Source organism: Pseudochaenichthys georgianus, chromosome 3, assembly GCF_902827115.2.
Source record: "Pseudochaenichthys georgianus chromosome 3, fPseGeo1.2, whole genome shotgun sequence".
NCBI lineage: Eukaryota > Metazoa > Chordata > Actinopteri > Perciformes > Channichthyidae > Pseudochaenichthys > Pseudochaenichthys georgianus.
The window spans coordinates 18,304,080-18,375,808 of NC_047505.1; the positions used below are offsets into that span (position 1 = coordinate 18,304,080).

General features: G+C 40.4%; 3 protein-coding genes across 6 annotated transcripts; 1 reads left to right on the forward strand and 2 right to left on the reverse strand.

Annotated features, from left to right (window-relative positions):
* The first annotated feature begins 14,564 nt into the window (after positions 1-14,564).
* On the forward strand, positions 14,565-26,024 carry zdhhc13 (zinc finger DHHC-type palmitoyltransferase 13). 2 transcript variants are annotated; one of them, XM_034106138.1, is made up of 17 exons: positions 14,565-14,628; positions 15,570-15,775; positions 17,063-17,185; positions 17,304-17,381; positions 17,918-18,062; positions 18,190-18,254; positions 18,934-19,096; positions 21,025-21,150; positions 21,272-21,405; positions 22,494-22,594; positions 22,746-22,870; positions 22,965-23,027; positions 23,115-23,208; positions 23,595-23,678; positions 23,767-23,924; positions 24,223-24,320; positions 25,153-26,024. In XM_034106138.1, exons 1-17 carry the CDS (start codon positions 14,605-14,607, stop codon positions 25,289-25,291), a joined length of 1,926 nt encoding a protein of 641 aa, XP_033962029.1. In that variant the 5' UTR covers positions 14,565-14,604; the 3' UTR covers positions 25,292-26,024. The 2 variants fall into 2 exon arrangements, with proteins under 2 accessions (XP_033962029.1, XP_033962040.1); XM_034106149.2 differs by lacking the exon at positions 14,565-14,628 and adding an exon at positions 14,653-14,782.
* Positions 26,025-26,534: 510 nt separating this feature from the next.
* Positions 26,535-31,251, reverse strand: csrp3 (cysteine and glycine-rich protein 3 (cardiac LIM protein)). 3 transcript variants are annotated; one of them, XM_034106177.2, is made up of 6 exons: positions 31,143-31,251; positions 30,061-30,172; positions 28,860-29,028; positions 28,189-28,318; positions 26,980-27,073; positions 26,535-26,818 (listed from the first exon to the last, which is right to left on the reverse strand). In XM_034106177.2, exons 2-6 carry the CDS (start codon positions 30,170-30,172, stop codon positions 26,754-26,756), a joined length of 570 nt encoding a protein of 189 aa, XP_033962068.1. In that variant the 5' UTR covers positions 31,143-31,251; the 3' UTR covers positions 26,535-26,753. The 3 variants fall into 3 exon arrangements, with proteins under 3 accessions (XP_033962068.1, XP_071062426.1, XP_033962052.1); XM_071206325.1 differs by having other exon boundaries at positions 30,061-30,196; positions 31,143-31,166; XM_034106161.2 differs by lacking the exon at positions 31,143-31,251 and adding an exon at positions 30,653-30,742.
* A 944-nt stretch (positions 31,252-32,195) lies between these two features.
* Positions 32,196-46,815, reverse strand: e2f8 (E2F transcription factor 8). Its single transcript, XM_034076333.1, has 14 exons — positions 46,535-46,815; positions 45,461-45,521; positions 45,075-45,335; positions 44,846-44,993; positions 44,076-44,390; positions 43,786-43,947; positions 43,198-43,335; positions 42,807-43,019; positions 42,632-42,713; positions 41,771-42,275; positions 39,304-39,570; positions 39,088-39,220; positions 37,495-37,826; positions 32,196-33,259 (listed from the first exon to the last, which is right to left on the reverse strand). The coding sequence occupies exons 1-14, from the start codon at positions 46,543-46,545 to the stop codon at positions 33,092-33,094; spliced, it is 2,796 nt and encodes a 931-aa protein (XP_033932224.1). The 5' UTR covers positions 46,546-46,815; the 3' UTR covers positions 32,196-33,091.
* Between the last annotated feature and the right edge of the window lie 24,914 nt (positions 46,816-71,729).

Below are 71,729 nucleotides of genomic sequence, written 5' to 3' on the forward strand. Positions count from 1 at the left end.
GTCAAATGTTGTAGCGTTTTGTGAAATGCTGTAGTGTTTTGTGAAATGTTGAAGTGTTTTGTGAAATGCTGTAGTGTTTTGTGAAATGTTGAAGTGTTTTGTGAAATGCTGTAGTGTTTTGTGAAATGCTGTAGCGTTTTGTGAAATTCTGTAGCGTTTTGTGAAATGCTGTAGTGTTTTGTGAAATGTTGAAGTGTTTTGTGAAATGCTGTAGTGTTTTGTGAAATGCTGTAGCGTTTTGTGAAATTCTGTAGCGTTTTGTGAAATGCTGTAGTGTTTTCTGAAATGTTGAAGTGTTTTGTGAAATGCTGTAGTGTTTTCTGAAATGTTGTAGCGTTTTGTGAAATGCTGTAGTGTTCTCTGAAATGCTGTAGCGTTTTGTGAAATGTTGTAGTGTTTTGTGAAATGCTGTAGTGTTTTGTGAAATGTTGAAGTGTTTTGTGAAATGTTGTAGCGTTTTGTGAAATGATGTAGTGTTTTGTGAAATGCTGTAGCGTTTTGTGAAATGCTTTAGTGTTTTGTGAAATGTTGTAGCGTTTTGTGAAATGTTGAAGTGTTTTGTGAAATGTTGTAGCGTTTTGTGAAATGCTGTAGTGTTTTGTGAAATGTTGAAGTGTTTTGTGAAATGCTTTAGTGTTTTGTGAAATGTTGAAGTGTTTTGTGAAATGCTGTAGTGTTTTGTGAAATGCTGTAGCGTTTTGTGAAATGCTGTAGCGTTTTCTGAAATGTTGTAGCGTTTTGTGAAATGCTGTAGTGTTTTGTGAAATGTTGTAGCGTTTTGTGAAATGCTGTAGCGTTTTGTGAAATGCTGTAGTGTTCTCTGAAATGCTGTAGCGTTTTGTGAAATGTTGTAGTGTTTTGTGAAATGCTTTAGTGTTTTGTGAAATGTTGTAGTGTTCTCTGAAATGCTGTAGCGTTTTGTGAAATGTTGAAGTGTTTTGTGAAATGTTGTAGCGTTTTGTGAAATGATGTAGTGTTTTGTGAAATGCTGTAGCGTTTTGTGAAATGCTTTAGTGTTTTGTGAAATGTTGAAGCATTTTGTGAAATGCTGTAGCGTTTTGTGAAATGCTGTAGTGTTTTCTGAAATGTTGTAGCGTTTTGTGAAATGCTGTAGCGTTTTGTGAAATGCTGTAGTGTTCTCTGAAATGTTGAAGTGTTTTGTGAAATGCTGTAGTGTTTTCTGAAATGTTGTAGCGTTTTGTGAAATGCTGTAGTGTTCTCTGAAATGCTGTAGCGTTTTGTGAAATGTTGTAGTGTTTTGTGAAATGCTGTAGTGTTTTGTGAAATGTTGAAGTGTTTTGTGAAATGTTGTAGCGTTTTGTGAAATGATGTAGTGTTTTGTGAAATGCTGTAGCGTTTTGTGAAATGCTTTAGTGTTTTGTGAAATGTTGTAGCGTTTTGTGAAATGTTGAAGTGTTTTGTGAAATGTTGTAGCGTTTTGTGAAATGCTGTAGTGTTTTGTGAAATGTTGAAGTGTTTTGTGAAATGCTTTAGTGTTTTGTGAAATGTTGAAGTGTTTTGTGAAATGCTGTAGTGTTTTGTGAAATGCTGTAGCGTTTTGTGAAATGCTGTAGCGTTTTCTGAAATGTTGTAGCGTTTTGTGAAATGCTGTAGTGTTTTGTGAAATGTTGTAGCGTTTTGTGAAATGCTGTAGCGTTTTGTGAAATGCTGTAGTGTTCTCTGAAATGCTGTAGCGTTTTGTGAAATGTTGTAGTGTTTTGTGAAATGCTTTAGTGTTTTGTGAAATGTTGTAGTGTTCTCTGAAATGCTGTAGCGTTTTGTGAAATGTTGAAGTGTTTTGTGAAATGTTGTAGCGTTTTGTGAAATGATGTAGTGTTTTGTGAAATGCTGTAGCGTTTTGTGAAATGCTTTAGTGTTTTGTGAAATGTTGAAGCATTTTGTGAAATGCTGTAGCGTTTTGTGAAATGCTGTAGTGTTTTCTGAAATGTTGTAGCGTTTTGTGAAATGCTGTAGCGTTTTGTGAAATGCTGTAGTGTTCTCTGAAATGCTGTAGCATTTTGTGAAATGCTGTAGCGTTTTGTGAAATGCTGTAGTGTTTTCTGAAATGTTGAAGCGTTTTGTGAAATACTGTAGCGTTTTGTGAAATGCTTTAGCGTTTTGTGAAATGCTGTAGCGTTTTCTGAAATGTTGTAGCGTTTTGTGAAATGCTGTAGTGTTTTGTGAAATGTTGTAGCGTTTTGTGAAATGCTGTAGCGTTTTGTGAAATGCTGTAGTGTTCTCTGAAATGCTGTAGCGTTTTGTGAAATGTTGTAGTGTTTTGTGAAATGCTTTAGTGTTTTGTGAAATGTTGTAGTGTTCTCTGAAATGCTGTAGCGTTTTGTGAAATGTTGAAGTGTTTTGTGAAATGTTGTAGCGTTTTGTGAAATGATGTAGTGTTTTGTGAAATGCTGTAGCGTTTTGTGAAATGCTTTAGTGTTTTGTGAAATGTTGAAGCATTTTGTGAAATGCTGTAGCGTTTTGTGAAATGCTGTAGTGTTTTCTGAAATGTTGTAGCGTTTTGTGAAATGCTGTAGCGTTTTGTGAAATGCTGTAGTGTTCTCTGAAATGCTGTAGCATTTTGTGAAATGCTGTAGCGTTTTGTGAAATGCTGTAGTGTTTTCTGAAATGTTGAAGCGTTTTGTGAAATACTGTAGCGTTTTGTGAAATGCTTTAGTGTTTTCTGAAATGTTGAAGCGTTTTGTGAAATGCTGTAGCGTTTTGTGAAATGCTGTAGTGTTTTCTGAAATGTTGTAGCGTTTTGTGAAATGCTGTAGCGTTTTGTGAAATGCTGTAGTGTTCTCTGAAATACTGTAGCGTTTTGTGAAATGTTGTAGTGTTTTGTGAAATGTTGTAGCGTTTTGTGAAATGCTTTAGTGTTTTGTGAAATGCTGTAGCGTTTTGTGAAATGCTGTAGTGTTTTGTGAAATGTTGTAGCGTTTTGTGAAATGCTGTAGCGTTTTGTGAAATGCTGTAGTGTTCTCTGAAATGCTGTAGCGTTTTGTGAAATGTTGTAGTGTTTTGTGAAATGCTTTAGTGTTTTGTGAAATGTTGTAGTGTTCTCTGAAATGCTGTAGCGTTTTGTGAAATGTTGAAGTGTTTTGTGAAATGTTGTAGCGTTTTGTGAAATGATGTAGTGTTTTGTGAAATGCTGTAGCGTTTTGTGAAATGCTTTAGTGTTTTGTGAAATGTTGAAGCATTTTGTGAAATGCTGTAGCGTTTTGTGAAATGCTGTAGTGTTTTCTGAAATGTTGTAGCGTTTTGTGAAATGCTGTAGCGTTTTGTGAAATGCTGTAGTGTTCTCTGAAATGCTGTAGCATTTTGTGAAATGCTGTAGCGTTTTGTGAAATGCTGTAGTGTTTTCTGAAATGTTGAAGCGTTTTGTGAAATACTGTAGCGTTTTGTGAAATGCTTTAGTGTTTTCTGAAATGTTGAAGCGTTTTGTGAAATGCTGTAGCGTTTTGTGAAATGCTGTAGTGTTTTCTGAAATGTTGTAGCGTTTTGTGAAATGCTGTAGCGTTTTGTGAAATGCTGTAGTGTTCTCTGAAATACTGTAGCGTTTTGTGAAATGTTGTAGTGTTTTGTGAAATGTTGTAGCGTTTTGTGAAATGCTTTAGTGTTTTGTGAAATGCTGTAGCGTTTTGTGAAATGTTGAAGTGTTTTGTGAAATGCTGTAGTGTTTTGCGAAATGTTGAAGTGTTTTGTGAAATGCTGTAGCGTTTTGTGAAATGCTGTAGCGTTTTGTGAAATGCTCTAGCGTTTTGTGAAATGTTGTAGCGTTTTGTGAAATGTTGGAAGTGTTTTGTCAAATGTTGTAGCGTTTTGTGAAATGCTGTAGTGTTTTGTGAAATGTTGAAGTGTTTTGTGAAATGCTGTAGTGTTTTGTGAAATGTTGAAGTGTTTTGTGAAATGCTGTAGTGTTTTGTGAAATGCTGTAGCGTTTTGTGAAATTCTGTAGCGTTTTGTGAAATGCTGTAGTGTTTTCTGAAATGTTGAAGTGTTTTGTGAAATGCTGTAGTGTTTTCTGAAATGTTGTAGCGTTTTGTGAAATGCTGTAGTGTTCTCTGAAATGCTGTAGCGTTTTGTGAAATGTTGTAGTGTTTTGTGAAATGCTGTAGTGTTTTGTGAAATGTTGAAGTGTTTTGTGAAATGTTGTAGCGTTTTGTGAAATTATGTAGTGTTTTGTGAAATGCTGTAGCGTTTTGTGAAATGCGTTAGTGTTTTGTGAAATGTTGTAGCGTTTTGTGAAATGTTGAAGTGTTTTGTGAAATGTTGTAGCGTTTTGTGAAATGCTGTAGTGTTTTGTGAAATGTTGAAGTGTTTTGTGAAATACTTTAGTGTTTTGTGAAATGTTGAAGTGTTTTGTGAAATGCTGTAGTGTTTTCTGAAATGCTGTAGCGTTTTGTGAAATGCTGTAGCGTTTTCTGAAATGTTGTAGCGTTTTGTGAAATGCTGTAGTGTTTTGTGAAATGTTGTAGCGTTTTGTGAAATGCTGTAGCGTTTTGTGAAATGCTGTAGTGTTCTCTGAAATGCTGTAGCGTTTTGTGAAATGTTGTAGTGTTTTGTGAAATGTTGTAGTGTTTTGTGAAATGTTGTAGTGTTCTCTGAAATGCTGTAGCGTTTTGTGAAATGTTGAAGTGTTTTGTGAAATGTTGTAGCGTTTTGTGAAATGATGTAGTGTTTTGTGAAATGCTGTAGCGTTTTGTGAAATGCTTTAGTGTTTTGTGAAATGTTGAAGCATTTTGTGAAATGCTGTAGCGTTTTGTGAAATGCTGTAGTGTTTTCTGAAATGTTGTAGCGTTTTGTGAAATGCTATAGCGTTTTGTGAAATGCTGTAGTGTTCTCTGAAATGCTGTAGCATTTTGTGAAATGCTGTAGCGTTTTGTGAAATGCTGTAGTGTTTTCTGAAATGTTGAAGCGTTTTGTGAAATACTGTAGCGTTTTGTGAAATGCTTTAGTGTTTTCTGAAATGTTGAAGCGTTTTGTGAAATGCTGTAGCGTTTTGTGAAATGCTGTAGTGTTTTCTGAAATGTTGTAGCGTTTTGTGAAATGCTGTAGCGTTTTGTGAAATGCTGTAGTGTTCTCTGAAATGCTGTAGCATTTTGTGAAATGCTGTAGCGTTTTGTGAAATGCTGTAGTGTTTTCTGAAATGTTGAAGCGTTTTGTGAAATACTGTAGCGTTTTGTGAAATGCTTTAGTGTTCTCTGAAATGCTGTAGCGTTTACTGAAATGCTGTAGCGTTTTGTGAAATGCTGTAGCGTTTTGTAAAATGCTGTAGCGTTTTGTGAAATGCTGTAGTGTTTTCTGAAATGTTGTAGCGTTTTGTGAAATGCTGTAGCGTTTTGTGAAATGCTGTAGTGTTCTCTGAAATGCTGTAGCGTTTTGTGAAATGTTGTAGTGTTTTGTGAAATGCTGTAGTGTTTTGTGAAATGTTGAAGTGTTTTGTGAAATGTTGTAGCGTTTTGTGAAATGATGTAGCTTTTTGTGAAATGCTGTAGTGTTCTCTGAAATGCTGTAGCGTTTTGTGAAATGTTGTAGTGTTTTGTGAAATGCTGTAGTGTTCTCTGAAATGCTGTAGCGTTTTGTGAAATGTTGTAGTGTTTTGTGAAATGCTTTAGTGTTTTGTGAAATGTTGAAGTGTTTTGTGAAATGTTGTAGCGTTTTGTGAAATGCTGTAGTGTTTTGTGAAATGCTGTAGTGTTTTCTGTAATCCTGTAGCGTTTTGTGAAATGCTGTTGTGTTTTGTGAAATGTTGTAGCGTTTTGTGAAATGTTGAAGTGTTTTGTGAAATGTTGTAGCGTTTTGTGAAATGCTGTAGTGTTTTGTGAAATGTTGAAGTGTTTTGTGAAATGCTGTAGTGTTTTGTGAAATGTTGAAGTGTTTTGTGAAATGCTGTAGTGTTTTCTGAAATGCTGTAGCGTTTTCTGAAATGCTGTAGCGTTTTCTGAAATGTTGAAGTGTTTTGTGAAATGCTGTAGTGTTTTGTGAAAGCAACTCATACCTGAAAGCTGGATCTGAACCTGAAACTCTCTCATCCTGCTTGCACCATTCTCCTGTTGGTGATCCTATTAAGCTGGTTTACTTCTGTTTGGACTTTTTCTGCAACACCAATATCCTCATGAACCTCTGTCTTTGTAATTCAATCCATATAATTTTCCTATATATATTTGAATCCTCATTTTTGGGGTTCTGGTTGTCCCCAGAACCCTAAAAACAACATCATGGAATCAGCGTTTAGGGGTAATGGTTCCCAGGGACGCCACTTGCCAACAGGCAAGGCAGGCAACTGCATGGGGCCCCGGACCAATAGGGGCCCCCAAAGAAGGTTGATTACATTGGTCCACAGCCATGTAGAAGACACTGTAATGACATGGGGGTGCAGGTCTCTTCTGCGTGGGGCCCCCGGAGTGTCTTGAGATGCCACTGATGGTTCCTGCCTTTCCATAAGAGCAGGATGTCTGCAGGTAAGGCTAGATTCGAGCAAATGGATCAATAGTTCTTCAAACTGGACTACAGCGTCTTCCCTGTCTGACCCCAGTCTGCGAGCCTTTACTCAAAGTTTACTGTCAAGAGAGCGAGGGGCCGTGACGCCCGGCGACACGGTGGGCCGGGCTCTGCTGAATCAGCGGCAGAAGAACGCCGCCGCTGCTGCTCTGAGAGAACGCAGGGCGCAGAGCAGCCTGTACTGCCCCCCCCCCCCTCTCCCCTGAAAAGAGCACTTGATCACCAAAGTAACCTTTTGCATGAGTGCACTCAATCTGCCACTCACCAGAGAGCCACTGCAGACATGGGGTAGACAGGGGGCATTAGGTGGGATTATCATCCCCGCTGCTCTTTGTTGTTTTGATGTCCGTCCCTCGCCAACTCCCCCCTCCTCCCTTCTCTCCGGCAACCCCTCCCTCCCCTCTGTCCGGCCCTGGCACTGCTACAGAGGGGCTGTCCACTGGCAGGCTGGAAGCAGAAAGCCGCCCCTCAGTAGCCCACTTTCACAGCCGCAGACACAAGCAGACACACTGTCACGCAAATCAAACCAAACACACAGACACACAGACACACAGTGACTGTACAGAAGGGCATGATGAGGGGAGAGCCATTATCGCCCATTGATTTTCATTACTAAATCGGAAATGGAACCACAGAAGTGAGATGTCCATAAAGGGAGGCACAGAAGAATGTTTTAAGATCTTGGGTGAGTGTAGGAAAACACATTTTAGATAGGATGACTCACAGATCGGCTTGGTTCCTAAAAAATCGGGAGATTGAATGCTTCCGTCAACAAGCATTATATTTATTAACAATATTTTACTAATTGAAAGTATTTGCATTTGACAATCAGTCCAATCACTTACATTTTTGGAATAAATTGCACGTTAAGATATGCAGGAGTCCTCTCAGGACTTGCAATCAACTCTCAAAGTTACTTTCATAATCATAGCAGAAATTACAGGTCAGAAATTCAAATCTATTTGGCAGGGAAGCTAAAAGACCGGCAAAATATCCTGAAAATGTCAGATTTTTGTAACGTTTCAAAGCCGTCTCATTAGTGGGGCAGAAAGTTAATAAGTTCTAGACAAGTTCACAAATATTTTGTGTTTTCTTTTGTTTGTTTTATCTCCAGATTTTTCACAGATGGCTTAAATATCAGCAAATATCTTTTTGGAATGCACATTTTTTTTGTTTTGGGAAAGCTGCAAAAGTCGTTCGTGAAGAAAACAGTCTCTCCACCGGGTCTTTTTAGCAGCTGTTGTGATTATATCACATGATCTTCCTCAACAGATGGGAGTTTGCTCCTTCCAATATGAAAAAGATATAGAAATATCTACAATTCCCATGCCAATACCAAATGACGAAAATTTAACTTGGTGATTTGGCTTGTTTAATTTCTTTCAGAGGTCAATCATTACTTTTTAGTCTTAGTTAAAACGATCTTTAGTATTTTACATCAGTCAGTTTTTAAATTGAGGATCAACAGCCTGTTAAACTGGATATCTTCATGCACTTTTCTTTTCATTTGTTCAATCATATTAACCTCTGCCTATATCCTGGTTATGTATTGGAGTTAAGTGCCCAATCCTTTGTCTAAATGCGGCCTCCAGCCCCTATTGAACGCCACTCCCTGACCCATCCTATCTCATCGCACCGTGGTATAATGTAGCTGCTTGACTCTGTCCCTGAACTCAGAGAGCGAAGCAGCAAAACAAAGCTCTCGCATACCCTGAATGTCTTTCACCTGGTGTGAGGCTTTAGTGTCTACATTTTCTGCCTTCATTCATCGACTGTAGCCTTGTAAATATCCCAGTGCGCGCAGACATAACTGCCCATATTCACACTGATTTACTTCTGCGTGTGTCTGTAACTGTCTTTTGAAACAGACTCATCTCAAACGCTCCCTCCAGCTCTCTATCAGAAGGACCGTTCATGGTGCTGTCGAGGTCAAGCAGGCTTTAAGATTGTGACCCTCGCTCTTATAGTCGGCGGTGTTCAGGGCCGACCTTTGACCCTGAATTCCAGTGGTCCCTCTCGGGTTCAAATGCAGACCGTGACCCAGACATTGACCTCCTGGAGGGGGGAGTGATAGCGGGAGAGAGGAACACACTACAGTAACTACTGCTTCTGGGTATGACATATTACTCTGATTACTAACGCATGTGAAGATTGTGTCCTAATTCTGAGATGTGAAAAATATTTTGTGTGTCAGCGATTTTTAGCCAGAAAATAGAGATTTGTGCAGTATGAACTTACTTTCTCAGTAAAACCAGTGTTTCTCTCAGTGGCTGACATTTAAAGTACCCACCCCCCCATCCTTTAAAATGGCAAGACACTAATCATCAGTATATTCTGTTCAATCCAAGGAGTTAGTCAGTCATGAAATTATGTGATCAATTTTTATTTGATTAACTAATTTATTTCCGTCGTACCTTTCTTCATTTCTCTTCCTTATGTTGACAACCAAAATAGTTCTTTTAGCACCAATTGTGAAGTGGATTATCCTTTTGAGGGTCAAGGTTTTAAGCTTTTTAAATCTTTCACCATCTCATGCTTTTAAACAACAGAATAACTCGCCCACATTAAGACTTGTTCTTCCTTTGTTCCACGAAGCAAACAGCATTCCAACAGACAGAGATGCAATGCTCAGTCCCGCCGGCCACCACACACTTTATTACAATAATTAACTTCCATCGTTCGGGGTCTTCTCACTTTCATATCTGTGAGGATCTCTGGAGAGTCTGAGCAAAGTTCTGCGTGAACACCCAGCAGGTTGCTCAGCATATTAATGGTTTATTTATTATCATTACGATAAAACTGTTGTGTTTGGGATGAGATATGTTCTTATGTAAAGCTGATCCTTCCTCCAAAGGGAAACAACACCGAGGTTTGTCTTCTTAAACCGGCATTAATCAGTATTTTTATATTAAGAGTGAATCTAATCACTGTGTGTTATATAGAAGGCGTCCCTCGGGACAAACTCATAGAGAATTATCTCTCCACCCACTCACATTTCAGTCATTTTATTACACTTTCATTTCCAGCAGCAAGCAGCTGTTTTCAAATTAAAATGTGAAACTCTGATTAACGCACTGTTCATCATCTGCCCATCGTTTAATAAAATGTTAGCCATAACAGCTTAGACATTCTGTTTTCTAACTCAAGTGTGAAAAAGTGTTCCAATCCTTGACTCAAAGCTTGATTTTAACTTGTGTATAGTTTTGTGAATCTATCTATTTTAAATATAGAATTTAGTATTTAATATTTGTAAGGTTACCAGTGTGAGTTGGTAGTGGTCCGGCTATTAGGACCCCTATATATGCACCTGTTAGTAATCTGATAATTGATGCAGACTCTATGAAACTGAAGAATGCTGACATCTTGATTTTCTCCCTTGTCCAGAATTGTTTAATTTAAAATTTAATTATTATTGTTTAGAATAGCAAACCCTTTTTTGGACTTGCTGCACAGACAAAGGCCCCGATATAAATATCTGCAGCTTTAAGACAATTACATGTCAAAAATGTAAGTTTAGTCATATATGTGTTGATCTTTCCCTAACTCCAGGAAGCCTGTTAATGTGAACATATATCCTAAACTGCAACTCTAAAATGTGAGTGGTAGAAAAGCTTAGTTGTGTTCATTAATTGTCTTAAACGGTTTCAAAAGGCTTAATCAAAGCTTGCCAAAAACAGTACAAATACCCCAAATTGGAGGAATAAAAGCATTATTGCATTCCAAAAAGGCTTTAATGGGAGCAAAGTCCGCTCGTACAGCTCCGCTCTGCTCTATCAGCTGTGAAACACACATCCTCTACATGTTTTCGTTGGACGGCCCTGCTTCCTGAATCACTCTGTTTTCAATGACCCCAGTGTCTGCTCGCTGAAGAGTCGGCCCTCGATAAGGGTCGTCTATGTCAGTGTTTCTCAAACTTTTTCATACCAAGGACCACTTAACCAATAAAAAAACACTCTCGGACCACCTAACTCCACAAATATCCGAAATCACATCGTTTTTCTAGAACAGATTACAAATCGCCTGAAAATGGTACAAACAAGTGGCAACATGTGTGATGAAGGTGTTGCGCTGGACTATATCATACCATCGAAACTTAAGGTTGCTCCATTATGGAGATATTCCCGCGAGAGTGCGTAAAACTTTAATTTATTAATTTATTTAAAATGTGAAATTGTAACAATATACTCACGGACCACTAGGGGGCGCTCACGGACCACCAGTGGTCCGCGGACCACACTTTGAGAAGCACTGGTCTATGTGTTGAGGTGCAAATATGCTATTCTTTTTCCTTTCATAAAAATACTGTTATTCATTTTCATTTTGCTTCTACTCTTACATCTCGCATGCAAACGGTAGTAATCTTGACCCTTAGTCCTCTTCGCTGTTATGACTTCCTCCTGACAGCTCAATTACTTCTGCTTGGCACATGCACTCAATATACTCTCTGGTCCCTTTTTCATGTGTTTTAAACAAATTGCCTTTCTTGACCTTAAAAAACCTTCAAAAGGAATTACGTTTGGAAAAAAAAATGTAAATAATCATAGTGGAACCATCAAAAGGAAAATGTTTTGTAAGTGTCAAAATCTGACTCATTCCTTCAAAAGGAAACAGTTCAATTTACACTTGGCATATGATCTATTACATTTTTGGAATCGGAGTGTACTGTAATTAAAAATGGAGTACTTATGTTTTCTTAAGGAAAAGGTGAAAAGATACGTTTTAATTAAGTAAGAAATGTTGTGTGTGTGTGTGTGTGTGTGTGTGTGTGTGTGTGTGTGTGTGTGTGTGTGTGTGTGTGTGTGTGTGTGTGTGTGTGTGTGTGTGTGTGTGTGTGTGTGTGTGTGTGTGTGTGTGTGTGTGTGTGTGTGTGTGTGTGTGTGTGTGTGTGTGTGTGTGTGTGTGTGTGTGTGTGTGTGTACCTAAATCTGTTTACACAGTCACGTGTGGGGACTCACCTTCCTTATGGGGACATATTGGAGGTCCCCATGAGGGGAATCATTAATTTTAGAATGAAGACTTGGTTAGGGTAAGGGTTAGGGTTAGGGTTAGGCATGTGTTGGTTATGGTTAAGGTTAGGATAAGTCTCCAGGAAATGCATGTAAGTCAATGTAATGTCCCCTGAAGTGATGCATACATGGTGTGTGTGTGTGTGTGTGTGTGTGTGTGTGTGTGTGTGTGTGTGTGTGTGTGTGTGTGTGTGTGTGTGTGTGTGTGTGTGTGTGTGTGTGTGTGTGTGTGTGTGTGTGTGTGTGTGTGTGTGTGTGTGTGTGTGTGTGTGTGTGTGTGTGTGTGTGTGTGTGTGTGTGTGTGTGTGTGTGTGTGTGTGTGTGTGTGTGTGTGTGTGTGTGAGTTTGTGTGTGAGTTTGTGGGGGAGGGTTATCAAAAGGCCCTCTGATAAGGAAGATTATTTATTTATTATATAGATTTGTGTACAAGTATCTAATCTACACCAATAACAACACTAAGGATTATTTACTCCATGACTTTTTCAAATGTAGTTCAATTTGTTGAGTGGATTGTAGAAAGATATGTGAGTGTTGCATATTAATTTCATGAATAAATTCATTTAATTTTGTTCATTTGGTGTTCATTTAACCAGGGTATATACATCTCTCTCGTGTTTTACTGTGTTTTTCCATGTTTTACTTCAAAGCTTACCACTGTTTTAGTAGGTTTATGTTTAACCCTCAGGTAGATGTTAGTTTTAGCAACAATAACATATTTTTGAGGGCAATCTGAATCAGATTTGATGTTCACTGAGATATATTATCCATGTCAAGCTTTAATGAAGATTTTGTTTGTTACTATAATAACTTAATAAAGTTGTATGATCCATCTGTGAGGAGATAGTCCAAAATGTTTGTGCATTGACAAAACGACAGATGGTTCTTCTGATCACAGATTGAACAATGGCGCCATCTCCAGCTTTTCACCAGGAAGTGCACCACCTCACTTAACTTCTATTCCATTTTCGTTTATTTGGGAAGTAAGCTGTATGATACCCACTTTGTTTCGTTTTTTCAATTGTATATTGTCAATATAAATAATATAACACATTTTATAATATTTTTTTCAAACATGGTGTTTCAATTATTGTAAAATAACACAATATTGGGTTTAGGTTTACCTGTCAGTTCAGTTGAAGCCCCACATATTTCAGATTGATAAAGGGAAATCAAGTTTTAAAAGGATTGTGCTGTTGAAATTGAGCATATAGAATTGGAAATGTAGGTGACCACTGATTGCCTGTCAGAACCATAGCACTTGGGTTATTATATAGGATCTTCAACATAATCATAAATGTTGCCCCAAAACCCATTCTTTGCATTGTAGGCCTATGCCACAAAAATTGCCATTCTAGCCTGTCAAAAGTTTTTTCAGCATCAACTGATAATACGGCGCAAGGTGATGTTATGTCTGCTGCAAAATGAATAACATGCAGAGCAGACATCTCCTGATATTATCTGATGAGAATCGGTTTTTCATAAAGCCTGTACGAAGAGTAGGCAACATTTTATAAATAAACACACAGCAATTGTCCGCTTGTCCCCATAAGATGAATCTGTATTAAGTACACTGGAAGAGACAGACAGCAAGTCTTTTTTTACACAAGGACTCTGATTTTGAATCAAAGAACAACCATTTTTTATTTGGCCAGTGATTACATTTCAGCATAAGTATATTACTAATATGTGTGTTTATTTTACATCACTAGTCTAGACTGGTTTACTTTATTTTTTCCATTTTCCATTTTTGATACTGAAAACAAATATTGTTTTCAAATATTTCATCCATCTTTGTTTTCCTGCACAGGTTAGCATGCCTCAGAGTCAAAGTAAAGACCTCAGCCTAATAAGGTGAATCTGCTCCATACAATCAAAACACTGAACAGCAGAATGTGTGAAATGTGAGCGTTTAGTTATAATGTCTAAACAGAAACTGCGAAGGATTTTGACTTGTGATACAACATGTATTTAAAGAAAGCCATTTAGCAGACAGGTTTGTTTTTAAAACCAACTTGCCTCTGATTCATTTAATAACTATATAATGCCTATTTTAATATGCATGTGTTTGTTTTTTTCGAACTAAAGCGAACCTTTATTTTCTGTGCTGTCCCATTGGGATACTGAAACATTAAATAATAATTTCACTGTTGAATAATGCAGACAGCAGCAGGAAAGGCATGTAGGCAGCAGTTAAACAATATGCCAATGAAAGTGCTTGTGGCATTTCCAGGAAGAAGGACAGGGTGAAGAAAAATGCATCAAGGCTATGCAACTGATAAGAAAGGTTTCCGGTTTAACGTCCTCGCCTTCAAAATAAGATGCAAACGTTTAGAAATCAGAACTTAATCATTTAACTGAATTAAGATAATTTAGTAGTTAAAGTTATGCACTGTCAAAGAAAACTGTCCGTTGACAGGATGCCAGAATTGAAGTATGTCATATTTAAAATATATATATTTCCACATCTACAATGAGACAATTGTTGTGTCAGTTTTGATTGTTAAAACTTCCTGAATTATTTTTGTTTTATCAAATGAGGACATGAAGAAAGAATCAAGGGGTTTCATCAGGACATTTTTGCCCTGAGGCATGTTCATGTCTGCACAAGATAGAATAAGCCTTTATCGATCCAGGAGGGAATTATGTTAATAAATGATAGAAATATGAACAGAAAGAAAGTAAAACATGTTTTAAATAAGATTGGAAGTAAACATCAAAAACTATTCAGAAGCAATTAAATACAAAAATAATGCTGTTGCAGCATTCCCAGGTCAACACTTCTTCTGTCAATAGAGAAAGCCGCTCAATTGCCAACATCACATCTGCAAGCAGCATTGAGAGTGTTTCAGTCTTTAGAAACTCTATTTTTGTTTTGATAATGTACAAACGCAGCAAGAAGACCAACCAATAAACAAATATCTTCCACGTTAGGCTACATACTTATTTAATAATATGTATAAAACACATATTGGATCAGTCAGTGCATTAGGCAGGCATCTCCATGTCTTCTTTAACTGTGTCATTGCGACTCTTGTTTTGAAAATCAAAGAGCGGAAGTCCAGCATCAGGAACTTTCTCTAGGCTCCTTCATAACAACATGGACTGGAATGAGGGCGATAATGTGAGTCGGTTTATGTTTCTTTCGCTGTTTCTGATGCTTGTATTGTTTCTATTTTACCTGATGGAGAACAACCTAACCTAGTGTACCCTAAACACATCACTGGTATCAGATTGTTAGCATTTCCTTGCTAGCTTTTTGTAATTCTTCCTGGTCGGTAAGTTGCTGTGAGGCGGACTAACCTGTCCTCAGTGATACTCATCGGTTTAGACTTTAGAGGAAGCTGCTGTCAGTCTGCTAGCTTCTGTGGGCGTAGTTAGCATGCTGCTAGTTACCTGGCGGTTAACAGCAGCTAGCTAGCTAATCTCTCCTACACTCCAAATATCACATTAAGCTTGCTTTCTTCGTGTAAAGGCATCCACTTCAGGGAATGTGTGTTTAATTTCTCTGGATGTCATGATGATGCATTGACAGTCAAGACGTGTTTTTAACAAATTATCTGCGTTAGTTACCTTTCTGTTCTTCTCCTATTGTTACGAAACAGTAATCCTCTCTCCATGGCAGTTACTATTATCGATGACCAACATATTTTCTGAATAGATTTATATCTGACCTATACAGCACTTTATTCTATATCACTATATCAAAGCATAATTGTATTAAAAGTTTGTTGAGCATGAGTTTTTTGCCATACAAGACAGATTTCTGTTTCACCCGATTCAGAAATTTAAATATCTTATCAAATCTTGTTACTTGAATGATTCATAAGTTGTATTTAACATCCAATATGTGAAAACAACAACATGATCACTTATTTTACACAGGGACCCCTTACAAAATGCATCTTCCACCTTTGAGTAGTTGGGTGACCAGTGGGGGGGGGGCCAGGAGTCTGATTGTGTAACTGGCTAAATCAATAACCCTTATTATAAATGTCAGTTTAAGATTGCCATGTAGACCACTTTGGACCTTATATGTGTGTTTTCTTTGTGTATGTGTTGCAGGGTCACGGCAACATGCATGACAACTGTAACCACGGAAATACAGGTCATTCTCACAGTCATGGGCCCAGAGCACCGCATCCCTTCATGACGCCTTTTCAAGGACAGTTCCCTAATAAAGCTGATCAGGCGATGGACATCAGCCAGCAGCCGAAGAGACGCTCACACATGGACGACAGCGCCAGCTTGGACATAGTGAAGGCAACACAGTGAGTGAGGGACATCTCTGTCAACTGGTGGACACTCATGAAGTGATGGAATGAATTCATGCAGCTTTATTTGAAATAAGTTTGGCTAAATTGTCGTTTTATATCCAATTTTGTAATTGTATTCAACAAGACCAAATGCCAGATTTTCTATCAACCACACACTGCTACTTTTTGAAGGTTGCAGATGCTCCTGTCAAACTTTTTTCTGTAATGTCAGTATTCAGGATGACATGTTTTATTTCGCAATAGATATTTCATTTGAACAATATCACCATAAAAAACAACATATGGGAAATAATTTGAAACCTTCCTTTGAATGGTTTATGACTGAACATATGAAAACCACAAAGGAAACGATGTCACATCTTGATTATTGGTGTTGGTGTTTGGTTGTACAACTCTTGTGCAACTCTTCAACCAATCTCTGTAAATCATACCATAATGTGGAACTATGCAAACTTATAACCAAATATTGAAACCATATAACAGATTGGTGGAGGAAACATCAGGGGGTATATTTTCTGTTCATTCTCATGTTAAATGTTTTACTAGGAATGTTTTTAAAATGAGGCATGTTTTATGTAACACAGTAAGACAGTTCTGTTTTTCTTATAATGATAATGATAAACCTATGAAATATCATAGGAAGGAGAAGTAGACACACAACTGACAGTGCCATTGTGAATGTATGGCACTGACTATTAACTATTTGAACAATGTATTTACACAGGAGTTATGACACAAAGCTTAAGGAATGCACATAGAGCTCTGTGTTTATTAAAAGTCAAATATGATGAGGGTTTTTATCCAGTAGATACAACTATAGTACAAGCTGCTAAAACCTGCCAGTGTGCTTTATGGGAGATTAGAAACTCGGCAGTGCTTGCAGGAAAAGGAAATATTAATTTACTTTTCCAACTGATCAGTGCGTTGAGGTGCAGCAGAACAAAGGTCACACTTATTGTCAAAAAAATGAATAATCTGCAGAGCCGCTCCTACCTGTCTTTTCATCTCACTACAGTACATATATTGGTAACTATGAGTACACATACGGCAGATTTATTTTAAACAGCCTAAAGCTATGAATAAATACATGTTTGACGGTTGACAACTACGTCAATCAAGTGACTGTGACTCAAATGTTTTTATAGCTATAGCAGTAGTTTATTATGTTTAGACTTCTGTATTTTGTCCATTTTTGTTTTGTTTTGGAGCACTGTGCAAACTAAAGCCTTCGATGGGGAGTTACTATTAATAGTATTATTATTCTGTGTGTGATCCTCTCAGGTTCGGTATCCTTGAGCGCTGTAAGGAGCTGGTGGATGCAGGATATGACGTCAGGCTGCCGGACAAAGAGAACGTCACTCTGCTGCACTGGGCGGCCATCAACAACCGCACAGAGCTGGTCAAGTAAGACCTGCAGATAACTGTTCTGTTTGAGCAGTTACAAACGGCTGAGCCAACTGAAATACAACACGCCTCAAACAGGAAATGTTTTAATTTCCTCTCTTTTTTTCTTCCTTGACAGGTTTTATATTTCTAAAGGGTCATTAGTTGATCAGCTTGGTGGTGACCTGAACTCCTCTCCTCTTCACTGGGCCATAAGGTAATCTTTGCTCTTTTCTATTCCAGATTGTATTAAATCCCGCTATAAAATGATTTATCCATCAAAAGGAATGTTTTAAGGGTCACCTATTATGCGAAATCCACTTTTTCATGTCTTTTATACAGAAATATGTGTCCCCTGAGATTCTGAAAGTTTCAGGAAAAAAGATTCACTCACTTTTTGTCCTGATCCATTTATATAAAAATCTGTGTGTGTGTGTGTGTGTGTGTGTGTGTGTGTGTGTGTGTGTGTGTGTGTGTGTGTGTGTGTGTGTGTGTGTGTGTGTGTGTGTGTGTGTGTGTGTGTGTGTGTGTGTGTGTGTGTGTGTGTGTGTGTGTGTGTGTGTGTGTGTGTGTGTGTGTGTGTGTGTGTGTGTGTGTGTGTGTGTGTGTGTGTGTGTGTGTGTGTGTGTGTGTGTGTGTGTGTGTGTGTGTGTGTGTGTGTGTGTGTGTGTGTGTGTGTGTGTGTGTGTGTGTGTGTGTGTGTGTGTGTGTGTGTGTGTGTGTGTGTGTGTGTGTGTGTGTGTGTGATATCAGGCAGGGCCACCTCCCCATGGTGATCCAGCTGATTAGGTACGGAGCAGATTCCTCCATCGCTGACGGAGAAGGTTACAGCGCTCTCCACCTCTCCATCCTCTTCCAGCACATGGGGATAGCAGCTTATCTCATGGCTAAGGGACAGGTCAGTCTCCGCACACACACTCTTTATTTGTTTTTAAACCTTTGTAGGAATCATTGTACCATCCTGGAGCTTGATATTTGTTCTTCTTTTAATTTGTTTGTATGGTAATTCTCTCATTTGCATCCAGGAAGTAGATGGGCCTGACTGCAACGGACAGACGCCACTGATGTTAGCAGCACAGAAGATTATTGGGTGAGCATCCGTTACTAAACAACCCCATTAGTTTCAAGGAACTAGTTAATACCTAAATATTATTGGTTAGTCACACCGTGAATAAAGGTAATGTCAATGATAAACTTTAACATTTGCAATAGGAATCTGACTTTATCTGATGATGTTGCACATGTTGTCTGCCCCCATTCAAGATTCAAAGGTTTTATTTTCATATGCACCAAGCTACAGTGTAGAAATGGCAATGAAATTCTTCTGACCTGAGCTCCTCCAACAATGCAACATATATAATAAAATACAAAAATACAAAATAAGAAGTGCAAAAATACTATATACATGTCAATATAATATGGGATATTGGATATGTACAAGAACAAAATATGAAATTAAATCATGTAAATTAAGACAAAATTAAATACGGTTTATTGCGGTGATAACTATTTATATAAATGAGTATATTGCAAGATGACAACAGAAATCACATATTTGACTTGCAATCACTGTGAACTAATAAACTGAGGTGAACAGAGAATACAGTCTTTAGTTTTTTCTGGGAATGCGTCTAAATTTAAGAAAAATATTTTCAAATTAAAAGCCTTTGAATAAGCCTTTGTATTTATTAAAAACAAACAAAAAGTAACTCAGTTAAGTATGTAAGACAAAGTTGATAAAATAAACAGCACATGTTTTTCTGTCCTAGGCCTGAACCAACAAATTTCTTAATAAAAAATAACGCCTCAGTGAATGCGGTGGACAAAGTGAACAGGAACACTCCGCTCCACTGCGCCGTGCTGGCAGGAAATGTGGACGCCGCCCACATCCTGTTGGAAGCTGGGGCCAGCGTGGATGCGGAAAACCTCAACGTAAGTTTGACTCACACTGAGAGCGACACGTATCTCTGTCAGCGCTAAGTGTTAAAACTGAGAAATAAAGGCTTCAATGTAACCCTCTGGCGTCAACAGTGAATCTATTCTGCACTTTGTTACGAGTGCAACATTTTGAAGACATTACAAGGACTCTTAAAGAGCAACTTGCAGGTTAGAGACCCCAGTGAATAAATGTGTAGGAAAATGATGTATACACTAGATTTTCAAAAATATATACATAAATATACACTGCAGTGACATCTGGCGTCATTTTTACTTCCGCATAAAAAAAGACCACCCGCATGTGACGTCACATTAGGGAGAGCGGCCGGTCTAACATATTAATAAACATGGATCACAAAGCTAGTTTTGACACAGAAGAGGTTGAACATTTATATTTGTATGCATATGACGGACCACAACCTTATAATGATGAGCCTGCTAGGCGTCCAAGAAACCAGGAGCAGCCAAGGATTAGAAGAAATAACGGCCATCGGAGAGAAATGGAGCTGTGGTGTGAGGAGAACAAGTGGAGAACAGGGCAGCTGCCTTGGTGAGTGACCGGCGTTAGCTACAGTTAATGTTAGCTAACGTCGGTCACAGGTGATTGGATCGATCACCTTCTATCATGGGCCACTTCTGATTGGTTAACAATGGCTGGTACATGTGGAGCACAGCACTTCTGATTGGTGTGGATGACTGACACACAAGAAGAACAAAAAAAAATATATAAAAAAATATATATGTTAAAAAAAATCGCAGGCTTTGCGATTTGATAATCGCATCACTTCAAATTTCGATTTAAAATCGATTAATTGTTCAGCCCTACTACCAACTACTACCGTGAATTGGGCAGAGAAGGAGTCCGAGAAAGTTTCTCCCCTATGTAACGTAATATGACGCGTTTGACGTAAAAAATAAACAGTTTTTAGTAGCAGAGCTCAAAACGGCTACTTTCCCCTCTGAATTCCTGTCCTTATGTCTCGTAAAACATATGAAATCCTGCATTAACTTTTTTAATTGTAATGTTCAGGCAAGGTTAAGCATAAATGTAGTAAAAAAAAGAAACCTGCAAGTTGCTCTTTAAGGCCCGGACACACCAAGCCGATTTCGGCCGTCGATAGATGTCTGGCTGTCGATGAGCGTCCTGTCACCCTACTCAGATTGGTGTGTCTCGCCCCGTCGTGTCTTTTCGGCCATGCCGACAACTCCCGGTTGAACATGTTGAATCAGGAGTCTATCGGCAAAACGCTGTCGGCATAAGAAATCACTCTGATTGGCTGTTCAGTGTAGGGAATCAGTGCATGAGAAGCGAGGTACGCAAACAAACGATTAAGAAGGCACACACAGACGGCTATTATTTTTCATTTTCATCTATCTGCTTCCACAAGCAACAGTCCAAGGGCTGATACCGCCAGTACCGCACTAAACATGTTTCCGATGGACGAGAGTGAAAATGGAACGCACACGCTATTTGTTATTTGTATATATCACGCAGTCTGTCTTCCGGTTGCCTCTTTTGAAAGACGAATACACACTACTGCTGCTAAGGAGAGTTATTGCCACTCACGCATGCGCAGTGCGTACGTGCTTCTTGGCCGTCGGCTGAAGTCTTTGCGGTGTGTTCCAGTGCCACTTTTTGGCCAAGACGTGAGGCGACACAACAGTCGGGTCCGTCGGGACGTGTTCTTTGGTGTCAGTTTGGTGTGTCAGGGCCTTTAGTTTCATTTGTAATACTTACTTGAATAATTATGTCACAAGCATTGGTTTTATTTTACAGACAAGAGAGGTTAAAGCCCAAAGAGTCGGGTACATAGTTAGATACAGATAAAAGAAACACTGCACATACACTGAAAGCAATACTATCTGTTATTTCCAATTGAATGAATGGTGAAGCATTTCTTCTTCTGTGTTTTCCACTTTAGGGTCACACCCCCATCGACTTGGCCCACCAGGTGCACAGCCCTCTGCTCATCCACATGCTCAACCACGTCAAACAGGAGAGGATTCGCTCCAACTCGCGCTGCCTGCGGATCGTCAACAGATACAGGGTAAACACACTAAAGACCACCCCCATAACATCTTAAATTACAAATGTTAAACATGTTGATGAAAATAAATCTCTAGTATCTTTGTAGAGATGTAAGCTGTAACACCTTCCTGTATTTCCAGGTCTTTCTACAGTTTCTGCTCTGCACCGCCGTTTTTGGCAGTGTGGGTGCCATAGTGGATATGAACTCTGAGTCCTGGCTGCTCAAAGGGGTCCTGCTGGCCTGCGTGATCGGGGTGGTCAATTTGGCTGCACGGTAAGGACACTTTTCTACTGAGCTTCATGTAAAAGAAGAAAGGATTTATAACAGCTTAAAAATACATTCTGCAGTGTCCCACCCATTCATTCACAGTGGTTGACGGACGTTATGTCCTGCATGAAACTTGAAAAGATCAGATATTCACTTCTGTTACGTCCGGCTCGTGGAAAGTAACATGTAACCAGTTGAAATTGGTAAATTGGAAGTTGTTTAATGAAAGTGTGCACTAAAATTGGCAACAAACAGCCACAATCAAAACAAAAGGCCACAAAGGCACCGGTTTCAATAACAAACAAAAGGAACTAAGGTAGACTCTTTAAATAAGAGCTTTCACAACTTAATACCTAAACTAAACAAAAACTAGCAAACACATAAACAAAAGCAAACCTCACTTCTAAAGTGGAAAAAGGAATCGGGCTAACAAAAATAGGCAGTAACAAAACACAGCCTGTGTACAAGTTAACCACAGTTAACGTTGTTGGGATATATTTTGTTTAAATCCTCTGGAGCTGAGTGAGGAGCTGTGGGTTATTGTTATTGATTAGTGCATCAGTGTTTCTTAGGGTCAAAAACACTAAACTCATGAATTAAAATGAAAGCGTTTAGTTTATTTAATAAAAGAGCACATGTTCAATGTGAAAAGTGACAGATATATAGATATAGATTAGTTGCAATTTGGTGCTATATATATTTAAAAAAGATATTTTATATATAATTTTTTTTTTTTTTAAAAGCCTTGAATTTCAGGGGGCGGGGTATTACATGCATATATATTCATTCAACAATGTTTCTGGTAATTAATCGTGTGTATGAGGCTCACTGGCAGTGAATGTAGGGGATTACTTTAGTCGTTATTATTGTTTGTTTTATGTTTTTCATGGTACATACAATCAGTAGAAACCACCGTCTCATTTGTATGCATATATTTTGCTTTCCATTACTAAATGACAAAAACTGATTATGCATTGTCGTAACGTAATAAAACGATTTTTGATCTAAACATAAACATTGTGCTTCAGGTCACGTTTGCCTGCGGCCAACAGGTTGTATGTTGTTTAATAAGAAATGTTTTTTTTTCTGAACAGGAACTTCCCAAGTCCTGGCTTCCAGAGCCTCCTCCCTGCCACAGCTCTCATGGCCTCAGTGTTCTGGATGATCGTCACCTGGTGCCTCTGGTTCCTGCCAGATATCCTTTAAGGAAACATAAACCAGTTATGAGACAGCTATCATGTGATGTTTCCTGCAAATAAGGGTTTGTTTTGCATTTCTGTTACCTCTGCTGTTTTATTCTTTTGATCAAGCCCATGAATGGAGAGTTTCTTAACCTTTGACCCCACATGGGCCCAGTGCCACAGCTCAGGCTTTGTTCACTGTGAATGCCACCGCTCTGCTCTACTTTTACCTCCGCACCTGCAGGACCGACCCAGGCTCCATCAAGGCAACTGAAGAAGAGAAGAAAATGGTGAGAGGGACATTATATGTTGACTCTGCATACAATGATCTCTATAAAACATTTTCTGACAAATTAGCTGGGTTTTGTTTGTTTGTGCCGTCAGAATGTGTTGGTGTTGGCTGAAGCCGGCGGCCTGGAACCCAGGATCTTCTGCACGTCCTGCATGGTGAGGATCTGAACACAAACACGTTATACAACTCTGGTCTATCAACGCAAGCAGTGCAGATTATTGTGTTTGTTATGGTTTTCACAGATTAAGAAACCGATGAGAACGAACCACTGCTTTAACTGTGACGCCTGTGTGGCCAAGCAGGACCACCACTCCATCTGGACCAACGGCTGCATCGGTACGACTCCTCGGAGCAACTTACCAGGCATTAGAGAAGATGCATTAATGACGTGTTTTGTTACATGAACATCATCTTCAGAAAGTGTTATTTTAGAAAAATGTGATTATATTTACCCGTGTAGGTAAATAAAAAACAAATATTATAAATATTACCGTAATAAAACGGTAATAGCAGCAAATAAAATAATTGGAACTTAACATTTTATTAAATTAAGTTAAACATTTACACACTTGAGAATAATGTTATAAATATAAAAATATTTGTTTCTCTAATAGTGGAGGTGCTTTATTAAGGGCCTGAACAAGTTAAAAAAGGCTGCTTATAACTCATCATAAAATCTTTGATATAATAAGAAAAAATGCCCTTTCTGCTTTGTCTTCCAGGTGCGAGGAACCACCACTACTTCATCCTCTTCCTGTTCTCCCTCATGCTGATGGGGGCCTGGATGTTCTACGGTTGCCTCAAATGTTAGTACTTTTGCATTTGGTGTAATAACAGACTGACGCAGTACACACTCCTCTTGATACACATGCCTGTGCTGTGTGTGTTTTCCAGACTGGGCGACTCACTGTGTGCTGCATTACGAGGAGCAGGGCCTGTGGGGGGTGGTCTCGGTGCTGGTCACCTGCTCCCCCTGGCTGCTCAGCGTCTTCCTGCTCGCCTTCTACCACACCTGCTGGTCCGGCCTCATGCTGCTGGTGCAGCTCTACCAGGTGACCGCAAAGATCCTATCAGGAGTGTCATACAATCCAGACTCAAACTGAAGAGAGACCTCCGAATGAGTGTGTTATTTAGGTTTTTGTGCATGCAAATGGTCTGCATAGGCTAAAATCCCAAAGTTCCCTCCAGACGGAGTTTTGTCTCCAACACAACAAGACCTTTTTGAACATTAAAGATGTAATGATCACTGTCTTTTCATCCCTGAAATGTTCACATATTGCATATAAAACCATTTAGAGTTAGATTGGAAATGTCTCCTCAGTGTTTGATGTGTTCTTTGTGCCGGAGCAGATTGCCTTCCTGGGACTGACCACAGCAGAGCGGACCAGCCTGACGATGCACCAGAGGAAACAGCGACAGCCTGTCCCCCTCAAACAGAATCCATACAAGTGAGTTCATATTACTGACGCCACTTTGTCATCACAATCCTTTACAACCATTTTACTGAGCGCTGCTCTTTGATGCCAATGATTTCTTTCCGGTGGAAAACACTTTAAATCTACATGTGACTTCAGAGGATACATGTCTTTAGTTAATGACTGAGTTTAATTAGGATGCAGGGGACCTTTATGTGTTTGTAGTCAAGGTCTTTTGTATTAATGCATGTCTTCTTGCACATTCCCCCTGATTCATTATTAAACACACAGTGCCAAACACTCTATTCAGTATCTATGGAGCTACAGGCGGCAATACTAAGTGGCTTACCTGAAAAAGTGTGATAATGAGATGGAATGATAGAGCTTGAATACGCTTAGTTTGTTGGGCCTTGAACAAGCTCTGCTTTGGAAGTTAACTTTGGAAATCCTTTTTATAAAAGTCCAGTGATTTGTTAAATAAGAAGAAGACAGAGTTATTATATCAAATGGACAAGGACATCATTGAAAGCTTGCAATGCTGGACTTGATTTCTGAGGAAAGAATACTACTAGGTTAAAGGATGGCACATTCATATGAAGGTTTTATAAACACGAATCAATCTTTTTCATACTCTTTCAGCACCATCAGTTCCAAACATGCGTTATATTTCCCTAAAGATGCAAGTTTCAGGCAACACATACAATTCCAAAAATATAAATGAGTACAGAAAAACACATTTTAAATATCATTGGTAGACATGAACCGTGTGAACAATAGTGCACACCGTGACGGCATTTTATATCAAAAACTTATTTTATTTAGTCACCACTCACTGATCCCCCTCTCCTGATTGGTCTGTCTGCAGTTTGGGCGTGATGAGGAACCTGGCGTCGTTCTTCCAGCTGCGCTGCTGCGGCCTCTTCAAACCGGCCATCATCGACTGGACGCAGCAGTTCCCCCCCGGCCGCGACCAGCACGGGTTCGGACACACCGACTTGGTCTGACCCCTCCCTGCCACCCCACTCTCAGGGTCGAGGGTCGGACTCTCACAGTGGTTCTGAACCAAAAGCACAAAGTGTATTTATTTATTTTTTTAAAGGGTTGGCTCCATGCGAAGAGAGAAGTTGGGAAACACAAGGCATCGTGTAGATATCATTTGTTCCGGTTGCTCTTTGTAAAGACTGCTGCTGCCTTATACTTGACCAATGTAAGTGAAATCACACAAATGTGTTCAAAATCCTTTAAAGGCCTAAATTGTAATTTGAAGTTTGGAGATGTTTTTATAAACACATCAAGCCTATTTTGTATCATGTTCTGATGGAAAGAAGGACCTTTGTACGTGTAAACAGTTGGTTTTATGACTTTTGTAAGAGTTGCATGTTTGATAACAAATACCACTATTCAGTAAAGCAATGTTGTGCCTGTCTTCTTAACTGGCTCTGTGTGGACTATCAGGCCTTTACATACAGGGGTGGACAATATAATAGAAACACTGTAAATCAGTAAATATCTATGTGTCGAGGCTCATAAATGTCCAGCTTTTGCACATTGTTTAACCCTGGTCATTTTTCAACCCTGATTTTGAAGACTTCCTAACCAGAAAGAACCTATTCTTGACTTTTTTGCAGCATGACGTGTCACCATCAACCGACCTGACAGTCACAATTTTGTCTTGAAATGTCTATTTACTTATATTTTGTATTAAAATTGAGACACATGTCTTTGTTTCATATGAAATGAGTCTGTCAAGGTAGCCCCCAAAGGCACACTCTTTGCTCTGAATGGTTTCCTCATGTTCTCATCACTGCTGATTTGATAGTGCCAGATAACGGCTCTAATTTTAGCTTGACAAAAACATCTAATCCCGTTACGCTCTGCACGGCTGCTCACACATAATTGTTTGACACGTTCCATTGGTTAATCACTTGTTGCCCTGATAAATGTAATTAATTATGGCAAAGAATTATTTATGAATGCAAAAACAGTTTGATAAATAATTAACTTTAACAAAATGAGACACTGCTAATTTTTTCTCAGCGGTAAGGAAATCATTTAATTGACTAATAGGCAGGGTTGGGCAAGTTGTAATCATCTCAACTATAATAATTTATTAATATTTTACAAACAAAAGGATTATTTAATTATGAGTGGTTCCTCTTCTTTTCTGCGTGTGAGGTACACATGGACCACAGACTGTATTTAAATTCTTTCTTCACTTTAATAAAGAATAAATCAATTCAGGATACATTTTAGGGTAACAAAATCATTTTATTGTGTACTCACAATGAACATAAGTATTATTAGTTAATCTCTAATAGTGACCTTAAATATGCCTCGACTCAGCTGTTATTTGACCCGCCAAGGTGCTTCAATCATGCATTACAAATATCATCCAGTGTATGGCTCCATTGCAACAGCTGCCGTGTGACAGTGATGTGAACCTTAAACCAGAATGGTTCACTGCTGTTACTCCAACATGGCGGCGTTCCCCAGTCCAAATCCTTTAGGGCCGAAGTGTTTGGCGTAACAAACTGAAGAGAATTTTGAAAAACAAGAATAAATTCAAGTTATACCACAAATAAAAATGCTTCCTGTTCTATAAAAAAGTTATAGGGTTGTAACTGCCATTTTTATTTCTGAAAAACGAGCCAACTTTGTGTGTGTGTGTGTGCGCGCGTGTGTGTGTGTGTACCTTTACAGTACAGCTCTCCCTCCTTGTCTGTCACTGTGGTCGAATCCAGACTTTTAGCACACAGAGCGCAGCGGAAACAGGTTTTATGCCAGGGCTACGCACGCACACACACACACACACACACACACACACACACACACACACACACACACACACACACACACACACACACACACACACACACACGGTTATTATACAAGTATTGAGTATTATGTAACTCGATTTCTTAACCTCTATTAATGTAAAAAATAAAGGTTAAGAAATACTTTCTTCTAAACTGAACAAACTTGATCTTAAAACCTATACACTTTGTCAAGGTGACTACAGTTAGCGATGTAGGCCACCTTTTTGATAACTTCAAAATGTACATTTTCAAACAGTTAAAACTGGTAGTACATAATAACAGGACATTTACAATTTAAGTTGTCCAATTTTAAATGAATTTAAAGTACATTTAGTCATACTGGAAAGGTAATGTGACCATATCCTCAGAGGAAAGGTCATTAAGGTCACAAGGATGTATGTTATTGGGTCCTTAATGATCTGCAGTTGATTTCATTAAATATTAGGGCCTACAATTCTGTTGTAATTGTCTAACAGTCAATTTTAGATATTTTCTAGCTTGTGTGCAATAATGTATTTTGGGGCCAGTATGTTTCTGTTACTGTTACAGTATGAATGCACATAACCAATTGTCCCATTAGTATAGACTTCTCGTGCTGGCTGTTACAAATCCCTGAACTGAGTCCCAGCTCCGTCAGCATCTCGTTACTCCATCATGGCTGACAGTGTCTGCAGCTGTCTGCACTCACTCAGCCTTTCTCAATCAGATCGGCAGCCTTTGGGAGTTCATCACCTTCAGTCTCTGTTTGAGTGCAATGACTTTGCCACAGAGTTTCTGCTAGAGTTTCATTCTTTTTGCTGTGGTTTTGGTTCCTGCCTGCAACTGCCCAGTAAGTAGAACTTTAGTTAGAAGAGCTACTGGCTTTTCTGTCTGTCCCTAAGCAGCTCCTTATTCTCTGCTCCTGTTTCACCTCTTGTTTGGGCTCTAAGAACACATTGGTAGTTTTATGGACAACAATTAAAACACGTTTTAAAGAAGTATCCTGTCTGTCTGCTAGTGCCACAGGACAGTAACAACAACAATGAAGTATAATCCGTAGAAAAAGGTTGTTTACATACAATTACAACAGACATAGTACTGCTTACCTTCCCTGCTCCCATCACCTTCTCTGCTGCGTAGACGGCTTTCGAGCAGCGAGGGCAGCGGTCTGAACATCCAAACTTCTGGGAGGATTTATTCTCACTAGAATTTGAAGAAGCTGGTCGTGGTTTAGACCTAGAACAAAATTATTTAAAACAAAAACATTTGTAATGATCTCTGGTCACTAGAGTTTGACTTTCGTACTTGTAGTTTGATTATTGTGGGTTTTTGATATGTTATATACACCATTACTTTTATATATTCACAATCATATTCAATAGTTGTTCACTCATGTCAGAGTGGAACTTTCTCTGAAAGAGCAGTAAGACATCATGGTAGCTACACTAAAGCTTTATTTACTGTTTTTTTTCCTTAAATGTAGAAGATAAACAACATTAAGTTTAAGACTAAAATAGAAACTTTTCTGCAGCTGTGTTTAGAACGGAACCTTCTTCATACTGGAGAATGATACATTTAACTAGTTTGACTTTCAATCATTTAAGGTTTAGTCCTCCAAAAATGAAGATGGTGCAGGTTGAAATGTTACGGGTGGATATCTTAAATAATGTGCCTGTAAAAACCCCTATGTGGCTCAACACCATTCACTCGAGATGTGGGTGGAATGACCCTCTAATGAAAACCCAGGCTCCTGTTTCTAACCGCAGTGAACACATACTCTTGAGGCTGCAGGCCGGCATATCGAGGAGGGTCTGAGCTCAGAGCTCCAGCTCCCTGCCCGTATCCATAGCCTTTGGGCCCATATTTCTTGCCATAGCAGGACTTGCAGTAAATCTCAGACTCGTGTGCTGCAACCGTGGTGCTGTCCAGCCCTTTTCTGCAGCCCACTGTGTGAAAGAAACACAAACATACTAGACATTTGCATCATATGTTGTCTGACCACACTAGGGAGAATGGATTCAGTTTGCCTAGCGGGGAGTGTCATGGTGGAGTCATGGAGGGTAAATACAGCTCCCACTTAGCTGGTTTTATCAGTCAACAGTACAAAGACAGATGTCTTGTGTTTCTATTTGTAGGAAGAGGAGAGGGTGTGAGGTGAATGTTTGAGAAAAGATGAACACTTAGCATGATGGTTGAGCTAATGGCAGGCTTTTAGAGCTCCCACTGGAACAATCCAGCAGTCACACACTCACATGTTACCAGCTGGTGGGGGGTTGAAGAATGCAATAAGAACATGAGGTGTGCCTTGATTAGACAACTGCAGCTGGTGAGGGACAAAGGAGTAAGAACCTTAACTGTATCACAGCAGGAGATATTCCAGTCATTACAGACGGTCAAACCAAAGGATAGGAGGGGGAACTCCACCGGCCAAGTCCAAGAAAGGCTATTCAATAACTAGAACAGATCGGATGAGGAAAAGGAAATGTCTATAGAGTAAATGTAATTAATGAGAGAATATGGCCAGTGCTTGTTTAAAAAAGAGCAGCAATAGGAGGTTGAATTGTAAAAAGAGTGAGATTATTTTTATTAAAATATAGAGATGAGGGAAAAGAGGAGATGAAGTAAGAAAAACGATGGGAGGAAGGGAAAGAAATAGCAGTAACAAAGCCAGGAGCAAAGAAAGGAAGTAGGCAGATTAGAAACACATAGATCTTTGAAAGAAACACAAAAGAGACGGAAGAAAAGAGACGGGATGGAACACAATTTGAATGGAAAAAATAACATTAAAAATGCGAACAATTAAAACTAAAAGCGGATTTACTGAAGAAGAAAGTGATTCAGATAGAGGCTCATGAGCTGCTGTGTGAGTCTTCTGACTGGGACTGAAACAATGCTACACAGCTCTTTACTCTGCTGATCTACCATGACACACTACACACTACACACTACACACTGGTCCAGCAAAGAGAGGGGCTCACTGCAGATGAAGCAGGTCTTATGGAAGCTCCGGCCGTTACACTGGACCTCCTCTGCATGGTACACTGTCTTCTCACACGCCGCACACTTAGCTCCACCTCCCAAGTTTGGCATCTTAGAAAAATAAAATAAAACAAGCTGCAAATAATTACTAATTTCATTGAAGATTACTGACTCTCTCAAATAGTCTAATAGCGCCTGACCAACCAATAATGGTCATTAAAGATTACTCTTGTTGTTTGTGTAAATAATTTAATCAAGTGAAGTGTGCCCATAATATATCTTAGTGTCTTCAAATCCCTTATGTCTGACCAACCAACAAAACAAATTCAAAGACATTCAGTTTATGATTATATGAAATGGCAGAAAAACTGATTTTCTTTTACAATTCAGAAGCTGAATTTAGAGTTAGGCATACTTGCTTATAAACATTTTTGAAGATTTATCATAATGTTTTAAGTACATTTTTATAAAGTAATTGTTCCATCTCCAAAATAAAAGAGATCTGCACCACCAGGATTGTGGGTTGAAAATGATTTTAGCCAAAATAATGCTTTCAGAGTTCAAATTGAAATCAAAAATAGCATATCTTACCATACCATACATTCTAAAAACCTAACCACACCTCATTGTGATGTCTTGACCTCCTGTGTCTTTGTCTTTCTTAATTTCCAGTCTGATGATTCAAAAGTCTCTTACAAAGCGCGACTTGTATTTCCCCATCAGTTTTAAAGCTTCTCATCTCAATTTGACTCTATTGTCAGCCGACATTCCAGTTCCTGCTCATATCAGAGGCGGCCCATCACCTCACAGGACTGGAATGTGATATTCTGGGAGCAGAGGCTTTAATGGGACCTCAGATAGACAACAGACACTCCATCAAATACTACTGAAAATGATTCTACTCTAGACAAATCTGCAATATCACACTTGCCCATTGTTTCAATTCATGCAAAAATAGGCATGTACGATAAAATAAATGTAATTACATCTATGAAAATAAAGAAACATTAATTAGCCCCAAGTTGTACCCTAACTGAACTACGAACAGGACATTTTACTACAAAAATAAATGGGTCCTTACCTTGAATCACGGCCTGTGTGCTTCAGTGGCAGTGAATGCATCCCAGGCGGTTTATATACTGCCTGTCTCGCCATCACCACAGTCCACTGGTGACGCTAAAATGACAATATCCTCCTAAAATAACTTGTGACAGAGCAGAGCCCTCGGACCCTTCATCACTGAAAGAGGTCTGAACATCAGCCAGGCTAACATTTGGACTCACAGGCAGACACCGGAAACTCTAAACGGAACTCTAAAGACAGCTGGGAGCAGGGAGTTATCCACATGGTTATGAGATGATGGATGATGGGAAAGCAACTGCATGTGATGACATCTCTTTAGATACATGAGTGACCATGTGATGCTCATTACGCACCAGAAGGCAAAATAGCTTCTTGGTTAAATGGAAACTGTAGTTTGTTGTGGGTTAAATGTTAAGGTTTCTCCAGAAGAGAGCCAGTGTTGACACCTAAATCAAAATGGTTCACCTGTATGGTGTCCATTTTCAAAGTTGTCACATCCAAATGATGTTTTAGGGGTTTAACAATCCATCAATCTGTATTGATTCAATGGCCAATGACTCATACTCCTAAAAAAACCATATCAACTCAAGGACATTTCTATACATAAATATATATAATTTTTTATTTTCATCAAAAGTCAAATCACATTTGAGTTATTTTTGATTAAATATAAATGTAGCATCTTGTCTCAAATTAATACCAGCCCGCTGAATTAAATTGAATCAAATTTGCATCGTGGCAGACTTTTATAGTTTCACAAAGAATTGACATATTGTATCGTGAAGAGACTTGTGATTGACACGCCTAAATTGTAAAGAAATATTTTAGCCATGCGAGTAAAACATCCTGTTTCGTGACCTCTGAATCACCTCCCACATCATTTGTTCAGCTATTCAAATAAAAGGTACAACACAATGGAAAATGTGTAATCGGGTGAGGAAATAAACGGCTTTAGTCGTATTTATGGTTGAAAGTGAGATGTAGGGACTTTCTGACGCATCTACCTTTAACGATTTAAATAATACTTACAACTCCCACTTACACTCAAGAGTTTAAATTCAAGACATTTTAATATGACCATTTGCATTTGATATGATTGTAAACGGAGTCAACCTGTTTAGTCAAAAATCATGCAATGTAACCTAGAGCACTGGGAATTAGGGATCAGTATTTTAAATTGTATAGATCAAACAATCGTAGTAAAAATAATAAACAGTTTCATCTTCAATGATGATTTTGGTTTGTAGCATGGACTGATTCCAATCCCATAATATTGTATCACCATAGAGAGGAAAACAGAGACCAACTTCACATGATGTTCATAGAAAAATGTATTAAAATTCAATTAACATTTTACATTTAACAAGACAACAGATACAGAAGGTAATTTCCTTATAAATTAAACTTTTGAAAAAGTCTGATTAGTCTTACAATCACAAATATTCTCATATTCCTACCAGGGGTAACATGTACATATGTGCAAACGTCTTTGCATAAGGTTTCACTTAGAGACAAAATGATCATAAAACAATGGTTCCCAATCATACTTGTCTTTCAGTCAAACGTCCATCTGACTTAAGTGTGTTGCCCTTTATAGCATTGATTTTTTGTTTACTACTCTTGGTAATTGATGAAAAGGAATTGGTGTTCACATCACCAACTTTAGGAGAAATAACTCAAATAAACAAACAAAAGAAAAACAAGAAAATGCAATCTCTATCAAGTTATGCAGAATAAAGTTGGGGCAAAACTGTTTTTACCAGAATAACAATAATGTTCATGAGTTTCTGGTGAACTTTGTTTCAAAATGAAGACAGTAAGGCTGCTGTTAAATGTTCGGAGGTAATGAATACTATGAAATGCTAACCAGACAGAAGATAAAAGGTCACCCAACACAAACACCACCCATACACACACACACTCATCAGAGGGTTTCTGTCGGGGCTCTCAGGACTCCTCAGTGGCGACGTCCAGCTTCCTCTGAGGGATGTAAACTGTGTTGGGGGCCAGTTGTCCACCTGGGGTTACCATGGCAGCCAGAGGGGAGAGGTGGACCGGCGTGTGGAAGAAGCTGTGCTGGGGGAGTGCCGTCCCTTTGGGGGTGGTCATCAGGGGCTGCGGGACAGATAGTGATGGGTGAGGGTTTCATCTTAAAGGGTGAGTTCAAGAGAAAATGTCCCTGCTCCAATGCAATCAGTTTTCATAGGAACTAACTTCTCCTAAATAAACGTCTGCAATGAAGTCTGAAGACCAAAACTATCCCCATTGCTACACTGGCTCCCACGCCTTTGTTGTTGTGGTATGTGCAAACTGAACCTTAACCCTTAAAGACCTAGACGGAATTTTCGCCTGCCTGACTCTCCTGTATTTATTCGTTTCTCCTAACCTGTTCTAACCTTTTCTAGCAGTCAGCATCAAGTGCCTTACCTCATTTGATTCAGGAGAACCTCTAGTTCAAGTCTGGTTAATTTAAAGTCCAAATGTTACCTTAACTTTGTGTGATAATGGCTGAATTTACCAGTTTTTCAAAAACGGCAGTACAAATGTTTTTTTTTTTTTTACTGTTTACTCCGACAGGAACATAGGAATTTTCTTTTTTTATTATTTACAAAGCTGCATTTAGATGTTTTAGGCTTTCAAATGAAATGTAATCTGCATATTATGTTCCCTGAGTAAGTTACAGCTATTTATTCCATATTATCCTAGGCGTTTTTCACTGAAAAATGCCTAGGATAATATGGAATAATTAAAACGAATTGTATTTCCATATTTAAATGACTGATTATGTTTCTTCCGTCAAAAAAAGTTTGAGAGTAACAAATTAAACCATAACAGATGACATTGCAACAAAAATAACTTGTTTCAGAGAAATATATTATCATTTGAACATTTCAATACAAACACAAACAGTGAAACAAATTCCAGATGCTGGAGATACAAAGTGCAAATTATCTTGAAACTATAAACAAAGTATTAGAAATATATAGAAAGTGCAAATGTACAAAGAGCAAATGATCTTCAAACTATAAACAAAATATTAGAAAAATATACAAAGAGGAAAGGAAATGTATCAACATTTTTTAAATTATTTACATTAAATTACAATCAGACTTGATTCAGTCAATCGAAATGTTTTACGTGCGGTTGCTATGCCACTTGCTGAAGCAATTTCTGTGAGCCACAAGACACAGTGTCACATCACACCGCGCACACTTCCAGATGGAACGTTTTTTGCAGAGCACACATTTTCGCCGACCTTTTGTTGCCGTGTCTCCCGACCTCCGTCTCGCAAATGAGTCAATTCCCTCCTTCTCCTCCTCCTCTGCACAGGACATTGACTCTGGCAAGCACTGTGCCCCTTTGGGTGGCACAAAGCTGCCAATTGGGACTCCACACAGCTCCTCCATGAACTGGGCGTGGGACATGGCCACTGACCCTGAGGACAGACACATCTCCTTGTGCAGAATATAGCTGTTGGTTGCAGCAATGTCTATAAAGTGGTACAGCAGTGTCCTGTACCACCTGTTGGACCTCTTGTGGACTGAATAGTATTGGATGAGCTGGTCTGACAAGTCCACCCCACCCATGTATTTATTATATTCAACCACACAACGAGGTGCCATGATGTTTTGTTTTTGCCATTTCCCCGTTTCCTTAGCATACACATTCCTGGGGACAGTGTCTCCATTGAAGGCTTGGTGTATTGTAGAGCACACTGACACCTCTCTCGTATCCATCCACTTCACAAACAAAAGCTCCTTCTCTCTGAGCCATCGCATTGAGCCCCTGGGGCATTCAATTTTGATTTAGGCACGTTTTTCCGATTGTCGCGGAATGTACCACATGCCACAAAACCCCTTGCAAATAGGTCAGTAAAAAGTTTTGGGCTGGTGTAGAAATTGTCTACAAAAAGATGGTAACCTCTCCCCAAGTAGGAATTATCCATTAGGCCGCTGACAACATCATAAGAGAGACCCTGCCCTGAAATGAAGCGGCTCTTTCCAGTATAGATGGGAAAAATCTATGGTATACCCATTGCTGGAGTCTGCTAACACAAACAGCTTCACACCCCACTTAGTTGGCTTGGCTTTCATGTACTGCCTCAGTCCAATTTTGGCTTTTGTGGCCACCATCCGTTCATCAATTGAAATGTCTTTCCTAGGCTGCCACATTGCCTTGCATGCCTCTTTTATGGTGGCTTGAAGTGGTTTTAGGCGATGGAGTGGATCGTACTCTGGGGTGTCCTTTTTCCGGTCATTTGCCAAATCATGGTCTGGGTCGCTCAGGTGTACAGCTCTGCTGATTGCCATGAACCTGTCTCTTGTCATGACAGAAGCAGGAAAGAGAACACTTAGATGTGATCCATTCCTCCAGTAGTCTCTTACTTTTGTCAGTTTTAGAAGTGCCATGAACATCATAAGGCTGACATACATGAGGAATTTTACCGGCTTTAGCTCTTCCCAAACAAACTTTCCCCTTAGCCTGCTCCTTTTCAGCATTTTTGTTTGTGTTCTTGCAGATGATATTTACAGCTTGGTTGTTAAAAAAATGTCTAAATATTTGTGCAGGAGTATTCTCCACACCAACAAAACCTTGGACTCCAGGGGCTCTTTTCGGGCAAAAGTGTGGTAGTTGTTGGGCAGTATCTGGCACCTCAGGTGTTCCAAACAGCTCCTGGCTCTTCTGGGGTCAGAGATGTTTTTTTCCCCTTTTCCTCTTCCTCTCCCTTTCACTGTCAGGGGGGCTGGCATTGGTTTGGCCTTTTTTCTGGATGCTGCACCCTCCTGGCCACATTCTTTTCCCTCTCGGTTTGAAGGAGGCCTACTGATGGGGACAGTGGCTTGTGCATCCCCTCTCTCAGCCTCTGGACTAAAATAAAAGGGAGGAAAATATACAGATATAAATGTCTGAATTTATTTAATTTCCTTTATTGCTTTTATTTCTCCAGTGTCATCCTATCTATTTTCTAAACACAGTCTCAACTTTTGATTTGATTCACACTTTATCCCTCTGCTAACATTACTAGTTGATGGAATCAGTAACTGAATTGTAATGCAATGAATATAATAACATTAGACCTTATAACAAACAACCAAAGAGGGAAAGCGGAATGAGGCAATAAATGAAAGGTATTGCTTGACGTTTTTTTACCGAAATAAATAGTAGCCTCTATTGATAGTGAATCTTGAGCTCAGGACTTCACTTTATGACACAATTACGGCAAATGGCCATCCATTATAAAAAGTCTTAGGACGAATTATTTTCTGCGTTATACAGAAATAACAACCGATAAATGCAACACAAACAATAAGATATAAGCAAAGTTACTCACTTTTTATCTTCGAAGGGATCAATCCCGTGATCATACTCCTCTTCATCACGCCAGCTGTCAGCTTCAGAATCTGAGGAATCCACTGCTGCATCGCTAAGCGGTCCGCCAGACAAAATAAATGCTATGGCTTCTTCCGTAGTGTAACGCCGTTTTGACATGTTGGTTTGAATTTGTCTTGGGGTGTGTGTATATGTATGTATGTGTGTGACTGTATCTAGATATCTCGTGTTGTATTTATTTCTCTTACGCTGGCAAAATTACTCTTCTTTTGTATTACTCTCTCGTCTCTGTTTGTTTATCTCCCGCCACCAAAAACATACACAGCAACCTATGTTGATTGGTCGAGAGGATGGTAGGGGAGGGGACTTAGTCTAAAACCTTTGCTGTTTGGCTCAGACGGAGGGGCCGCGTGGGTCTCCCTGACGAATCAAGGCTCTACAATGTGATGAAGTTGCCCAGATCACGTCGGAGCCTCTGAATCCCGGAAGGACATAGTGATACCCATGAGTGATACCAGCGAAAAGCATAGAATCGCCGCTTTACCTCACTTTTTAAATTAGATGGATAGGATTAGCGGTTAAAAAGTTATTAAGCATTTTAGAACGCTACCCCTTCGCTCGGTCTTTAAGGGTTAAACAACACCAGCAGATGGGATTCTATGTTGTTTCAAGGGCAAACGGCAACATATTTATCTCCCAACAGCGATTTGCCAAGTATTTCAAAATGTGTGATCTGTAAAGTAACATGTTCAGAACTTCCTATCTTCACCTTGAGAAGATAATACAAAGTTGATTCCCTTTCGTAAAGTTTGTTCAGTTGGGAGAGACAGATTTTTAGAGATTGTCCCTAGTGTCAAAATGGTTGTCTCGTGTGTCGCAGACTGGGGTAAAAACCCCATTCGAACGACATATTCTGAATGCTTTTCGATATAAGGCCACATTTGTTATGTTTAAAAGAAATATGTGATGGAATATTGTTATACTCCAGATGTTATCTAAACACAAGCATGAGTTGTTACCTGTTGTAAGCTGAACAGGGTCATGGGCTGCCCTGACAGAGACTGCTGCACCGGCACAGGGGACACAGGTTTGATGAACACCATGCCTCTCTGCTGCAGGGCCAGAGGGCTGGCCATGCTGCTGACACCCTCCGGGGTCTGGGGGGCCGCAAAGAGGCTTCCCGGGCTAGACCCTGAGATCAGGCCCAGGTTCTGCAGGGTGAAGTTGAGGATGGCGGGGCTGGGGCTGTGGAGGCGGTGCGCCTGCTGGGTAGTGAGGGGCGAGGCGGCGGCTGGTTTGTGAAGACGGAGGCTGGTGGGGGTCGTCTCCTGGGCTAGGGCCTGTCTGGAGCCTGTGGACAAAAACAAGTGTGAAAAATGTATATAGACCCTTCATTTAATCTACAGTTATTAGCAGGTTCAATTTGAGCAATACAATAACAGGGTATATGCAGGAATCCTGAAGTCAAATGTAATACCTTTTAAGACCCTTTCCATACATTTTAAGACCTCATTGTAACTTCGGTTACATTGGCGACACACTTTACCTCACATTTACTGTGAGGTTTAATGCAGTATGCTGCTTTGTTGCTTCTGTACTCTTTCATTCCAGCAAAACTCCTCAGAAACCACTATTTGACCAATAAACAAAACAATTGACAAAACTTTGAACTATGAAATATATTAAACTTTAGTGAGCTTCAGCGGGGTAATGCCATATAGGAGCTCCCTCACAAATACCCAGGGGTTAAATTGGGGCTAAGCCCGGCACATAGGACGATGCTCTGACGTCATCACCCTCACACATTTGTCATATGTTTACAAAAAACGATATATATGTTAAGACTTTTCTCGTTCTTAATATAGACTATATTTAGGGTCGATATGTGTTGACCTTACTTTAAAATAGCAGATCTCTGTGACCGGATATAGTTTGGCTTAGACCCCGGCCCCACGAGGACGCAAACGCAAAAAAGTCTTCCGTTCACACGCATTCGATTCATTAACGTGTCCGTTCACACTAGACCGCTGGAAATGCTGGAAACGCTGTAGTACATATGCCAGGCCTGTTAGTGGCGCTGCTGCCCCCCCCCCCCCCACAGAGCGGAGCAAGGCAACAAAACTTAAAATAAGAAGCAGCATTTTATGGCACGCTATGCATGGGGTCACCTTGAGGGGGTTTCCCGACATGTTGTTTCAGTAAATTAAAGGGTGTTTCATGTTGTCGTTGCTGTGGACCTTCTTAATACCTTGGAAAATGCCGTTTAATACTTTTTAATACTTTTTAATAGCCTTAATTTTCGCTAAATTGATTTATCAACTTTTAATACTTTGTAAGACCCTGCGGACACCCTGGATAAAGAATCTTAGATGCATTTCACAACAAAAGAAAGCTCTAAAAGTAGGGAAGAAGCATGGTCTATGTTAGGAAGATAAGTGTAAATATAGAACATTCACTATTTGGATGAATTAATTGTGATTTAACACTCTCCGGTTGACGCTGATTACATTCTGTAAGAAATTTTATTTCTTACGCATTTGGACGATTGGTTGAACGAAAAAATTGACTCGTATCAAGAGTAGTCTAAAATCCACTTTTCATGACGTGTTTACCTGCAGTGGGTGTTTGGTAGATGTAAGCGGGAGTTAAGGCCTTGTTGCTTTCTCTCCCTGCATCTTGGGCTTCCCTGTAGCTGATGAGGGACTGCTGGGAGATTGGGATCAGGTATCCGGCCGGTATTAAAGTCTTGACAAGCAGAAAAAAAAAGTCAAACTTTGTGCAGCTGAATGGACAAAAGCAACACATCTCAGTCTCTCTGTGTATTTTACCTCTGTGTGGAGCTGTCCCGGCGTTAAGGGTACGACCCTGACTGGTGTTAAGCCCGCCTCACTGTCTGAGTATGAGGTCCTGTCCTCTTTGTCCAGGAAGGTCTCCAAGCTTTGTTCTAGTGTCTGATTGGCTACAGCAACACCGGGGGTGTTTACAAACTCCGGGTCAAGGTGGAGGGCACGAGGCGAGGGCCGGTTTAAAGGTTGAGTGCTGCGCCGGGCCTTTAGCCGGGCCTGCAGGATCTCACACAGCTTTGGAGACGTGTCCTAAAGGAGGGAAACAGAGAGGCGGGGGAATAATCTGAATTAGGGCTGCCAAAATAATCACAATTCGATCAATATCGCAATATGGACTTCCTCTAATATCCAAAATCGCATGGAGCAGAATGTGTAAAAAATGTGTTAAGTATTGTGGCCTAATAATTGTATTCTACAATCATCAGAAAAACATCTTTATTTGGTTGTGATCCCCTTAAAGGTGGGGTAGGTAATTTTGGACAAACCAGCTCGAGTGCGCTAGAATTTGAAAATACACAGATGGAAAAAATCTGCCACTTCCTTACAGAGCCCCTCCTCCAACACACACGAACGTGCACATGACCAGTGAGGGCACGAGATAAGTGTGTGCACAGATGGAAGGCTGACAGGCAGGCAGGCCATCCAGTTATTTTAGCCGGGTTGGCTAAAATGATTGGTCGTGCTTTTTACAGTATTACGGCTTCCACAGATGACTTTTCTTTATGGATTTTTTTGTCAAAGCACTTCAGATATTCATTTCTATCGGGATGTTAAGAGCATTCCATGGAATATAACAAAAAGTGTATCTCGAGCAGGTTTCTCAAACTTACCTACCCCACCTTTAAGTACCCAGGGTTTCCCACACATAGACTATACTTGGGCGGGCCGCCCAGGTATATTAACGGCCGCCCAAGTATATTTCGCGATCCATTTAGTTTTTTTTTTTTTTTAATAACTTTTTTTTTTATTAGTCCGTGACCACGACGCCATCTGCGATCGATTAACTTGTGGACAATGATCCCTCCCTCCCTTGCACTGATCTCGCCTCCTTCTGGCCTGTTAAGTGGCCTGCCTCACACAGGGTGACTGGCTGTCCACATGATGTGGCCTGCCGACATGGCCACTGTCATACAGATCATAAATCAAAGCCCTTGATTGGTCTCTGTGTGTCATTCAAGCTCGGGATAAGCTCAGCTCAGGTGAAGTAAAGGACTCTCTGAGTGTTTAGATAGTTAACTTAGTCTAAGTTCTCAGTGGGTCTCAAACGGTGTGGTCACCATTTATGTAAACACATATTTCCATTTGAGAGGGTAGTGATTGGTCTAATGGATAGCGAGGTGGGCTGAAGATCGGAAGGCTGTGAGTTCAAATCCCGCGAGGAACACCACCACTAGTGTGCCCTTGAGTAAGGCACTTAGCCCTTAGTTACTCCAGGGAGCATGTCCCTGTAATCGGTCATTATAAGTCGCTTTGGATAAAAGCGTCAGCTAAATGAAATGTAATGTGATTAGTAAAATATGCATGCATGAATAAATAAATAAAAAGTTAACTGGGTGAAAAAAGGTAAGATACACTTTTAAAACTTGAAAGAAAACTAGTCTTTGCTGCTGCCTCAAAGAGGAGCAGAGGGAGAGGAGGGAGACAGGAGAGGCTGGTTCAGGAGCACAGACACACTCACAACTATAAATGAACCAAAAATAAATTAATAAACAAGTTTCAGTGTTTTTTTCATATTGGAAATGGTATGGTATTGGTTATGGCCATGATTTTATGATTATTGAAATGTATACAGTTCTGTTTAATATAGGTGTTTCCATAGATCTAGTCTCTTTATTTCCCCCTCAAAATGCACCAGATTGATGCATTTAACTCAAATAAAAAATAAAATCTTACCGGGGGGGCATGCCCCTGGACCCCCATAGAGGATTTGAGGTCGAACCCCACTAAAAATCACATGGATAGGTTCCTAAATAAAAAAAAAAATGTTTTAAAAAGTAACCCATTTCCATGTGTGGGTAGTAGATTTAAACTATAGGGCTATCATTACGGGCCCTGCCTGTACCTGTTCGCTCTGCCATCGCGTTAAGGGTCTGCTAACAAGTGACCAACAGAAAGGTTAATGTTGTTGCACATCACCTCACCTCACTGTCGCCACCCGCCCAAGTATATTTCAGATCTGTGGGAAACACTGGTACCACACCATGATTACTTGAATATAAACTAAGGAGAATTTGAATATTCTTGCAATAATGAGAATTTTCTACAATGTCAGGAATCATATCGCAATAAGAAATCTCAGCCAAAATATTGCAATTAGATCATTTTAAATTGAGCAGTGCTAGCCCCTCCAGTTTTTTATATTTTGCTGAAGTCTTGCCATTTTCCACAATTCCTCAACATAAGAGTGTTGTACAAATGCACCGTTTCGATGGATTGTATTGGTATTTACCTTAAAGTCTGTCCTCTTGGCTTTGGATGGGCTGCCGTCTGAGGCTGAATCTGAGCGCAGCCGTTTGAGCACTAAGGGGCTGACCTCTGACGCCCTGAAGGCCGGCAGACTCTTAGCGCTGCCCTGGCCCGTCGGACTCTGCCCTGTTTTATCCTCAAAGGTCATGGAGCGCACGGCCAGGCTGGTGGGCTGCGGCCGGACCAGAGGGTTGGGCCTCGGGGACGAAGAGTGCAGGTACACAGCGTATGGCATGCCCCCCCGCTGCTGGGGCAACAGGACGGGGATGAGGGGGGAACACTGTGCTTGGATGTAGGCGAGGGAGCCTGTGGGCAGGGCTGTCAGAGGCGTGTGGGGGGTGAGGTGGACGGCAGTGTTGAATGTAGTCTCCTGGGTTGGAGTTTGAAACGGTGCCGGAGGCGGCTCCATTGAAACAGAGAAGGGGTCCAGCCTCACAGCAGCAGGGTCTGCCTCTGCAGCAAAAGGCTTTGGATCATCAGCTCCAGTCCTGGAACACAAGCAGGACTCTCATTTAACACTTAACTTATTTAAAATGATACAAATGAAAGGCTGTAGGGTAACTTTTAAATTAGCCACTGATTTATACATTCATTGATAATGACCTAATAGTTGTTCAAATGAATCATAGGCTGCAGGAAGTCATGTAAATAGCTAAACAATAAAGCCAGGCGGTGTCCATGATGCATTCAATCACATGTTGGAATCAAAGTTTGTCTGAATGGGTTACATATTTTTCTTTTATGCGCCTTCACAGTGGTCTTTTATAAACTTTAACAACAACACTCTGATAGAGGAATTTCAACTACCTCTTAAACAGTTTAGTCTAAATGGAACCAAACTTACGATGACTCCTGGTTGAGCTCAATCTGACAAATAGCAGCAAGTTGGGCCATTTTGTTTGGGAGTTCAGTGTTTGATGAATCACCTGAGGACAGAAGAGGAAAAGAGCGTCATCACACCACTCACAAAGATATGTAACAATAGTAGCCTGGTCTGAAGGAACATTTTCTGCACTCACTGAAGGCGCCTTTGAAAGGACTGTTGGGGGCGGAGTTGATCTTTCTGCGGTCGTCCTGAATGCTCTTGGCCAGCTTTATGAGTGAGGGGTGTCGGGTGAAGCCGCGCTTGGCTCCGGGAGATGAGAACAGGTTTTTGGCACAGTTTTCCAGAGCACGGGGCTCCAGTACACTTTTTTTCTTGGTTGCGCATTCGGATGCGGAGCGCTCCAAATCTGAAACAAGAGTTTACTGTTTAGTCCGTGAAGATCTGAGATACTAATTTGACTTACCATCAGCTGCACTGGCAATCATTATTCAACAAAATATATTTCACAGGAGTCTAAGCCTTATTTCCTTTTAATTAAGGACCAAAATATAAAGAATAAAAAGGGAAAAGAGGTCAGATGATACCTTCAACTTGTGGGAATTCTTCGGGGCCGACCCATTCAAAGGCGGGCTTCCTCCCCCTCTCTTCGGTCACATGGACTTTCTCAATGAGCTTCAGGCTCCGCAGCACATTAGCTATGTCGTACAGCCGACGTACTTTGGCTGCAAACACATGAAAAAAACAGAACGATTTATATACTACACATACAGAGACACAGAACATACTGTTACAGAAATACAAAGCGGTCCAATGTCTATTCCTTCTCACTGCATTCAAAGTTTTACAATTGCACATACATTCTAAGATTGGGAAATATGAACAGCATGGAGTAGATGTTTCATTTCTAAAGCACTTCATATTTGACTGCGAATCACGTAAGTGCTACAAGCAGTGAGCATGAACAGTATAAAAACATTACACAACACGGTAGAATTAATTAAAAAAAAAAAAAGAAGAAGAAAAAAATGTTTACAACTCTCTAAAAGATTTCTATTGATTTACGATGCAAGAAGGTCTCTATTACACACTAGGAAGACGGTGAGTTGGCAAACTTGCTGAAATATCAGTTTTACCAACCCTGCCTATAACTGAGATACGGGTGTTATACTCACTCTTGAACTTGTTCTTGTCTTGATCCACGCACTGGTCCTCTCCGATCAGGATCTTGGCGGCCACGTCCAAACTGACCACACGAGGATTAGACACCAAGAAGAGCATGACAAACTTCTGGCTCATCACCCTCAGAGATTTATCCTTCCTACTGTTCACAGAGGCTGGACAGAACATACAAAAAGGGGATTTAAATCAGATTACTGTGTCACATACCCAAGAAAAGTCGAATATTTTACAGAACTCCAGCTTTTTTGTTCAATTGAAGGGTTTTTCAAGGATTGCTTCTCACCTGCTTTGAACTCTACTCCTGGAAGCTCCACAAAGAAGAGCTCCTTCTGTCCCTGCTCCCCGCTCTCAAGCTGCACCACCTCCTCGTTCTCTTTCTCCTCCCCGTCAAAGTCAAACTCCTTGTCCCGGAGACGCTGCCGGATGTGCAGCATCTGCTGGCCGTACCTTTGCTCCTCGCCCACCTGCTTCAGAACGGCCAGAGTCTGGGCCAGTTTGGTCCGGCCGTGCCACGTGTAGCGGTTCTTGGCCGAGCGGCTCACCATGTGCAGACTCTCCAGCACGTTCATAATGTCGTAGATGCGCCGCCGTTCTACACCTGGGGAGAGAGAAAATAATGTGTTTCAAGTTTAAAAACTGATTAGGTATCACAAATAGTTTAAGAAACTGCAGAAATTATTACTTTAAGTGGGGGGGGAAAACACAATTTCAAACCTACAACTATGTGTACACTGGGTCCAATTGCGACAAACTTCAATGCTTCTGTAAGTCAGAATATACCAGACATCACAATTACAGTCAATGTGGAAATTGTAATCAATGTTAGCATTGTAATAACTCGTGAATTCAGATATCATGGCATCTATGTAACAGCCATAACAGTATTATTATGATCTTTAAATAAAATGGACGCCTTTAACTACATTGAAACCTAATTGCCACATCTACTACAAAGAGTTATTGAAAGCAATGATAAGCTGTTGCGCTCATAAAGCATTTATTTTGATATTAATACATAATCCTCTACATCAAACACAGCAAGAGAACACGTACTGAGCTCAGTAGCCACATCGTCCAGGCAGATTTCGTTGTTGAGGGCAGGGTTGGGGTGATCCGGGTATCGGGCGAGAAATTTGTGACAGAGCAAACCCAGGCTCTTCTCTTTCCTGCTGATCATTTTCCAGTCTCCGTTTTCCGATTCCTACGGGAAGACAACAAGATGTTTGTAACGCCTTGAGTCATCAGGAAGAGTTGTGTGGTAATGTGAGGAGATGTATTGTACCTGTGAAGGATCAAGACCTTCCCGTCCGTCGTTGTCAATGCACAGCTCCTTCTGTCGGTTCCTGATTTCAGGACTAGCAGCATTGATGAGCATTTTCAGGTTGGAGGTGGGCGTCCAGGGGTCAACAGAACGTACTTCCATTCCCTTTTTAGGTGTAGTGAGGGGACCCATGGTCAGCTGGTTCTCCACGGAGAAGGCACACTGACCAAATGATTTCTTTGGGGTATTTATTGTAACCTTTGGGGCTACAAAGCCTTCATCCTAGTCAGCAAAAAGAGAAATCAAAAGACAATGATTAAGATACAAATCCATCCATTGCCTATTGATATCATAAATAAAACAAAATGATATCCGAGACACACTCAGATTCCTATGTACTCACTGACCTTAGAATGAGCTTTCTGGGTCAGGGATTGTGATTCAAGCGCCATACTTGACATTTTCCACCTTAACATAAGAATTGAATAAGTATTATATTAGCTAAAGTAAACTAGGCATTAATAAAAAGATGCAATCGTCAAGTGATAGTATAAAACAAAGATTGAAACATTTGCTCTTAACACGTTTTGGATATAGAGACATAGGTACAAAATCATAATGGTGTTCAGCCGTATTAACTGATTAATTTAGCCAACTAACATTAATACGTTCCACATTAACTTCAACAATACTGCTATTTAAGTGTTTACATATTATCAGAACGACATCCTTACCGCTTTTTCACTGAAATATATTTGTCAAGGACCAACATTGTTAAAGCAGCGGGAGAAAAGAGAGTGAAACTATGAACCGGTGATTTCATTCGATTTTTTCAATTAATCACCTAGTAAGAATAAATAAACATCTGTTTAAATCTAATAAAAACAACAGATTTATATTGGCGGTAACTGACGTGCATTCCATCGAATCGCGGGGCCAAACGGACGCAGAGGGGCCGCCCTTTTTGCTGAAAGCAGCCAATGGCAGCGTTGAGGAAGTGAATGACTGTCCCGCGCAGGTAAACTGTTTTTTGAAATCCTTGGCGCGGAACGTCTGTAAGGTATCAGCGGCGGCTCGCATTAAACTGTGATACCTACAGGGCTAAAGTCTGAATCATTACTATAAGTTAATATGCATTTATAGGGTTACTTGTTTAAAAAGCGTAAGACTTCCCCAACGTAAGATAATGTTTGTGTCATGTAGCCGGCGAACGCCCGCCGTCTGGATATCCTTATAGCTAAAAGTTAACAAAACGTTGTAAAACCGGTATACCCAGAGCTTCATCCATTCAGTGCTTTGTTTTAAAACACACACAGCCGCAACATTCGCTGACATGTCTATCGAGTTAAGCAGTTTATAAGGAGGAGGCGGCAACTTAACCTAGCTCACCTTAAACTAAAGCGTTGGATAAATAAAACGTCTTGGGACAAGGTACACACGTTTGCATTATCAAGCAGAAATTAAACTATGTTCAAACGTACCCCAAATTCATGAAATAAGCCTTGCTCAGAGCAGGAAACGTCCCATCTTCACAGCAACGTTAAAGTTTTGTCGATACCAGTTGAGTGTTTCCAAAATATAAATCCGGGTCCTTAATGTGGATTTTAACAGAACTCCATACATTTCCGCGCTAATATAACCATTAAAAAAAACACCAAAAGTGGAATAGTACACAATGTGCGAAGATCTTATTTGTATGTTCCCTCCTGATAGTAAGCAGTAGGCTCTTGGTCAACTTTACTACAGATGTGGAAAGTCTTGGTGACCAGAAGCATTTGGCCCGCCCCAGAGCCCTAGAGGAGCATCGCGCCGACGTCAGACCACGCACTTCCGCCTGTGAAGAGGAAACACTGACGAGGAAGAAAACACTGTACACGTAGCTCTAATCTGCAGTGTAATCAATGCCTTGTTTAAATATTGTAAATTGCTTTGGATAAAACCGTTAGCTAAATGAATTGCAATATAATATAATCTATTTCCAACAAAACCTGAAAATATATAACGCAAAGAATTATAGCAATAATAAAGTGTCCTAGTGATAGGGGCATCTAGTTCACGGGTGTTAACTTTAACGTGTGTTTATATACAGTCTATGGTGTTAACCCTATTTAGGCCTACCTGTTGCGTCTTCCAAAACATGGTATTTTAGAATACGTTTAAGAGGGGTTTGAGTATTCATCATCACCAAAAGCTAAATTCATTTAACATTTAGTTGTATTTATTGTATCGCTGTTGATAGTATTTTCAGATTTCTGGAGGGATAAAATATATCCAAATTCCCCTCTGTAAAAACCTTTGACCCTCGATTATATCAACAATTTAAAACCAGCGTTATCAATTTTTCAGATGTATTATCTTGAAAATGAATACAAATTAACTTTTATTTAATAAAAGGCCAAATGTTCTAATTTAAATAACATTATTCTAAAAATCAACAAGTTCATGTCAAAAACGTTACACTATCCACCTGTTGTCTCCCCTTTACCAAGAGGGACCTGTGCAACATTGGCTTAGGCCCCCGTTGACCAAATGGCAGATGTGAAAAAAGTAATTAAATGTCACACCAACGGCATCATAAACAATACAGCTATTAGGCTCATACTTTACTTGACCTGTGATTGCTAAATCAGGTTCTGTGCTCTCTGTCAACACGTGACGGCTGTGGAAGATTAAGGCAAGGCAAGTTTATTTATACCACCTTTCAACACAAGGCAATTCAAAGTGTTTAACACAAATTAAAGACATTAAGAGCATTAAGAAACAGTGCAGCAGAAACATATAATAAAATGGCAAAACACTAATTTAAAAGCAAAGATAATATAACGAATAACACAGGTACATGAATAAAAGTTACAGTGCAGTTTAAGATATGAATATATCAATTAAAAGCAGCGGCAAAAAAGTCTTCAGCCTGGATTTAAAAGTAGTGAGAGTTGAAGCGGACCTGCAGGTTTCTGTTTGTTTGTAGCCTTTATTTAACCAGGTGAAAATCCCATTGAGATCAACGATCTCTTTTTCAAGGGAGACCTGGCTGCAGCACATTGGTTACACATAAAAACAACAGAAAACAAAAAGGACATCAATACAACATAATTACAGGGGTATACATTAGCAACCTATTCACAATGACAGATACCTAATAACATTTCATCTATCCGAGCTTTAAAATGATGCAAGGGAACCAAAATGCTCAGTTTCAAAAAGAAAATGCATAGTGTTCCAAGCTAGAGGAGCAGCACACATAAAAGCTTTAGTACCTAACACAGTCCTAGCACTTGGCACATGTAATAAAAACACATCCTGGGATCTCAGGCTATAGCTACTTGCCACTCTCTGTGAGATCAAAGAGCATATATAAGTTGGTAGTTTACCCAACATGGCTTTATATATAAACATGTAATGACTGAGCCTCCGTACAGTTAGTGAAGGCAAACCTGCCTTGGCATACAGGGTACAGTGATGAGTAAGTGCTTTACAATTTGTGACAAATCTCAGTGCATCTAACTTTTCCAGGCAATGGGAAGGTGCATTCATATAGATCAAATCACCATAGTCCAGCACAGGTAAAAAGGTCACAGTGACTAGCCTTTTCCTGGCCTCAAGTGAGAAACAGGTCTTGTTTCTGAAAAAGAAACCTAGTCTAACCCTCAGCTTTTTAAGCAGGTTATTGACATGAAGTTTAAAAGTAAGACAATCCTCAAGCCATACCTAGGTATTTATAACAGGTTTATTTATATAGCACATTTATAAACGATTTTTGGTCGAGCCAAAGTGCTGTACATATAATAAAAATAGCCTACAGTAGAGACACTTTACAGCAAATACAACAACACAGATTGTTCAGAATATCAGTATGAGAAAAATGACACCCTCTGTCCTTAGACCCTCACATCGTACAAGGAAAAACTTCCAGAGAAAACTCACAGTTTAAGGGGAAAAACATGTTCCATGGGAGAAACCTCAGGGAGAGCAACAGAGGACGGATCCCTCTCCCAGGATGGACAGACGTGCAATAGATGCCGTGTGTAAATCGAAGAGATAATACATTTTACAGCATATAGACCGAATGTTAGGAAATGCATGTGTCTGTAATAAGAAGATGAATCCACGAGGATGTCGGCTACAATCCTGTGGAAGCCATCAGGGAAGCAGCATGACGAGACCCAAGGCAGGACCGCAGAGACAGGTTCAGCCACGACCCGAAGTCCACGACTTCATCCAGAACTCAGGATGGAGGACCCAAGACACAGGACTACAGCAAGAGGATCAGTCTCGACTCCGGATCCCGGCGTAGATATAGATACAAAACAAGAAAAAAGATTTGGCAGGGTTACAGACACAGACACAGACAGAGAGGGGAAAGGTCATTGTATAAAAGTTATTCTTGATAACCCTCTAGAAAGATCTCATGAACTTCCCCACTCAATCTATCAAGACCCGAGCAGTTCTATTAGATATAGGATAAGAAACGGAGATAGGGAGCACAACAATCTATCTCTTCGTCAGATGCACTCCCCCGCGTAGCTAAGCGACTCTGTACCTCGTTACCCTCTACAAGGCCATAGACCAGCAGAGGGAAAATGGGGGGAGGGTAAGGGTTTTTAAGAATAAACTGCAAGGGTCTAAAAAGGGAAAAAATATGAAATGTAAGGTACTATATTTTAAGTAATCCTATCTACTCTATATATTCGAATAATGTATAAACTATTTTAAAAATACTTTATGAAATCCTATGTTATGTTATAAATATTAAAATAAATAACTAAATGAATAAATAAATAACTAAATGAATAAATAGATAATTAAACAAAAGCCAGAGAGAAAAAGTGAGTTTTAAGTGTTGATTTAAAAACCCCCAGGGTCTGGGCCGACCTCACATGGAGGGGCAAAGTATTCCAGAGCTTAGGGCCAGCCGCTGCAAAAGCTCGGTGCCCTCGGGTTTTGAGCCTGGTCTTAGGCACTATCAACAGCAGCTGATCAGCCGACCTTAAGGCTCTGCCTGGGGTGTAGCGATGGAGGAGTTCGGCTATATAGGCAGGAGCCAGCCCATTTAGGGCTTTAAAAACAAATAAAAGGAGTTTAAAATCTATTCTGAACCGAACTGGAAGCCAGTGCAATGAAGCCAGAATTGGGGTGATATGGTCACGCTTTTTATGGCCAGTGAGAAGACGAGCAGCTGCATTCTGAACTAGCTGGAGACGTCTAATTGAGGCCTGGTCCATACCCACATATAGAGCATTGCCGTAATCCAGTCTCGAGGTAACAAAGGCGTTAATAATCCTTTCTAGGTCTTTAAAAGATAAAAACAACTTGGTCTTAGCCAATAGTCGTATTTTGAAAAAGCAGGTATTGACTACAAAACCTAGAGGCTGTTAAAAATAGCCTGTACACCAGCCTCCTTAAATGAGGGACTTGCACAATACATCACAGTATCATCCGCATAGAAATGTAAAGTAACTTCATCCACATTTTCACCTAAACTGTTGATATATATGGAGAATAAAAGTGGACCTAAAACAGAACCTTGGGGAACACCATTAGCAATGTTCAACCACTCAGAAGTGAGCCCATCAAAGTGAACACATTGGGACCTTTCAGAGAGTTCACAAACCACCCCACTGCATGGCTGGATATGCCAATACTGAGTAGCCTCTGCTTTAAGATGCGATGATCGACGGTATATAACGCTTTGGAAAGGTCAATAAACAGAGCTGCACAACTCTGCTTATTATCTAAAATACTCGCAATGTCATTTACCACTTTCATTGTCGCAGTGATGGTGCTGTGTTTCTTTCTGAAGCCTGACTGATGTTTAGACAGGATATCATTTGTACATAAAAACTCCTTTACTTGTTCACTCACTAGGCGTTCGAGCACCTTCGCCAGAACTGACAATTTAGAGATTGGCCTATAGTTATTTAAAACAGTTGCCTCCCCTCCTTTTAGCAAAGGCAAGACATAAGCTGACTTCCATACTTTTGGAATTGCATTTGTGTTGAGGGAGAGGTTAAAAAGAGTAGTAAGAGGTGGAGCAATAAAATCTGCAGCTATCTTTAAAAAGAAAGGTTCTACATTGTTCGGGCCGGCCGGTTTCTTAGGATCTAACTTAGATAAGGCTTCATGAACAACATTAACAGTAAAAAGAGTAAAGCTGAAAGTGTTTTCCAGACCACGTTGTTCAGAGTCACGGATTGGGGTGTTCACAGCAGCAGAGTTAGTGACAGAATCAAACATAGAACCGCAGGACACAAAATGCTTATTAAAGCAATTTAACAAACATGGTGGCCCTGTCCGATATAGAGCCAGATGCTGTGGTAAGGCAAGGAGGTAGCTCATTACGGATATCACTGGTGGATATCGATTTTATGGCTTTCCAACATTTCCTAGGATTATTTAGGTTTTCTGTGGTAACTGACAAATAGTACTTCGACTTAGCACTTTTGATATGTGAAGTGAAGCTATTCCTTAGCTGCCTAAAACGCAGCCATTATACCTCTGAGCCTGATTGCCTAGCCTTTGCCCAGGCCTTGTTTCTCTCAGGAGACTGGACAGTTCAGCAGAAAACCAAGGATTGTCACGTCCCTTTACTCTAAATGTACGCAGGGGTGCATATCAATGATCTCCATAACACAGGTAGTTTGTTCCAGATATTTGGAGTATAATAACTGAACGTTGCTTCACCATGTTTGGTTCTGACTCTGGGGACAGAAAGCAGACACATCCCAGAAGACCTGAAATATCTGGATGGTTCATCGTTTAGCAGTAGATCAGAAAATCGTGTTTTATTTAAGGAAACATTTAAACGCATTACTTTATTTGTTCTGCTTAAAAAAGCCATGTTGATTTATACATGCATATTTTATCAAAAGTAATTTTAGTTGCAATAATCCAACAATTACAATTTAGTTTAGAGCCTTGAATTTCTGTTTGCAGTAAAGTCGGGTTCGATTAGATTACTTATAGATTTAATATCTGTAAAGATGAATGGCTGTTTGCAGGAAACATTTTTGTAGCAATACAATAATAGTATGAGAAAATGGAGGGGTGATTATTTAAAGTTGAATAAGCAAGGAAAGCAACAACCCTGCCCGAGGTTCCTACGATACAGAACTGCATGCCAATGATTTTTGTCCATTACACTAGTAATGTGGCCTGTTATTGAAGATGATAACCACCCTTTGTAGGCTAAGAATGCTGGTTGTTAAAGGGTCTCAGTGTGGGCACAATGAAACAGCCACATCTCTTATGTGTTCACTGTGGCAGTAAAGGCTCCACAATGCTTTAAAAAATGTCCCTGAAAGAGCTGGAACAAGCCCATATATTGCATCTTTAATAAAAGAAAATACTGAAACGATTTAATTATAAATGTAGTTTGCAATTGTTATTTTCTGTCAATCAATTAATTGTTTTCAGCTCTAAATACATCTAATTTCCCCATGCTGTTTTTGCAGAGACATACTGCTTCCAATTAAACAATCAATCAAATGAAATGAATGTTAAATGATTGAACAAAAATGAATCAAAGCATGTTACGGCTTAATTGGATCTCAGTGTGAATTAACTGAGCCTTGATGAATAATCCAATTTTAATTGATTTTAAGTGCTGTAGTGGCTTGTTTAAAAGTGAAATGTGTATTTTAGCCAGAAGATGACGGTAGATCCCTCCTGACGGCGAGGAGTCGCCATGGAAACCGACAGGCTCCTTCAAGGATGCTGGGAGAGTCTGAAGAAGCCAGTGACGTAATGTTACGGATGTGAGAGAGCGAGAGCGAGTGGGACCCTGATGCTGCCTTCAGTTTCTCCTCGTAAATTATACTACCCACTCCGACTGGGTGAGAACAGCGTTTTGTTGGGTTTTGATAAAAAAGAGATACACACAAAATAGAAATGAACCTAGTCTGTATGCGTAATGGCAGAAAATAAATGTTTAATGTATCACAATGGCCAACACATCTGGCTTGGGCCAAGGAATATTTATGTTGGTTAAAGAATCAGTTTATAATAACAATAATATCTTAAATGCACTTTTACTGTTGTTTATTGCACAGCTGTTTACATTGTCACAATATATTCCTTTTTATATCAACCAAAGCCTATTTTGGTTTTTCAATTATTGCACTAATATATTTTCTAAAGCATTACATGTTTGTACCTATACATTTTATGGTTTGTATCTGATATTGTATCTTATTCTGTACAGCTTTTTTTAATTGTTTTTTTGCGCCTTATGTTAATCCGTTCTTTCTTGTTTTATAATTTACCATACTGCACTGTATACAGATGGATATAAAACAATATATATTGGATTTTCCCATATCTTATTGAAGGAGGTTTACATGTATGTGCTTTATACCTCTGCCTTAGAAGTTACAGATCATGTACAGGTACATCCTATATTAACAACGTTTTTTTGCAGGTCGTTTCAAATACGGGACAAAGTGCTTTACAAAATACAAATCTCTAAAATAGCCTCATTAAAAGAGACCACAAAGTGAAAACTTAAAACAAAAACAACACAAGTCACAAAAAGGGGTGCATAGGAGAAACCTTTTTTTCCGACAGCACATGAATGCAGCAGCTGGCTGCTCCGCTGCTCGCAGCCAGAGGAACGGACAGCACTGTGCACGAGGCAGGGACCATCTCCACCGGGAAGGTGAGGAACAGAGAAGTACGGGGTGAGCATCATTTTCTGACCACAGATACTCCTCTCTAATGGACATTTCTCCTCGCAGTTTATGTGTTGTTCTTTAATTTAGACAACAGAGTTTCCATAAAGCTCAGCGCAGCAGCCTATAAGGGCTCGCAGACTCTGCTGTAGGGAAGGGATGCTGCAGTAGCTGAAACCTTCGGCAAGCAATATTTCCCCAGGTTATAACTCCAGTTAATGTTTTTCTGTCGTCAAATGCATGTCGAGGAGCCGTGTTTGATACAATGTACAATTGCGTAGCAGATAGCAAGTTTGTGACCACGCAAAAAGTTAGCTAGTGATTAGCGTTAGATATTTGTCACGGTGCACACCTGCAGCTATTAGCTGGCGGTCAGTTCGTCATTAGGCTACTGCCACGAAGGAACTATTTCCTACACACAATAAATTCAACTTGTACCTCACAGCATTTGGACAGACCTTCTTTGCAAGTCAGGAGGAACTTTAAAATATGTTTATCAGAGTTGGTTAATAGAGTCAGTGTGTAGTCTGTCTCTTTGCCTGCATTTGGGATGTCTGTATGAAACTGAATTTGTCTCTTTGACACCAATGCTTCAATGGACCTCTGTTTTTTCCCTCAACAAACGCACCTGTTTGCTGTCAGGATACAACAATTGAGCTTTGAGTTACACCAGCTTTTACAAATCTGCCTTCTCTGGGCATTCGTTCTGCTTTTTTCTGTATTGGTAGCATCTGCTGGAAAACTGAACTCTTTTTGCTGCATTGAAACTGAAACCTGCACACACTTTCTCCCCCAGTGGCAGACAGATCCAATCTCGGGCAGGAGACATTCATGATGATCACATCCTCCAACAAGATCAGGTCTCCACGGCAGCAGTGATGGTTTTGGGAGAGAGATCCATTCTGGTTATCTCCGGTTCTGGTTCTCTGGCCTGATGCACCATCAGGCCAGCCCCTCGGGACCAAGAAAGAGAAACCATCAAGGAACAATATGACTGAGAGCAGGAGCGTAGCTGAGGATGAATCCTCCCAGAGATTGGGTGTCCTTTTTTTAAGGAAGCAAAGTTGATGGACAGACAGTTTTTCCTATTTTTCTGGATTGGCGACAACTGGGAACCAACTGGGAAAGGGACTTGAATACTTTGAGCAGGTTGGCCGTTGTTCAAGTTGGATATTTTATCTGTGTGGAGAGCCTGAACAGTCACTCACTTATGGGAAGATGGAGGCAGGAGCAGAGGCTAGTCCACCACAGCACCAGAGGAGGAAACCTGTGCAGCACGGCTTGGAGGACCAGAAAAGGGTAAGTGAATGATCCTATTTTTTCTTCCAAATCTCCCTGTCTGCTCACTGCTGTGGGATTGCTACCACTCTGGTGAGGCTGATCAAGTGGACAAGCGTTTTTCAGATGAAAAGTTTTTGAACGTTGACCGGTGAAGATGGATAGGTTGGTGCATTGGAGATCAATCGGTAAAACAAAACTAATTCTACTTAACTTGATGAAAAGCGGATGTTGAAATAATCTTTCCTGGTACATATAAATATGTTTCTGATGTTTTTAAAACATATCCTGACTAAATGGTCCACAAGAAAAGATCAACACTATTTGTCTCATTGCAAAAAGAAAAGCACCTTTTCACTTTATAATTTCTCAAAGTCTTGGATGACATTGCATTGTGACCTAGTCTGACCTTCATTAGGAAAACCAACCCTGGTGTCAAAGGATGTATCGATTGTATCGATTCATAGTCAGAGAATCAGAGAAAGCATTAAGGCATCTGTGAAGTCTTCTTTGATACTTTGTGGTTGTGTAGAATTACTTCAGCAGTCTGTGTTGAGATTGATGGGGTGCTTGATACCGTGACTCATTTTCCCTGTTTGAGCTTTGCTCTGCATTTTCCACATGATGTTGATGTAGTGATTATTCTATGCAAACTTCATTGCTCTTGTTCCCCAGATTTGTGTTCATGGTTTGACTTCAGATGAAGGAACAAATGGTTGTACATTGGATACAAACTGGCAGCTCTTTGGGAGTGTGCACCCTTCAGGTACATTCATAAACCTGGCGTCCTGTTTTGCTGTAGTTCTGAATGAGCACACTTGGGAAATACAAGGTTTCTACACACTGAGACACACCCAGAGGAACATTGAACAGCCTTAATAAATGTCTCTGTTGATTGAGAGCACATTAGTCTTCATTTGAATTCAGAGGCGGAATGTATTTCCTCTTGACGCCTTCAGTACACGCTGGTTCACCCGCTAACGCCGATTACTATGTAACTTCCATGCTACATTAATTGCTCGGTTTACTGTGAATTGTAAAGCTAAGGCAGCAAAACATGGGGATCCACAAATCCTCTGGGTTCATAAGGTCAGGGCTCTAGCTCAGCTGTAGTTTGGACAACTGATGGCATACAAGGTCACAGCATGCATGTTGAACTTTAGTTACTAAGTCTGGTTCTGTTTTGAGATGTTTTGGGGATTTATTGGACTTTACTCCCTTTGCTATACTGTAGGCATGCCAGGGATCAGATTTTGTAATAAGCTTGATTCCTTTTTCTCGTTTCTTTTTTTTCTTCCCTATCCTCCTCCTCCCGTAAATAATTTATTTGATCAGGTGTGTTGAATTAGTCACTTGGGATGACGTTGAACATGAATATAGAATAGATGTGGCCAAAGCCCCAGCTGCTGTTTTCCAATTCTCCAGACTGTAGAGCTGCTCTCTCTCTCTCTCACACTGATCAGCAAATTACTTTAAGGATTTATGCCTTGTGTTTGAATTCAGAAATCGGCATTAAACTCAATATTTATGAAATCCCACCCACAACTTTATTTTTTGGGTCTGCATTACTTCTACGGTAACCAGGCCTGATACAGTTTGTGAAGGGAGTTGTTGCCCTTTGCATGCTCGAAGAGTTATCAGTGGTGACATGTCTCGATTTCATTAGAGTCCTGAGTTGCACCTGCAAACGTGGCGGCGTTCATCCATCGGAGACCAGATGAGGCCAGATGCTCGCCGCACTCTGGGGATGAGAGGTTGTGCCAGACAGAGCCAACACTCACACACCCACCTTCCATCTTAATGGACATCAGACGACTTAAATAAATTGGAAGCACTGAGCCAGTAATGTGGACACACGGGTCTTCTATTGTTAGAGAATTACCTCAGGCATCCATGCAGCAAGGTTCAGTGTCCCCCGACAGTTACCTTGGCTGTGTGAGTTCAAGATCCTATGTGATAGTCGCCGCAGTAGGACGTAATTGGATTGTGTTCCCTTTGTAGATGTACTCCTCACATGTCGCCAGTTCTATATATGAATGTTCATTGAGTAACAATCATGGACCTACGTGGGAAAGCCGAGAGCATATGAGGATCATCAGAAATGTATTGTATTGCGGTGAATGTCGGCTGAGTGTTTGATGGAGCAGAACTGCAACCTCTCCGCCATCCAGAAAACTGCCAATTTGTAGTAATTTGATATTCATTGAACTAGGATTCCATGAGATTGGATCTTCAGTGTTATGAATTGTCCAGCCGGAGACAAGAAAAGATAAAGGATGCACACTATGTACCTTCTTTTAGCTCTTATTGAAAGATGAGTATCACATGGGATGTAACCTTTTCAGAACGCGTTAGAAGCCTTCACCAACACACAATAAATCATTAAACTGAGGAGTAGGGGTATTTTCTTTTTTGTGACGGATGGTATATACTTCTGCATCCATGGAATAACAGCGTCAGAAGTTGAACGATTTGACCATTTGGTTCTAAAGAGTCACAGTATACTGGATGGAAAGGACTTTTTTGGAATCATAATGAAAAAACAATCTTATGACTTTAAATGTAATCACATTCAAAATCGAAGTAGAAGAACAAACAGGCAGGATTCAAGACCTTTTCTCCTTTCAACATTACAGTAGGGTATTCGTGTTAACCTCAAGAACAGAATGTTGTACATTTTAAAAGAGGTTGCCTTTTGAATTTGCTAAAAGATTGTATTTCATGACAATAGAACTATCATGTTCATCGTTTTTGATTAATGCATTTTGCCTTCTCTAAATCACAGGTTTCTGTGAGCCCACGTATAACTATGTTGGAAATGTAAAAAGCCTGTGACCTCCAGGACTATACGGGCATGCTGAACGTACTGGTAGCTCAGTCCAATAAAAGGATCTGTGAGCTGATCTTTGATTACCGGTGCCTGAACAGCATGTTGGACATTGGCATATCCCTGCCTCCCATACAGCCTGTTTCTTTTAGCACACACTAATGAAACACTGAATTATTTTTTGATTGAGCTGTTGTTTGATTTATATCCTGACCTCACACTGAGTTGTTGTGGATACAGTACAGATTTATAACACCAATGTTAAACCCAGGGCAGACAGTGTTTAAAGCTTTAAAGCTACATATGTGTTTTTTGAGTAAGCAGTGCTCACAATATTTTATTATCCACACTATCAGAACTTAAACAAGTCTTTGTAATGTTGAGAAAATGCAAAGAACTCAAACAGCCAATCGACCCTGACTGAAAATATAAATAAAGACTGAGTTTGAAAGCAGATCTCAACCCTCTTCCCAATAGTGTCTGCTGGAGATGACGAAGGGCATTCTCAAGGTGAGGGAGAGCATTCTGTCTCGTCTCTATTATTGATTCAGCCCTTTGAAGATGAAAGGGAATATGACACTAATTGCTCAATCAGAACCATTGGAAATGATGTATTTATTTTCTCTAGTAAATTCTGACTGCTCATTAAGAAGCGTCCGATATGCTTGGTTGGGGTTCTGTAGGATAATGAGGTGTTTACAGTGGGAACGTGTGCCGCTGACTGCTCTGCTGCAGTCATTCTCTAACAGCTTCATAATTAGCACACTTGAGTGTAAAATCCTGCAAGGCTTTGTTTGTTTCCTTAACAAGATGGACTTAATCCTGGACCTCTGGACACAGTTCATTCGGCTTTCCTTCACTTGGCTGCCAGGCTCTAGAGACTTCCAACCGTGGAATGGTCAGATGAGACATGATGGGTCACTGGCTTTCCAAACTTGTACTGAAAAAGAGCTTTGTTTGTTTAATTTTAATTGTTTATTGAATCAATGGACACGTGCACGTCACATACAAATGAAATCCAGGGGGGAGTTTAACTTGGATAAATGTTTGCTTTGTTAGGAAGTTAGGAACTCCCTGATCACGTTCACACCTGGAAGATCTCCAGCACAACCACAGTCTGATCGGCCGGCCCCTGAGCAGCTCCCACTGGAGCTGTTGGGTTAAGTGCCTTACTCAATGGTGCCACAGTGGTGTTAATGAGAGAGGGGCAATACCCCAGTTGGCAGCAGGCTTAGCCTAGGCAGTAGCCCAGTCACCCATTTCCTTTGCTTCTTCCTTTGGCTCCTCCTGGGGGACTCCATTTGGATACGTTATCCCTCCAGAAGCAACATTTGGCTGGGACCCCCCCCTCTGTTGGACCAGAGTGGAAGATCTCCACAGGGAAGCGTAAAGGAGGCATCCTTATGCTTAACCACCTTCACTGGCTTCTTCCACTGCAAAGTCGCAGCGTCTCTACTCGGGATGCACCAATGTAAAATGTCTTTGGATACAGCTCTCAACACTCATGAAAGAGCTGTATACTTTTCATTTAAAAAAAAAAAAAACATCTTTAGAATATGATCACAACCAATAACAAATCATTTGAACTTGTTTATTCTTATCTTATGTTACCTAGTTAGCATTCTTTCTTTTTATTTATGCATATTTTACTAATCACTCCCCTTTTAAACTGTTTTTTTTTTTTTTACTGTCCTAGAGTACACATTGGAATGATTTATTACTTTATTTTTTACAACTAGGCTATATTAAATAGATAAAGGTGTGCTCTCTCTCTCTCTCTCTCTCTCTCTCTCTCTCTCTCTCTCTCTCTCTCTCTCTCTGTGTCTCGCTCGCTCACAGAGGCTGTGTGCTCCTCCGTGGCGATAACTGCTTGCGTTAAAATAAATAAATAAACATAGGCCTATTTGTAAAGTGAGGGGACACAAACGGGATTTCGAAAAGTGTCACGGTTAAACTCCTTAAGAAGTGGAGAGGTGCCGCTCCACCAGTGGCGGCCGGCCCATAGGGGCGCTAGGGGCGCCGACCCCCCTCTTCCCACATGTTTGATTGTCATTAAATGATAAAAAAAAAAATATTATATAGTTGGTATCAGTAAAATGTACAATCTACAATAAGATCTCGTTTTAAAATTGTTTTACGATGTCTAAAGTTACTGATAAGTCACATGTTTCCTGCCTGGCCGCAGCGTGTATCATTACCCTCTCTCGTCTGGGTGGTAGAAAGGAGCCCTCAGCCAGAGCAGCAGCAGCAGCAGCCAACACATTGCGGTTTGTTGCTATCTGTAAACTATGCCGCCGAAACATAATTTCAGCCAATCAGCGTCGTCAGATCTGATGGTTACAGGGCGGCAATTTCAGCGCCCGATGCAGTCTGAGTTGTTTGGACTCGTATTGAAGGTGACGCTACAGTCAGTAGTTGAGGATGGCTGCGTCTGCAGGTGGAGACTCCAGGTGCTAGTGGATCGCCGGAGCTGCAGATTAACATTTACATGCTTATTGTAGTTGTAAGGGCAATGCCTGTAGCACCATGGAGCATATGTGGGCTGGACCTGTATTTTACAGAAAGGACTGAGCAGAGGGCCGAGTTGTCGATTCTTGTTCAGTTTTCTGTGACTCCTCACCCTCTCAGACTTTGAGTTGCGCGCGCTGCTACGCACTACCATGGAAACCAAATAATGGTGTAGCTGTATTAAAGTCTGAGTGGAAACAGTCGTGAGTAAATCTGATTTTGTCAGAAATCGGGAGAAATGCGGGAGAAATATAACCCCGGGAGGAAACCGGGAGAGGGCTATGAAATCGGGAGTCTCCCGCGAAAATCGGGAGGGTTGGCAAGTATCACACACACACACACACACACACACACACACACACACACACACACACACACACACACACACACACACACACACACACACACACACACACACACACACACACACACACACACACACACACACACACACACACACACACACACACACACACACACACACACACACACACACACACACACACACACACACACACACACACACACACACACACACACACACACAATGATCGTATTCAGTCTGTTCTGCAGTTTGTGTGGGCCTACTGTACTGTTGCACAGTTTATACTGTAGAAACTATGTCCAGGATATAAGGTATTTGGAAGATTCATAGCTAACGTCACTGAAGATCATGGATTGTCTCATATTTTTAAGCCTCAATTTGTCCCCCCCCCCCCCCCCCACCCAACATCACCAGAAGTAATAATTTACGGGGTAATTTCTCAAAATGTTCTTCCAGGGGAGGATCCCCCGGACCCCCCTAGTATGGTTTGGTCACCATTTCCATAGCCCCACCCAAAATATTTTCCACCAGCCGCCACTGCACTCCACATTGCTTTTCTTCCCGACTGCAACGTGTGTGTGTGTGTGTGTGTGTGTGTGTGTGTGTGTGTGTGTGTGTGTGTGTGTGTGTGTGTGTGTGTGTGTGTGTGTGTGTGTGTGTGTGTGTGTGTGTGTGTGTGTGTGTGTGTGTGTGTGTGTGTGTGTGTGTGTGTGTGTGTGTGTGTGTGTGTGTGTGTGTGTGTGTGTGTGTGTGTGTGTGTGTGTGTGTGTGTGTGTGTGTGTGTGTGTGTGTGTGTGTGTGTGTGTGTGTGTGTGTGTTTCACATGTGTCTATGAGAGATTTTTACATATGTCTGTAAATGATTTTGGTATCAGTTGTGTGTGTGAGCAGGCTCGGATTGACCATCGGGAGATTCGGGACTTTTCCCGGTGGGCCGCTGCCGTTGGTGGGTTCCTAGCTCTGGCATAGGTGGGCCGTGGACTTTCACAGCGCCGCTTCACAGGTTAATGCATCTTGTGTCTTCTAAAAGGTGTTATTTGAACAAAACATATTTGTCTAAGGCAATCTTTCAGCCAAGAAAAAGATCGGGGCAGTGATATAGATCCTTCTTTTTCAGACAATCTCTTAATGCTGAAACGTATATCTATCTCAGTTGTATCAAATAACTACTTTGCTCGTAAAAATAGAAAAGTATTAACTTTTTTTTTTAAATACAGACTCTCCCCTCCATTTAGCCAAACATATGGTAAAGGTCATTGTGGCCGTGCCCTCCCTAGGCTGCCAACCTGTTCATTAGGACTACAACATCTGTGCTAACCAGCACTCAAGATTGCTGCAGTCGGTGCCGGCTTTACTGTGTTCTCTTAAACAAGCTAACAAATAGTACCTTTTTGACCACTTGCCATGATCATTTGTTGCAGAATTGATTTGAACAATGTCCCATCCCTTTGCTCTCAGAGAGAACTAATGCTGGATTATAAGCCCACGCTGAGACAATCATTAGACCTGGTGTTTCCTGCCCCAAAATCATCTGTTATGTTGATCTGTTTCCTAGAAGATGAGTGACTGGAGGGGTGATTTTGTCATTGACAGTTTGATTGATTGCACGTGCCAGCCGCCCTGCACCGCTGGTAACTGAAACTAATTGGATGTAATATCAGAGAGATAGGACATCGTAATGACAAATGAGCAACCTTGTGAGATTATTTACAACCTATTGCAGACTTTATCCCCCTTAACAGTTGCTCCTCTCCAGCCCCTGACTGAATCCCTGTGATAAGCGATTACCATCTTTGGTGTTCATAGAGCCTCGCTCTTAATGTCTGATTTAGCTCAGGTACTCTGTAGCTGAAGCAGACATAAACCATTTCCCTTTTCAAGAGAGTTTCAGTTAACCAATAAAGAATCAGAACGAGGAGCAGGTTCTTGCACTTTGTGATAGTGAAAATCTTAATATCATGATTTGTGTTTTGCAAGTAGGCTCTTCTAGGGACTGGCTAAGCTTTTCTCAAAATCCAGGCAGCTGCAGAGGAGAGACCAGGGATTTGTTTTGGTGAAGGACTGTGTTTACCCACTCATGCAGCACTGACGAGCACTGGGGCTCAGGGGTTTGGATTGGGGAAAGGGAGGAGGGGTCAGTCAGTGGAGGTGGGATCAGGCATAGCTCTGATGTTGGGGGTGGGGAGGATGCTGCACTCAGGATGCTGCTTGGCCCTCAAGAGCCATCTGGTCTTCACCCTCTCCTCGCGCCTTCAGGGAGGATGAAGGACAGGTGGCAGGGGCTGGTGGGATGGACTGGACTTTGGCTATGGGGGCATGTGATTGGCTAGATGGGCCCCCTGAAACATGGACCCCTCACATACCAAATGCCTGCTCAGCTTCGTATCAGGAAGGACATCCTTTATGACCCTGGAACGAAATCTTTTTCCTTCAATCTGAATTTTAGGATCATTTTTGGTCTTTTGTCGGACAAATTACAGGATTTTGATGTGGTTCAATTTAGTTTGTACCAAACAGATGGTGTCATAGTTAAGGAAACGAAAGATATTTACATAAAGAATTATGACTTCACACCACATAAACTGATATGAAAAGAAAAATAGCTTAATCTTTGCAAAGTAAGAAGTCACCAATTGCAATGGCATATACATTTCTCGACAAACTTCAGCATGACCTCAGCTTAAATCATCTAACAAAGATAAAGAACCATATTTTCAGAAGGGGTATATTTTTGTATATGTGTGACAGCTAGAGTCTATATTGCCGATGACATTCTGTTGTCAGTTTCACACCCAGTAGGGTGTGTGATTGTCCGGCTGTCCTGACTCGCACAACTTTGTAATCCCTGTCTGGGGGGTCAGTGGGCAGGATCCGGTTCAGTCCGGTTCAGGGGAGGTGCTCAGCTGAAGAACAGGTGCTTCAGCTCACTCCTGTGGCGATGGGATTTCCTCTCTGATTTGGCCATTATATAAATATTCACATAGAGAAACACAAACCCATTTTTTATCATTAATCAATCCAGCATGTTGCTCTGAATTTGGAACAGCGTTTGGTTTAATTTGAGTGAATAATGAATTTGTAATTACAGCTGAAAACCAGCATTTCTCATATCTGGGGAGAGTTGAAATGTAATGCTGTCTACCTCCTATCAGACATAAACTCTGCTATCACTTTTACTGTTTAATTATTTTCCCTCTTGGCAGTTATTTTGTATGGGTTCTTGCCAGTGGATATATTTCATATTATTAGATATGCTTTCTTTTCACTTCAAGCTCATAAAAACATATACAATCATTGTGCAGCACCTGTTCACATAGCTTTAGGCTCAGAATGTACATGCATGTGACTGGAATAGTTATAAACAGGAAGGTAAGATTCTAGCGGTGTATTACTGATGGGGTGTGAACACCATCTCCCTCAGACAGGCATCTATTATACTGGAGGTGAGCTGTTTTTGCTTCATTGGCTTAATGAGAGTCCACTTTGACCTTTGTCCTAGAAAGACTGGGATAGATAGGATGGAGAGGGTTTGGGCGTGTGTTTAAGAGTGGTTGCCCCAGCTTCTCTACCTTGTGTATCTTCAATCCCTTGCCCTGGAATTACATTTTACACATCAGGAATTTTCCAAGTGATAAGGAGGGATGAAAAGGTGCTGTATTTCATCTGTAGCTGTCGTGTCAGGTCAGATTATGTGTTTCACCTTGCATCACAATGTTATTATAGTGGTATGATCGGATTAAAGTGGCAAACAAGACAACCAGTTTTTCCCATTCAAAGCCACATGCACACACACACACACACACACACACACGCACACACACACACACACACACACACACACACACACACACACACACACACACACACACACACACACACACACACACACACACACACACACACACACACACACACACACACACACACACACACACACCACACACACACACACACACACACACACACACACACACACACACACACACACACACACACACACACACACACACACACACACACACACACACACACACACACACACACACACACACACACACACACACACACACACACACACACACACACACACACACACACACACACACACACACACACACACACACACACACACACGGAGAGGACTTGTAGGAGAAGGCTGTGGACAAAAGGAAAGTGGATGAGAGGGAGCATGGACAAGCTTCCTCTATCAGCCCCCTTTGTTAGAAGAAATAGAGATTTCTGCCATGTGTGTTGTTCATTGAAATATTCCTGGACGGTGTTTGCCTGCAGGCTATGAGAAACACAATTGGCACTGTGACGTTGAACAATGGTTCCGAGGGGACGTGGGGCCTGTTTTTTCCAGAAGGGAAATTGTGTTTTTCTTCTAGTAGTTGCTCAAAAATGTATTTACTTTCATAATTTATTTTTTCTGTGGCCATGTTTTTAATATCTGTTTCATATCAGACCAAGTCTAAGGTTTGCCTGTGTGAACGCAATCCAAACCTTCTGAAAAATGAAACTATGTAACAAACTTGCGTCTGCGCACGAATGAAGCGGACCATTCGGTGTGAATGCGACCTTAGAGTCCGAAGGTATACACAGATACGATATGTACTCGCAAGTGTTAATTGGATTTGTCTTTCAGAATTCTAAGCCATTCCTTTGTAGTCCCTGTGTTGGTATGTAGCTTCCATGAGAAGATTTGTGAGATGATTTATTTGCGATTCCATGGGGGATTAGACCTCAATTGTTTTTTTATCTTTCTGAATTAAAAAGTCCTGTGTTTTAATTCATGGCACATTTTTCCCCACCACATTTTCAACCAGTTTTCATCTCAGTGGGTTACCCACTGAACATGAAGTGATGAATCAGACAATGATTTCCTATCTCCAATACCTTCCCCCAGCCTCGCTCCACCTTCTCAGACTCCACTGTTGCTTCTGCATCTTATTGCACTCTCCAGGAAATGTGCAAACGAGTCAGTGGTGTTGATCTGAAGAATAAATGACTTCTACTAGGGCTGCTCAATTAATCGCGATTACGATTATGGCTTGCAACGATTACGAAAACAACGTTATGACTTTCTTTTTTTTCAGTTGAATTATACTTAAAGTTCAACTGTTAAAAACATACTGTCCAATAAATTGATGTTTTCAAAGTAAATGGATCGTTTTTAATAATCGTGATATCAATTATTGACCCAAATAATCGAGATTATGATTTTTGCCATAATCGAGCAGCCCTAGTCTTCAGTACAGGTGGCAATATTGTCACCTGCCTGCGCTCATCTCTGAAACCAGACCATATAAACAGGCTGGTGTTTCTAGCAAAACATCTTTAAGAGATGACATGAGCAGCCTTACCAGCATTTGCCATGGTGGCCAAAACATTTTTATTTGGCCTTAAATTGTAGTTCAACATTTATTTTCTGTTACTTCTGGACCATGACGGTGGGCCAGCCTTTAATGTTTAACTGAGTTGAATATGTTTTACCAAAATGTTGGCTATATGTTAAGGAGTTGTCAGGTTGTGACAGTGCACTGCAACATGTTTGTTGATCTTGTTTATTGGTATTTATTATTTTGATATTATTTATTTAAATGTAGACATGAATGTATAATTTATTTTATTTTATTTTGTATTGGTTTTTCAGTTAAACAGTTAAAAAGTTCAAATTATTATTTGTTTTAAAGTACAGTAAATGGATGTTTTCAAAGTCAATGAATAATCACATTTAATAATCACAATTACAATTACAGTATTGACCCAAATAATTGAGATTTTTGCCATAATCAAGCAGCCCTAACTTCTACCCTATGCAGGTGGGAAGGAACTAATTATGGCTGCTTGTTTCTGTACTCGTGGAATGATGCTTGCTTGTTTAATTTTAGATAACCGTATCTCTTAAACAGTTTAATATTTGGATCCATTTTCAGCTGCTTGAGATGTGTAGTGCTGGATTATTAATTCTTTAGGCAACCAGCTGATTTGCAAATGGTGTTGTTTTGTGTCAGGCTGTTGCACCCTGACAGTGTTTATTCAGTTGTACGTGTTGTGGCTCATTTGTGGGGATACTAAAGAGATACCATATTTACAGGGTTGGGAGGGTTACTTTGTAAATGTAATCAGTTACTGATTACTGATTACATGGCTCTGAAAGTAATCCAAATACAGTTAGTTACGTGTCTTAAAAATGTAATCAGATTACTTTTAGATTACTTTTGGATTACTTTCGTTTCCATCACAGATGGGTATGTTTTGGTGAACAGGAGACACAAAAAGCAAAAGGAAACTGAACGTGTTTTTACTGTTTTAATGGCGTATAAAGAGCACAAGTGAAACATCACATCTGAAACGATGTAACAACATAATACACTTTTTGGGGATGCAGCTTGGGATGTGAGGAGTGAGGGACACGGCTTAGAACGGGCGTGTCGCCTTCTGTCCTGCCAGTGTTGGCAGGACATGAATTAAAATGTCGAACTCGGACTTCATTTTAAGGACATGTCGGCCAGGGGTGTAGAGCTATATTTGTTTAAGCATCGGATCGGCAAAACAGGAGTGTGTGCACCAGTCTGCCTTGATCTATGTATTCATGTCTGTGACTCTCACAGTATCCTATCTGCTGCCCGCAGCTGTTTGATAGAAGGAACACCTCCTTCACTTCATGAAATCTCTGCAGCGCCAGGAGGCAGCGGGAGGGTTAACTCAATCAATCAATCAATCAATGTTTATTTATATAGCCCAATATCACAAATGTTACATTTGTCTCAGTGGTCTTCACAGTGTGTACACTGTGTCTACTCAGCCTCTGAGAAGACGAGCGCGCCGCGCAGTGCCTTTCACGCACCGCCTTTCACGCACCGCCTTCACTGTGTATACCTTCAGAAATAATCATTAGTAAGGCTAAAGAGCGACCGCAGGCTGATGTGTTTTAACCACATACACACACGCGATTTAAATGCAGACTTTTGTTCCTCCATGTTTCGTTGTTATTGTTTCACTGAGCGAGCGGACCCGCGATTTTTTGGTCCATCTGCGGCGGTAATAGGTTTTGTGGGCTGTGATGATTCCGCTGTACCTTTTAGTAATGAATATTAAATGTTGAGAGGAAATATTTCCACCAATAATTCCAATAAGTAATCCAAAATGTATTCACTTCAGGTTTACGAAAGTAACTGTAATCAGATTACTCGTTTTTCAAATGTAACGTGAGCTGAATACAGTTACTTGATTTTTGTATTCTGATTACGTAACGCCGTTACATGTATTCCGTTACAACCCAACCCTGCATATTTGTATCACCGTGCGCCAGGATGTGTTGAGAAAATTGAGTTTCTGTCCCCCTGAAGGCTGCTGGGTGCTGCCTCAGCACTTCTTTGTAGGGCAGTGCTGCAGACATGGGGCTTCAGTAATTGAGCTATTTAATTCCTGGGAGGGCACTAATCCTGGCGTTAGAACAGATGTTTTTCATGTGACTCTGTCTATAGCAAAGACAAAATCAATGTTAATAAAGGGCAGCTGGGATGACAGGCGGGTCAGGGGTCTATTGGGAAAGGAAGGGGGTCCTCGGTAGTTCATTATGTCTATGGTACAAGAAAATGTATGATCAACATTTGTTGTATTTTATTGTTATTGTTTTACTGGGTGTTTTCAAGTATTTAGGCCCTATTCCATCTAATATCTACAGAAAAAGGATATTCAATTGATTACATTTTGCAACTGTTGCACATTATGCGGGCTCAGGCTGTTTGTGAATAAATCCCCATATTGCTGGTTATATTTTAAATACAGATGGTACACATATTTTGCTTTAGTTTTTTTGCATCAAGTTAAATGCACTGAATGCTTAGAAGGAATAAATATCCAAGAAGTTGATCAACAAACCCTAAAGAAATAAGGGTTCCATGTCTTCTTTTTCGAGCATAATGCACATATATGTCATATATGTGTATATATGTCATACAATTAGAGCTATTATTTTAAATGGTTTCTAAGTGAAACATATAGTTTTTGTAGAAATGGATCGATGTTAAATAGTTTTAGGAACTTAGACATTAGTGGATTTCGTGCATTCTTTGGGTTGAATAAGTCCAACATTACCTACATATCCTCACATCTTATTTATAATGGACACCCTAGTACCTACAATGTGAACTGTTATCAGGTTGCAGCTTGTATTTTCAAAAATCCAATGTAACAAACATGTTGAGTATAAAAAATAAATAATCAAAGAACCTTTTAGGGCAGGGGTACTCAAATACAAATGTTAAAGGTCCAAAAATGTTTTTTTAATAAGACAAAGGTCCGTTTATTACGGTCATTCACACTTTTAAACAATTGCAACAAGATTCTTAAAACGAGGTTGCAAAAACAAAAATAATCTGTATGCAGCAGTTTTCATTGTTATTGTGTCTGTGCTTGACCCCTCAGAGTCGCAGAGCTGCACAGTTATGAATAAAGGCAGCTGCACTCTCTTTCATTCAGCATTCCCATTATTGCTTTATAAATGTCTTCCCCCCCTTGTGTGTCCACTGAGGTTCGTCAGGCCCAACACATCTTCAACAAACTCCCCCTTTGCCTCATCATAAAAACTCACAAACACCAGCAACTGAGCATTGTCAGCGGTGTCAGCGGACTCACCCACAGCTAAGGAAATGCACTGTGCATTTTTTATTCCATCACAAAGCTGATTAATCAAATCACCAGCCAGTATTTATGTTCTTCTGGTTGCTGTGGAATCTGAGAGGGGGATTTGCTTGATTTTACCTGTTATTTCCTCTTTTTGTTTGCCTTCAACCTGGTCTCCATCACTTCAGTCATGCATTCTTTTATACTTCAGTTATTATCCAGTGGAAAATCCTTACCTACTGGCCTAGTTAAATCAAAGTGGTTACTTTTTTTTGGCTGGGCAGTGGAGTTTTACACAGTCTTATTTGACTTTCTCAGGACTTATAACAGTATATTTACACACATAAGGTCATCATCTTAACAGTTTTGTATGCTCATCCATGAGCAGAGCATCAAGTTGACGTGTATTACAGCTGAATGCGGCGATTACCATGTTGTTCATCAAAACGCCTCGCAAACTTATTAAGATCAACAGCTTTAGTGCGTTTTGATTCAATGCTGAGTACAGCCAAACTTGACAGTCTCTTCTCTGTCATTGTAGACCGCAAATACCTCATTCCTTCAGTACTTGGGTCAGAATGCTTCTCGTTTTGTGCCGTACCGTTCAAATGAAATCGCCGCCAATAATATTTAAACGCTCGCGCCATGGCCGGGGGAAAGGTTACAAGACGTGCGTCTTGTGCTGCATTCACTTGCACTCGGACATTAGAGACTTTCTCTCATAAATGTCCGATGAGCCACAACTTTTCTTTCAAAACAAAGCTGCCAACTGGGGTGGCAGCTGGGGTGGCAGTTTTCCACCCCATGCCACCCCGGGGTCCCCGGTAGGTGAAACTATAGGCTACTAGCTACAGTACAGATGAGCTAGATGAGCTGTTAACTCACGCTCTGACTTTTTTTTTTTAAACACACACGCATTTTTCCCACCCGCATTCCCGAAGACCCGCCCTACTGTGCCTCTGATTCGCAGACTGTTGGTGGGGGGGGAAAAATGCTGACGGGATGCTGAATGTGATTGGACCAATGCGTTGACGGACACAGACAGACAGAGCGCTGTTTGCAGTGGACATAGCGGAGCATTTTGACTCGTTGCGTTGTCTCAAAGATAACACAGATAATACAGATAATACAGATAATACATATGAAAAGTATAATTTGCTCAGAGTCCATAGACAGTTGTGGTCCGGATCCGGACCGGAGTCCGGACTTTGAGGATGCCTGTTTTAGGGGGTTGGTCTTTGAGCCCACAGGTTTAAGATTTTGTAAGATGATCCTCGTTGCTGCCTTTTCATGGATCATCCCATCATTGATCAACAGCTTGACAGATGAGACCAGCACAGTTCTTCATTCAGGCCTCAATCTTACATCGTGATGCATGCGGCTCACAATCGTTAACAACTCTTAAGACACAGTGCAGATAATCCTGAATGTCAAAACTGGTGTGGGTTGTTAACTTGTGATGCTAATTAGTCGAAGGTCCTGTTTGAGGTGAAGTGAGACAAGGCAGTTGCAAGGGTCAGTCCAGGACACAGGGGGGACATATTATGGAAGCCTTGGAATCCAGGGGTCAACCTTTATTGAATAATACCACATATCTGGCCACACATTTTAAACATTCTGCCCTCTGACAGACCAGGGCATGTGAAAGAATAGGTACACCCAATAGCAACACGCACAAGCACACACACACCAGCTTACCAGGGTCACCACAAGGCTGTATCCCTGTTCCAGACCACCACCCTCCCTCCTCCTTCCCCTTTCTAGTATCACTTACAAACATAATCAATACAGGCTCTCTGCTGTTATTGATCCAGGTACGGTGTATACACAGCTGCTGAGCCCAGACTGTGGCCTCCTGCCTGGAATCAAGGACCCAGAAAAGGACACTTGATCACCCGCACCTGGTTCTCCCAAGCCATCTCTAAGATGTGTTGAGACAGACATCAAAGCACTTGATTTATAAAAGGACAATGACTCTATTACTCTCATTTACAACATAATGAAGTATGCGCTTAAATGATAACACCATAGATTACTGGCCTTTACCTAGCCATCCCAACATTGAAATGGCAGCATTTCTCTTGCTTGATAGGGGATACATTGTGTCCATTGGTAAAGCCTGATTGTGACGCCATAGACACTGGATAGTTGTGCGTAAAGTTGCGATGCAAAACATTAGCTGAGACCTTTTTTGAGTGTTGGCGGTTCCAACGTCTTCCCTTTTTAGGTGGGAATATTATAAAAGATAAATAAATAAGAAATGCCTTTTTAAATGTACCTCTGCCAAGAACACGGTTACTTTAGAGTGAGGAATGTTAATGCAATTCGAACCATTTACAAGAAAAAGTATAGATTAATTGGATGGATGTCGACTTCCAATGCTCAATTGCCTCCCACTTGCAGTCTTTGTTCTTAATTGGCATTAATACTGAAGAAGATAAA

Excerpts from the sequence above, each read along its gene's own strand:
- e2f8 (XM_034076333.1), bottom strand. Across the intron at positions 44,391-44,845 it reads CGATGTGGCTACTGAGCTCA|GTGTAGAACGGCGGCGCATC; the intron begins GTACGTGTTCTC and ends CTCTCTCCCCAG. Across the intron at positions 39,571-41,770 it reads CCAAGAGGACAGACTTTAAG|GACACGTCTCCAAAGCTGTG; the intron begins GTAAATACCAAT and ends TCCCTCCTTTAG.
- zdhhc13 (XM_034106138.1), top strand. The coding sequence starts at position 14,605 with ATGGACTGGAATGAGGGCGATAAT. Across the intron at positions 19,097-21,024 it reads TGGATGCGGAAAACCTCAAC|GGTCACACCCCCATCGACTT; the intron begins GTAAGTTTGACT and ends TTTCCACTTTAG. Across the intron at positions 23,925-24,222 it reads TGCTGGTGCAGCTCTACCAG|ATTGCCTTCCTGGGACTGAC; the intron begins GTGACCGCAAAG and ends GTGCCGGAGCAG.
- csrp3 (XM_034106161.2), bottom strand. Across the intron at positions 28,319-28,859 it reads GCCGGCCTGCAGCCTCAAGA|GTCTAAACCACGACCAGCTT; the intron begins GTATGTGTTCAC and ends ATTTTGTTCTAG. Across the intron at positions 26,819-26,979 it reads GGGAGAGCTGTACTGTAAAG|TTTGTTACGCCAAACACTTC; the intron begins GTACACACACAC and ends AATTCTCTTCAG.